This window comes from Akebia trifoliata, chromosome 8 (genome assembly GCF_017979445.1).
Source record: "Akebia trifoliata isolate Shusen 1 chromosome 8, ASM1797944v1, whole genome shotgun sequence".
NCBI lineage: Eukaryota > Viridiplantae > Streptophyta > Magnoliopsida > Ranunculales > Lardizabalaceae > Akebia > Akebia trifoliata.
The window spans coordinates 4,985,909-5,046,856 of NC_141382.1; the positions used below are offsets into that span (position 1 = coordinate 4,985,909).

A 60,948-nucleotide genomic window follows, 5' to 3' on the forward strand; every position below is an offset into this window, starting at 1 on the left:
TGTCATTCAGGCTCGGTCCCTCGTCCCGCTTCCCGACCATGAACTAAGTGTGGGACAAGAGTTTCCGGACGTCAAGAGTTGTCGGAGGGCTTTGAGGGATGCGGCCATTGCCATGCGTTTTGAAGTACAGACAGTGAAGTCCGATAAGACCCGTTTCACTGCCAAGTGTGCAAGTGAGGGATGCCCATGGCGTATTCATGCTGCGAAGCTTCCCGGTGTTCCTACTTTCTCTATCAGGACCATCAACGATGCTCATACATGCGGAGGAATTGCTCATCTTGGACATCAGCAAGCGTCAGTCCAATGGGTTGCAAACACCGTGGAACAGCGACTTAGGGAAAACCCACATTACAAACCAAAGGAGATACTGGAAGAGATCCACCGGGTTCATGGGATCACCTTATCATACAAGCAAGCTTGGCGAGGAAAGGAACGGATCATGGCTGCTGTTCGTGGATCATTTGAAGAAGGATATCGTCTCCTTCCAAAATACTGTGACCAAATTAAACGGACGAATGAGGGAAGTATCGCATTGGTATATGGGAATCCGAACGATAACTGCTTCCAACGCCTCTTTGTCTCATTTTATGCATCGATATATGGTTTTGTTAATGCGTGTCGGCCTCTTCTTGGTCTTGATAGAACTCTTTTGAAGAATAAGTACCTTGGAACCTTGCTTTTCGCCACTGGTTTTGATGGAGATGGGGCTTTATTTCCGTTGGCGTTTGGAGTCGTTGATGAGGAAAACGACGAGAATTGGATGTGGTTTCTATCCGAGCTTCATAACCTTCTTGAGGTTAATACGGAGAATATGCCACGGCTCACGATCTTGTCAGATAGGCAAAAGGGCATTGTAGATGCAGTGGAAGTGAACTTTCCAACTGCTTTTCACGGGTTCTGCTTGCGACACCTCAGTGATAGCTTCCGAAAGGAGTTTAATAACACAATGTTGGTCAACTACCTTTGGGAAGCCGCTCATGCTCTCACTATTATCGAATTTGAAGCCAAAATATTGGAGGTAGAAGAGATTTCACAAGACGCTGCTTTTTGGATTCGTCGAATTCCACCTCGTCTATGGGCTACTGCTTACTTCGAGGGAACACGGTTTGGGCATTTGACAGCTAACATTGTTGAATCATTGAATTCTTGGATACTTGAAGCGTCTGGTCTTCCAATAATCCAGATGATGGAGTGTATACGTCGGCAACTAATGACTTGGTTCAATGAAAGACGGGAGACAAGTATGCAGTGGACTTCAGTACTAGTGCCCACTGCCGAGGCACATGTTTCGGAGGCTCTAGAGCGGGCACGAAGTTATCAGGTTCTCCGTGCAAATGAAGCAGAGTTTGAGTGGACGTGTGAAACGAGTTGTACATTGTAGCCGTTGCAATCAGACGGGACATTTTAGAACAACTTGTGCAGCACCTATATGAATCTTGGATGTCAACTTTTAGTTAGCAGAGTTGGGGTAAATTTAGTTATCATTGTGCAAAAATAAAAATTTAGATTTCTTTTTTATGTGTTTGGGGATTCTCCATTAGTTTTTATCATACTAAAATCAGTATATTTCCCTTATCCTAACGTTGAGGTGTGGTTTAAGCTTGATATAATGTGCTTTCTCAGATCAAGTTTCATCTTAATAATACAATTACATCAAGATTTTGTTCGATTTTTTTTATTTTTTTAATCTTTTAGCTCTGAAAGATGAAATAGTGTCTTGGCATTTCTTTTAATGGTTTCTTGTCTAGAGATGATTCTCTAACTTGACCTTTTGAGTTTGGTACTGCTGATCATACCTGAATGTTGACAGTTTTTACCACCTCTGACTTGAGAGTTTTGATTCTTTAGCTGTCTAATATCTGGATTTTATATTTATGATCAAAGCTTCTTGTGATTTTCTATTTGTCCCTGGTGTTCATTAGGTTTACCCGCATTGATCGGAAGTCAGGTTATCAACTAATGATGAATCAATGATTAAATTAGGTATTTATTCAAAATACCTAAAGACCCATCTAGAACTTATATTACTAAATCAACATTTCATCGTTAATTGTTGTCAGTCAATGACTCTCGACTTTCGATCAATGGAGCAATGTTATCTAGCATTTTTAAAGTGGGTAACCTGAATATTGCCAATTTTCATGGCCTGTGGGGATTGCTGACGTCAACTAAATGCCCTTTGTATTGCTCTGCATTATTTATTCAAGAACATTAGCACGTAAGTTTGCGATATTTAATTCAAGTTGGAGAGTTTTAAGTGGTCGGCATATATGTTTCTAGCCCTGGTTAGCTCTATTCTGCATTATAAGCTTCTGTTTGCTGCACCTTAGATTGCCAGGATTTCTTTTTTCCATTTTGTAGGGGTGCTTTACGTCACATTGATCGCTGTGATTGCATTCATGTCCATCTCTATGGTTAAAATGATGTGTGTGATGTATTTGCACCATTTTGATATGTAAGATCCATATGGCGTTCTTGAAAAATTCTCTTCGCAAAATGTTGGAATGTGGCATCCACTATGTTTCACGTATGCTTTTGCCCACGAATGTTTATTCTCTCCAGATTATTACCACCCCAACAATTAAAAATCAACTCTCTTTTTGACATTTTTCCAAGTACTATATGGGCAGAATCCATAGTCCTTTGAAAACAAATTCATTATAATTTTACATGGTCTACGTTATTAGAGCATCACTACTGGTTTTAAAAATTATATTTATGTTTTATTCATGGTAAAATGTGGTTTGTAGACCTTAGTCATTTCAATTTGACTATATGATCGGTTGGCAAGTAAAATCGAAAGCTCCAAGCAGTGGATGGATTTGGGTGGGCAAAATATGGTGCTGTAAAAGCATCTCCAACAGACTCTTTAAAGTGCGTTAGCTCTTTACTTTAAAGAGAAAGTCGAAATTTCCAAAAGACTCTTTTTACAAGTAAATGATAAAATAAAGAGGAGACTTCCACTTTGGAGGCTTAATTATTTTAATGCTAAAAAGGTGAAAAATATTTTCCAATCTTATTAAAAGTTGTTGGGCCCATATGAATTATCAAATTGACAATCCAACATAACATCCTTTTATATTTCTTGACAAAACTCCTAAAAAAATTGAACTTGATCCAAATTGTCTGCTTAAAATTTAAATTTAACGGTGAAAAATAATATTTTTTATCTTAATTATTTTTTTCAAATTTTTTAGAATTTCTTTCTCTACAAGTCTGTGGTATCAGATCATATTTTTGAATACCAAGACATGAACTCACAACCCTTGGTAGGATTTAAGTAGGTTGTAACAAATATTTGTTGTAAAATAAAATAATATTGAATACTACAAATAGAAAAAGAATTATTCCAGATCAAATTTTACACTAGTTAAAATAATTTTTATTAGTTTTTTTTTTCTTTTTTAATAACAAAAAAAATACTCATTAATTTAAAGAACATTGTTAAATGATCTAAAAGGCCATTTGCCTCGCCCCAACTAGCCGGGGCCTACAATACCCCCCATCATCATCATTGCTAGCCTCCCAATCTGTTGTTTTGCAGCTTTTAATAAAATTCATAATTCTGTATTAATTTACAACCATTGTGCCACATCTTCAAATCCTACTACTAATTCACTATTGTGCCATGGCCGAGAATCTGTCTTATTCCATTCATTGCCTCCCCTCCCAATCTGAAACTTGTCAGTGGCGACAAACAAATGGGATACATGGCACAACCATTCATTCCATCTTCCAACAAGATATGTTATCAATGCTTTCTGTCTAGATCGATCAAAATCCTCTTGTACATCCAATCAACTAAAGAAATAAAAGGTAGCTCCTAGATTCAGCAATAAGTCCTCGTGCATATTATAGTACTGCAACATGGGAAACCTCCGAAACTAACAGAAGTAATATCAGATCAAAAACCATTTAAATTGATCAAATAGGAGATCCCATGTCAAGCAGTCAAATAGCGATACTGTATGATGCAACAGTAAGGCAAAGGTACAACATTTAAATAGAACTTACTGTCACTACCGTTGCAATATAATCTCTCTGATTGTTAAGTCACAGAACATCATAAAAAAGCAAACTACTAAGAATCACAATAATCAAAAAAGGGAGTAGAGCTGCTAAAGGGGAAAGTAAAAGCAGAAGCTAAGAGCAAGGTTCACCTAATGTACAGAAGAAAACTAAGACTAGTTTTTCTAGTTCATACGAACAGACGGTGAAACTCAGCATCCTAATACATCATCGCTACAACTGCCTCAATTGTTAAACTTGCTTCAATCTTGACAACCAATCAATCAGTACTTCACCAACCTTAGTACCCATAGTTGGTGCCATAGTTGGGGCCGTAGCCTGGATTGTAGGCTCCAGCATTTGCAGCGTTGGATGGAGGGGACGAATACACGGAACTGTGGGTCGGATACGAATTGTCGGTAGGCCCATTCAATGTGTTCTGCGTTGCGCTTGCAGCTTCAACCATGAAATTCTGTAATATCAATGGGTGTTATTGGCCAAATAATAGTGACTAGTTGAGTACTTGGAAACCAGCATCAAAGGACAGCTAAAACTGAATATTTATTCTAAAAGAAAACAAGAAGAGAGAATGAAAAGAAATAAAAATGTTCAACAAAATCCAAAAACCATAAAGAAATGGTGTGTAGTAAGTAATAGTTGGTTTGCCAATATAATCTCTAATAATAATGCAGATATGCGATACAGATGCAGGTGTCAGCTTCATGGAAATGAAAAGGTAATGACATTATATGGAAGCGAAATGAGGTTTTAATAAGAATTATGCCTGTATCAACTGCTGAGCAGCTTGGACTTGTGAAGCAGTTCCATTAATCTCAACAGTCATCTCACCAGGAACACCCCTTGTTTCCTGTATCGTAATAGTTGCTCCACTGGCACGCCGAATATAGCTAATATTTGCACCAGCTGTTCCAATTACTGCATCAGCATACGAGAGTGGTACTTGCATATGTTGGGTGACCTGAACACAGAAAAACCCATCTTCAAACTTAGTGTGCAAGATAAACTCAGTTTCACAGAAAAGTTGAAGAATCACCAACCCTTAAATGTGAAACATTCAACTTTGGGTCTTTTGGTGGGAAAATGCTGAGCTCGCAAACCAAAAAAAGGCATGGCCTTCTATATATATATAGGGAAATGTTCAGCACCCTAAGTTTTACCACACACTTTAACAAACGTTTTTTGTCCTACATGGGTTAGAAGTTTTGGAATGGGCTGATTTTTGGTGAGGATGATCTCTATGATTAGAAGATCATCCTCCCCAAAAATCAGCCCATTCCGAAATGTTTAGCCCCATGTTTACAAGTTGAAAAATCGTGGACCGTCCATTTTTGTAAATCATTTTTGATGGGTTAGAAGTTTTGGAATGAGCTGATTTTTGGTGAGGATGATCTCCTCACCATAGATCATCCTCACCAAAAATCAGCCCGCATGTAGGACAAAACGCGTTTGTTAAAGTGTGTGGTAAAACTTAGGGTGCCGAACGGGATCCATATATATATATATATATAAAGGAAACAATATTCCTTCTATTTAACAGCTTTTATAGCCGACCAGTGTGTGTGTGCTATGTTACCGGGTCCCTAATATAGTAACGAACCGTGAACTGGTATAAGCTGAACCAGTTTGAGATTCGGTTTGTAGTGGTTTTGGTAGAAAACAACGAACCTAACAAACCCCCTTATTTTGGTGAATTTTAGAGATTCCCCCATGGTTTGGTCAATATTAGACAAAACCCTTATTTTAGAAATCCCAAGATTGGGTCAATATTAAATATACCCTTTTGTTTTTAAACTGATGATATGCTACATTGACCTGCTATGAAATTAACATAAGTGACTTAAATATCCGCCATTAACTACCTCTGCAAACCAGGTTTGCTCAAGAGTGGCGAACCACCAAACATGAACCTGAATTCAATCTGAGCGTACCAGGTAACATAGTGTGTGTGCGTGCGTGCGAGAGAGAAACATAAATGAGAACCTGTGTGATGATTGGTTGTGGTGGCTGTGCATTGGATGAAGAACGAACCCCGACATTCACATCTCTTCCATATAAAGATAGACCCTGATGAGTCTGGTTGTCCATGGGAGGAAAATCAGCTGGAGGAGGATAATAATTATCATGTTGCCGTGGAGGCATCATATATTGAGGATTCGGTCCAAAACCAGGACCACCACCAGCATTTGGAGGAAAACCTTGAGGAGGGCCCCAAGACTGGTGTGGTGGGGGCATGTTCTGCTCTATCTGGGAAGGTGGCCTTTGCATCTGCCAGTTGAAGATTGTAATATTTAAAACAGAATGAATTAATTTAAGACATCAAACAAAACTTTGAATAAAAAAAAAAGAGGTTTTTTGTAGATGAGAGAACACTTACATTTACTTCAAACAACCCAATTACACTCCGGTCAACCAAAAACTTTCTCAGATGTGATGCAGTTAGTTCAATTGCTTTGTGCACACCACTGGGCTCCCCTTGTATCTCAACAATTCTGTCATCTTGCAGAGCAAAAGCTGGTAGATCTTCTGCAACAATTCAAAAACAAGATTGAGAATAAGAAAGTCCAGAAATATAAGACACAATCCAATATCATAGAAAGTCACATTGCATACAAATGCATGCAAACACAAGCAGATAAACACTCCCGTGTTCAATGGGAATGAGCATTTTTACATGAGATTACCAAATGCAAGTTGAGTATTTTAATCTTTTGGTGTGAGTTGTTTGAGGAGATCAAGTGTGTCTTCTTAGAAGACTTTTGATGCAGGACGATGACAAGAGATAAGAAAATAGAATTTGATTTAAGCAAGATAAGGGGGTATAGGGTAGATTTGGTTTAGGAGATTAATAAGTTAGGGTTAAAGAAAGTAGGGAAGGATTAAAGGGTAAAACAAAATGGAGTTTGTAGGTTTCAAGAATCAAGAATCAAAAATCAAGAAAGGAGTTTCAAGATTCAAGATTTCAAGATTTCTTGAAAAAAATCAAGAAAACAAAATTTATGGGTTGGGTTCTTGAAAGGATTAAAGGTTTCTTGATCTCTCACAAATAATAATAAATAAATAAAATAGAAAAGATAGATTGAAGAAGAGAGGATAAGAAGAAAATTAAAAAAAGAAAAAAAATGATATTTACCTTTGAATCACCCCAATAATTTGCATGGCATCATCCATGTTGAAAGCACCAACATTCAAAAAAAATAGAAACTTCTTGTTTATTCCATTCATTCTCCATAAATAAACCCTAATACAATCTATAAATAAAGAAAATCAACTAAGAGTCCTAATAAAATTAAAATACCTAATTTTCGTAACTTTCTCTCTCCTAAATTTTCGACACTAATAAACTTAAATAAAAAGCATCCTAAAATTATCAAACTGCCCCTAAATATTATACTAAGATCATGGACCAATAAAACATGAAAATAAGTCAAAAAACATGAAAATAAAGCCTTAAAATAGAAATCTAAATAAAAATTAAAATCTACTCTTCAAAATTTGATGTCCCCATCAATTCTCCTCGACTAGGAATATTTCGCCACTGGCTAAATAAAATTGTAGTAATTCTCATCATCAGTTGCATTCCGCAATAACTTTCTTTTCAGATGTTCAATTTGTAATCTAGTAGGCTAACCTATGACTTGTAATCTCAACCACTTTTTTTTAATAATTTAAAAGCTCTTTATATCTTTAGAAAAAGAGGTTATACTAGCAATTACAAAGTACAATCAGCCTAGAGAAGGCATAGAATATCATCTCTTCAATGGATTATTGGAAAAAATGTAATTTACGTGAATTTGAGAAGAGAAAGACATGACTAATGATATATGTAAATAGAATGCTAATACGAAGATACCTGAGTGGATTTCAATAAGAGACCGGTAGTGAATGCCATGGATGGAGCTTCTGGTTTATTGTCTATTTGAATTTCAATGGAGAAGACATCTCTTGGTATTTTAGGGATACATTTAGGTATGTGAAGTATTTGGATGGCAATATTAGGTATCTTAATTAGAAGAGGGTATTTTAGGTATTTTCTATAATAATTTGGATGGATGTTTCAAAATGTCATGTGAGGTCAAGGTTTCAAAAAGTGGGCCTTTAAGATTGGTCCATATCTTTAAAAATACGACCTTTGCAATCATTTTTCCCTTAAATTAATGCAATAGTTTCTCATCACTTGCCAAAAAAAATAAGGACTTGTGGAGATCAATCTAGTTGGAAACAAATCTATTTTTTACGGATAATTTATTTTAATAATAAAAAACAAGAGAAAGGCAGCCAATAAGTTCACAAGCTACAAAAGAAAAGACACAAAAGCTCCAACACTCAACCATATCATAGGAGATCCCACTTGAAAAAAGAGTCCTCAATAAATTGCTTAAAGATCCTGCTTCAATAGAACCAACCCCAGATAGATGTACACCCTTTCCCTAAAAAGACGTTGTTCTGTTATAGCAAGATACCCCAACATACGGCAAATGGGGTTAAGGACCAAAAAAAAATATTTTTTATGGGATGTTCTTTTGAAACGCCAACTGTGAAATAGGGAAACACGAGAAGAGGGACAATGCCAAAGAATTCTGAATAACGATAGAAAATGGGCCCATACCTCTCAAGAATAAGAGCAATGGTCCACATAGTAATACTTATGCAAACAAGTGTGATAACTGCTACAAATTAGCCTAAAATCTACACATTTATAAAATGTCATAAAAGAAAAAGAATAGAAGATATATAGCTGTCAAATTGTTATCCTGAAGAGCCGACACAAGGTTCAAACAAGCAATGAGGCAAGAATAATTAAAGCAAAAGCGAATGAAGAGAAAAGATCAAAACAATAGAAATATATTTGCTTTAATAGGCAAGAACCAAACAATTCTGAACAAAAATAAAATACTTAGAAGAACACCTGATCCAAGAACTCGAATAATACAATTTGATGCCTCTTGAATAGATTTTATCGTGGCTCCCTGCTTTCCAATTATGCTTCCAGCTTGTGAAGCTGCCACTAGAAGCCGTGACGAAATCGTGCCACCAGCATTCAGTGGAGCATGGGAAGGATCACCATCCAAACCATCAATAATGCGCTTGTGAACCCTTAGCAGACCATCAATTGCAGGAGGAATTGAAGCATCCGGCTCTTCCCTTGCTGAAATCATTACCTTTTAAAATTGCAGAAAACGGTGAAAAGTCAATGTCTAATAGAAAGCTTTGAGTTCACAACAATTTGCAATTCTTTGAAACTCAAATGTATAAATGACTAAGTATTAGCCATAAAGATACTGTACACACTTATATTCTTTTCTTTTCTTTATGGTTTGTGTCAAAGGAGGGGAAATTGTGTTTACACAAGGAATAGTACAAAATGAAAATGGAGATAACTCCCTGTATAAGATCTCTATATACACAGCTCTCGGCCGAGAAATCAGCTAAATCACTATCATCTTTTGGCCTAGAGAGACTTAATGATCCAGCCCCAATTTACATATTTTAACTTTTGAAGCATCTATAAGCACTTCATGCATGCTCTTGTGAAATATGAGATTATGCTTATAATAAATTACAACATCATGATGTTCACAGCATGTGACCTTAAGATCTTATGGATAACCAACTTTTTTATACCCTTAGTATGAATATGGTTACTTTGTTTTCTTCTTTTTTTATAGGTATGAATATGGTTACTTTCTAAATAATACTTACTTTGTGCTAATCATTTTTTGTGTTGAGAGCATACTTAGATATCATATTAATACTGAATGTGACAGTATGTTTCTTAAAGTAGTTTAAACAAGTGTTGAAAGATAACATCCAAGTTCTGAGGTTACCAGAGTGAATGCAGAGCTTCCTTGTACGGATGCAGTCTGGATCTTTGGTTCTTCTAATTGGAATCACTTTGGTAATTGATTTGTTGCCTTAGGTTTGCGGACAGAACCTGCACGGTTAGTTTTGGTTATTTGGCGGAAGGTATCGTATTTAGACTTAACATAATTTTTAAGTGATATTTTCTTATCTTTTCTATTCTATTTCTTTTTTCCCTTCTTATTTATACGTAAAAAGTTCCATTACAACCCTATGGAAAAGAATTTCCATAAAAAGTTCAATTAAAATAAAAGAATTTTTTTTATGCCAGTACTTTTTTAATGTCAAAATGAAGTTCATTAAAGGTTATGTTATTTGACATTATCATTCAGAACTATTTATGGGGCAAAATAATTTTGCTATTTCACTGGTACAGGCTTAAGTAAGGCATTCTCTCTATGTGACTTCCTAAGATTCCGACTACCAAGGACTTCTCAAGTCCCCTATATGATGATTTAACTAAGCCATTAGACCCAAGTGATTCCATAGCTTCTACAGGGTTTAGAATCTATAAAATAAAAGCAAAATTTTCAATAAATGTCCTGCGAAAGTATAACTTGTATGCATATAATACTCTTATAATGTTATGTTTCAGGTGAAAAACTTGTGATATTTGTAAGTACCAATAAATGCAGTGCATCATGATCTACATGTGGCAGTTAGTGCATTGTACGCAAATCTTCACGAAGATTGATAGGTCAAGCCCGATTAACTGACTGACAGACCCAAAGCTGAGCGAACTTCCTGAACTTGGGACACATGTCTTGATCAACGCATGGCAACACCCATTGAGTGCCACATAGCACATTAGATAAGGAAGATTTTCAAAAATTGTATCCAAGTTCAGATGAACTTTGATTTGGAAAGAAAACCAATCAGGATCCCTTTAAGAACTCATTTGTGCTGTATAACATCTATTAAAATACCCCTCCTTCCAAAACCCATCTCAGAGGAAGTGGAGAAAGCAATTCTATGAGAAACCAAATTAGGCTGCGTTTGGTAAAGCTACTAAAGAGTGCTTTCTTGACTTTTAACTTTAAAAAAAAAAGCAAAAATAAAAATAAAAAATGAATGAGCACGTTTGGTTCAACTAAATAAAAAATACATTTACAAAATAGTTTTGAAGAAAAAGCATTTAAAGTAGAAGTGATAGGGAAACATTTCTAGTTAACGATTATGCGGGGAGTAGAATTTCCGCCATACATTGTTTGTTAGTTCAAAACTTATGCCTTATAAATTTCTTAGATAATAGACATCCCTACGAACACAAGGACAAGTGAGAAGTACATGTAAAATTTTATCAACTTTAAAGGCACAAATTGGATGCATTCCTAAATACAGAATGCTTGATGTAAGTTTGTGATATTTATTTTTTGGGCCCACTAATCCTATGAACTGATCTTTGATGAACTTATACACAAATACCCAATTATATTGGAGACTTAAATATCATTAGATTAAAAAAAAATCACAATTGGTCTCTAATAATTGTTTTGATGTTTTTTTCTACGCAATCAATCTATGATGAACCTTCTTAAAATTGCAGCTTTGATGAATGTGAGTCTAACTGGATCTCTCTCCCTCTATTTGTTCTTTCCCACAACTCTTTCTTTTGGCAATTTCTTCTCTCTCTTTTATGGCTGATCCAAACAATGCTGGAAATTTAAGAGAACACTTTGTTACCTAGGAAGATCTACTACCCATGTTGTTTTAACAACCTAAAACTGAGTTGACTCGTCTGAGACATCGTATATTGAACGAGATAAACATTTAACTCCATTTATAATTACGTCTTAACATATATCTACATGCAAATAATTATAATAAAAAATTAAATAAGGTGGATTAGATGATTCTTACCAAACGGACTTTTGTTGTTTAAAGTTAATATACAAAAGTTATTCTTACCAAAGTGTTGTTTCAAAAGTTACTTAAAAGTCACATAAGTAATACCATAAACATCCTTAAGTGAATCGGCGAAGTGCCCATGGATGTACTAGTTGATTTCCTAGCGATGAACCACATAAAAGAGTTGTGCATCTTCTCTCTCCTTTCTATGTTCTCCATCCCTCATTGTTACCCCAGCTTCACCGTCTTTGATTGTGTGCGCATAGTGATGCATTGAGAATAATATAGAAATACCCACACATGACAAGTTCAGGTCATCATCCCAAGCATGGTAAGTGCACAAGACTAGAGCTCTTTTGCGAGACCATGATGAGGTAAGGCTTTCATCTTGGCCATAACGAATGGATGATCGTTGGGGCCCCAACCATTATGAGGTCAAGGTTTATCCCAACCACATGGTTGATTGTTGGGAAACCATTGGCTATGTCCATGGCCCTCGGGCCGATACATGAACTTGGTTTCTCATATAGTTTCTTCCCCTACTTTAAAAGTAGATTAAAGGTGTTATCATGATGGATGAAAAACCAATGGCATTGGAAAATATTAAATGGTCAAGAATGTTAGTAATGAACACAAGAGATGTTCCCCCTTTAGTGAACATCCTGGTGAATAATATTTTTTTGATAAGTGTAAACCAATATTAAGGAAGGGGAAAACAGAAAGTACAAATGGAGGAGGCCAAGGTAGTCCCAAAGAAAGGACAAGCAAGGAAAAAAGAAGAAAAGGAAACTATGTTACGTATTACAAATAGAATTCCATCTAAAAACAAAATCATCGAAAGAAACCCCCAAGAAATCCTTGCTTAATTTGGACCATAGGTACAGATAGCCCAATATCTCCATGAAAACGCCTTACCTTACCTTGGAACACCCTGTTGTTTCTCTCTTTCCAAAGACCCTAAACAATGGCTGAGGGAAGAATAACCCAAAGGTGCCTTTTTCTTAAGGAAAAAACATTATAAGCCCACCCTTCTAACAAAGAAAGTAAATTGTGAGGTAAGACCCAATCAATCTGGAACTGCACAAGGAAAAGAGACCGAATATCTCTAGAGAAGGAATAATGGATTAGAGTGTGATCAACAGATTACCCATCCTTCATGTAGAGATGACAAAAATTAAGAGTAATCCAGCCCCGGATGATCAAATTGTCCATGGTTAAAATCCTACCTAAGGAGGCCAACTAAACAAAAAAACGAGACCTTAGAAGGAACTAACTTTGACCAAATGATAGACTACGAGAAAAACATATAATGGGGGCTTGGAGCCACCCAGCAAGCATATCATCAGCTCTATTAGTTTCTCTAAAAACAAAATAAAAGAAATAGAAGTAAAGAGCTTCTTGAGTTCCCTAATCTGGTGGACCATGTTCTCCTCCTTCCAAGGGCAATCCATCTGATTGGACAGAAGGTTTGATTGTAAAGGAGTATTCTCAACCTGTTATCTCTATTCAGGCCAATACACTATCATTTCCTACCTTTGTCATTTGGGGCTCACCTCCAACATTGCAATCTCCTTTGTGTAGATCGTGGACAGCTAAAAAAATAATTTGACATTCCACCATCTCTCTCTTAAGAAGATTGTAGTTGACCATTTGTTGATATGCACGAGTAGTAGGTAGACTGTGGAAGACCTAACCCTCCATTGCAAGCTTGCAAGGAAGGCGTAGAGTACAACATTTTAGTTCTTTGGCAATGGTTGGGACATCGTATTATGCTCTCAGAAGTTGGATGTCAGACATATTTCCTTCCTGCAGCAGGGCCATTTGGATTTCATATAGCCTTCGCAAGCATTCTTATCCCTTGGATCGTATTTTTGCTAGGATTTGTCCCTTTAATATAATGATACTCTTACTTGTAAGAAGAGTAGATTGAAGGCCTTTACACAACTAGATCATGATCATGAAAAACAAAAACAACACGCAATAGAAGACAAGAAGACCAACTTTTACATCGATCACAAAAACCTGATTGTTAAATGAAAATGCAATCACCAAAGAAAAACACACTCTTATTTGATAGTAAATTACTAAATCTTTAAAGAGATTATGAGTCAGAATAGTGCAAAGTTAACTCTATGCTTGACAAAAAACAGCAGAACATCACCGAACAAATCATGCAATTGTTGTTTACAAGTAAAAAGTCCATCAAAGAATTAAACAAATCTACCAGAAACAACTTACAGCTCTTTCTTGGGTTCCTGGGGGACCATCAAGAATCTTAATGCGAGCCCTCGTCTCCTCGCACATTCTTTTAATGAACTCTCCTTTGCGGCCAATAATACCACCAACTTTTTGTGCAGGAACCAGTAGTCGAAAAACACTTTCTCCAGGCCATCCAGGCCACCTCTTTTCACCGACTTCCACTCCTGCGTCATCATCATGTCCATGCTTTTGTTGAGTGTCTGAGTCCTCAGGCATACCAATCATGTCTTGTTCATCAAAATTCTCCCCAGACAGAGCCATATATCCCACTGATGAACGCCAAAGAAACGGAATCAATAAAATTGTATAGAGGCAAAGAATACAAATCACCATTATATAATGAACTCAAAACCAATTTATGAACAACAACAACAACCATGTTTCAAAATATCAAAATGTATCCAATATCAAACAATAACCCACCGAAACATTGAGCGTATACAGTATTGGGTTTTCTCTTGATTGATACATTGCCTTGAGACGCGATTTTAAACTTGCATTTTTTTTTTCCTTTAAATGGAAATTTTATAAATAAAAAGATAGGGAAATATAATTGCGCAAAAGGAGAACGGAAAGACGAAAACAAGAATATTAACATGCTCAAACTCCTAATTACTAAAATCAACACATGCAAACAATATCCAATTCAAATAAATAAAATAAAATAACATCAAAGACCATGACTCTGAACCTAAGAACAATGTATTAACCTAGAATCCAAGTTCACGACAGACCATTTAAAGATCTCACAACCCTAAATCAAATAAATTTTCACCAAAATAAAACATCATGAACAATTACAGAAATCTTAAAAACACACAAAAATAGGGGTAAAATAACATAATTTCCCTAACTATAGCTCCAAACCTATATTCCAAGAAACTCACAAACCCCAAACTTCTCTAGCTTCTTATAATTCATCAGAAGCTACAGATTTCATCTCTGTGTGCACTTGATACATTAAAAAAAAAAACCTGTAAGCCGAAAGGAACTTTCTAAAAAAAAATTAAAATCGAAAATAACGGAGAACAGATGGAGATTAGCCCTGAAACCCTAGAAAGGCTAGTGAGTTTTGATTTTACTTACAGTGTTAGCGATGAGAGAACGAAATTTAGACTGATTTGAGATCGACCGTACAAAAATAGAGGAGAGTAACGAGGAGGCAATTAGGTTTGTATTTGGGGATTTTTGAAAGAGGGTATTTGCCTATTCGGTGAAGCCCTGATGATGGAGATGATTTCGATGATATTTTCCATTATTTACTATTACGTCCTTCTCGCCTCATTTTTATTTTATTGAACCCTTTTAATGACTACTCTACCATCTTTGTATAATTTCCGAATTAGAAAGTCTTCACATGGTCATCACTCAGCTGACGTGGCACGAACATAAAATCATAAATATTTTTCCTCGGGACACACAACTGTACATCCCCATAAAAGACGTGCTGCAATGTATCCCGAGAAAAAAGATCTATGGTTCAGTGTCTCTGCCATGTTAGTCAAGTATTGACCGAGTAAGACTTTCTAGTTAGAAAATCAGCACTCTTGCATAATTCACCCAAATCTCGGTGGCCCGACCCCATGTTTGATTGGATCTTACTGAGTCGGGTCCACTCTTACTATCAAACCTCGTTCTCGCGCTTTGAGAGATAATTATTCTCAAAATATGGGAATTGGTTCATAAAATATTAAAAACCTATTTTACATAAGAATCTCATTCCATTTATCATATTATAAATTTGTTTTATTTTTTAAATAGATTTCTTTTAATGATAGAAATTTCAAACCCGTAAGCCCGACAAGCAAAAGCGAGGCAACTGGTATTAATCATATATGTCTTCAAAAATAAATATTACAATGAAATATTGGTGAGTATTACACTTAGCAACAAAAAATTAAGATATTGTTTTAATGACATAATTCATCTAAAACTTTTAAAACTAAAGAAGATTTGATCGTTAAAATATATATATTAATAATATTTATCAAGAATTATTTTTTTATAACTAATCGGAGGTTATTAGCTACATAGTAACATTGGTGATATTAGTCAAGTTATATAAATAGTTATAGAAAAAGAAAAAAAAAACAATCTAGTGGATATAGGACAATTGAAAATATGATAGACATCGACCATAGACAAGTCATGATTGTATTTTTTTATATATAGATTTGGTTAAATAAAATACATTTATTTTCTTAAAATTGCCAATTGTAAAATATAAAAAACAAAAAAAAAAAAAAAATCAAGAGAGAACAAGTGATGATAGAGTAAATAAATTGAAGAAAGCATGTTATAATCGATATTTTTGTACATTATATATAACGCTCTGGATGTGCTCCACACCTTAAGATATTTTAAACTTGGCACCCCCACGTTTTTTTGGCTTCTATCTTCATACCTTCTCCACGCTATAGTCACTAAAGGAAGGGTACACTAATAAGGTGCAAGTTTCAAGATTAATAGTAGGGGTGCACATTGGATCGGGCCAAATTGATAATCGAACCAAAACAAGATAGTTCGAGTTGGTTTGGTTCAGTTTCATAGACAATTGGTTCAGTTCTAGATTGAAATTTTGAAAAACTGATTGATTCAATTTGGTTATTGATTTAGGACATCTTAGAACCGAACCAATATTCATTTTATTAATATAATAAAATATATTTGATTTTTTGAGAAGGAAATCATAGCGCCACCGTCGTCACCCCTCACCAGTGATCCATCTCCGAAAAAGTTCTCTCTCTACTTCATTTCATCCATGTAATGGCATGAGCATTCTCAATCTCACTACATCATCATACAAGCTTTAGTTTTACATATGATTTGAGTGCCAATATTGCTGCACCATGGTTTTCGTCATCATCGTCAATGTCGTCTTGATCCTTTGTGTCTTCTTAGTTAGTTTATGTTTAGTTTATTGCACATTAAAGCTATATTTTCATAATTATTGTTTCTTGATTTTTCAAAATTTGACTCCATGGTAGCAACATATGTTGCTTTAGATCTTCCTCTCTCTTGGGAACTCGTACTAATATCTTCTCTTGTTGTGATTTTATTGTTTGTGCGTTCCTTCCCACTTGCATCATACGTGTTTGTGTATTTGTCTCTTTTAGGAATACAACTTTTGGTGACCCGAGAATTGAACGAAATCAAACCAAACTACGGTTGGTATGGGTCGGGTCTGTTCGGTTCTAGGGTATATTCTGTTCAATTTCGATCAGGAATTGTAAAACTGACATAGTTCGATACGATTCCAATTCTTCCCCCAACCGGAACTGTGTGCTCCCCTAGTTAATAAGGTGGTTGTCACATCCATACAGTTTTTTAAGTTGAGATTTGTGAGAATTCAATCAACCTCTTTAAAGATGAGAGTTCAATTAGATGATCAATCGATAGCTTTGATTTCAAAATAAGGTGGTTTGGTGCCTTGTTAGCAATTCAGAATATGACAAAATTTTGATTCGTAAAAAATTCGAGTTCTATTCGATTTTGGATTGCAAAAATCCGGTCAAAATTTTGATAAATGAAAAATATGCAGCATATGTTTCATACTTGTATTATCTGTCTCATTTAAAAAATTCGGTAATATGATAGTGATGGTGAAGATGAAATTGGTGATATTAATAGTGATGGTGAAGGTCATGATATATTGGTGATGGTAATAATGAGGGCATTGAGGTTATTATTCCATTGGTTTATAAAAAAAGACCAAAGTCAAAGGATAAATCATCAATTTGGAAAATTAGGGTATAATCTCAAATAAATTTAGAGGGGCCATGTCATTATCTGTTTAAAGATAAAAAATGACATTTATAACGTAAAAAGGTTAATTCCTCCCAAATTTTGAAGCATGTTTGCTTCAAAGACGATTTGTGTTATACATCACAACTTAGAAGTTTACACTTTGTAACATGCAACAAGTTATAGTAGCATTTTTTGTTCCCATTGAGTTTTATAAAAGTTCGTAAAAATCATTAAAAAAAAACGTGTTTTATTTATTTTTCTCTTAAAATACGTGAATTATTCAAAATAGTTTAATAATCCGGAGAATAATACTTTCATTCAAAAAAAAAAAATGAAAAATTCATGAAATTTTCAAAAATTAACAGGAGATTGCTAACAAGGGTCCGGTGTAGGGCTACCCAATGTACGAAAATCCCAAGCCCAACCCTCTAACTATAGAGGCCCAGTAAATCCAAATTAGAATTAATGGGCCTAGTTCATGATAGGTCAAACCAGACCAACCCCAACTGACAAACCTCTAGACACATCTCCATCAAGTCGAAGAATGTTTTCAATGTGTTAAATAGAGTGTTAAGATGTATAATATACACATTGTTTTATTCATGTTTGAATAATATTTGTTTGTGAGGGTCCAAACCTTAGAGAGCCTCCTAGGAATTAATAAAGCATTCACCTAACCAACATATTTTTATTAATGTTTACTTCTTCTTTCTCATCCAAATATTACTCCCTAAAAGCCAACAATTTCATTCATGAAAACCCTGACATATAGAATTTAGGACTGCCAATGGGTTGGATCAAACTTGAAATCCGATTCATCTGGTGTGATAACTTTGGATATGGATCGAGGGTTTCAATTCTGATAAGGCTTTGATCCATCGTTATAGATAAACCATAACTTGATTAGATATGGCCCCAATTCAATAAAATGTGAGATAGAACGTAAATTATACAATATTTTGTTTAGATATATATGATGTGTGGGTAGGGTTCAAAAGTCAATGTTGGGAACTGATTTTATGTGAGGATGATCTCTATCCTCACAAAAAATCAGTCCAATCTGAAACTTTGAACACCATCAAAAGTGGTTTACAATTGTGAATCGTCGATTGTAAATCACTTTTGACGGAATTATAAGTTTTAGATTGGGCTGATGTTTTGTGAGGATGATCTACATGATGAGGATATCATCTTAAAAAAAAAAATCAGCCCAATCCAAAACTCTTAAGCCTTATAGGATGAAGGCATTGGCTGTTGAACGGGACCCACAAGGTATATATATATACCATCGGATTTGGATCATAATATTGAGATCCTATGAAACCCAAATCGACAAAAGTCCAATCCATTTTTGTCGAATTGGTTCTGGTCTGACCCGATTCAATCCTTATTGGATTGGTCCAAATAGAGCTTGGCAACACTTTTTTGGGACAAAACCCTTTACGGAAAGAACAACTTGTCGACCCATTATCGTTCTCCTTCACATTGAATAATGTTGGCTTGAGAGAATAAATGGGGGCCTCGTTACAAAATATGGGGTCCAATGTCATTAGCTTTCAGCTTTTGAACCAATTGGAATGTTGTATTTTAAATCCCTGTTTGATTTGGTTTGGTGTGTTGTTATTTGTTTATGAGCAATATGGAGATGATTCCACAAAGGTTTCAATGAGACAAGAAAAAGAAATTAAATTTCAATTTCATATCTTATCTTGCACAAATGATATCGAGATGATTTAGATTAGACATTAGAATCTTACACGATTTTTTATAAGAATAATGATTTTTTGACGCCCTCATCATAGAACCGTACATCAATTGTCTCGGGATACGTAGAAGCATAAGTACTTTTTCTTATGTATCTCGAAGCAAATAATTTACGATTCCATGATGGGGGGGGGGGTCAGATTATCACGAGTAATTCCAACGATTCAGTTTCCAAAATAAATGGCATCGAAACGACTAATTCCAACGATTCAGTTTCCAAAATAAATACCATAGGTGTTTTTAGACCATCGGATTTGATAATGCTTCATCATAGACATGAATCTAATTGTTTTTCTTTTCTTAGAAGATTTGAGTTTTGTTGATTGGAATTTATATTAAATAATACTTTTAAATTATAAAAGTATTAAATTAATTGACTAATACTTTCAAAGTAATCTATCTATAATAATGTACATTTAATTAATGCATTATAGGCTAAAAGATACTTTTCGATGATTTATAGGCTTTGGGGATTTTGGTCTAACTTATCATCATTAGGAATCGATCCAATTCTGAACTAGAAAAGATGGAATGAAAATCGGGACAATTGATTTCGATTTCAATTATATTAAGCATTCCCAGAGCCACTTTAAGTACTTGGTAATATCTTTACAGATATTCTATTGCCACACCAACTTTTGCTAATGCCATCCCAATTCACATGTAAATCGTGAAAGAATTAGCACACCTTGGAGTGGCATTAACAAAAGTAGGTGTGGCAATAAAGGCTATCTATATTTATTCATCAGTGGAAATCATACTAAATCGGATTTGGTTCCGCTAAACTATCGGAACTAGAACCAAATTAGTTTCAAATAATTCAAGTTTTGGACCCAGAATTGGAATAATTTATTATAATTTTCATTAATGGTAGTATTCCACGTGGCACATCGTGCGTATGTGGACCTGGTGACGTAATTAATATTTGTCATTTTTGAGAAATTCAGACAAATAGTATCAAAAGATATAAGGAATCTGAATCTGGAAAAAAGAAATCTTTGACGAGATTCGACCTCACGACCTGGCGGTAAAACTACCCCGCTTAGGGTTTTCGAATTACGCCGTTAACGTTAAGTGACGCCGTTAGTACCAGAACAGTTATTTATAGATTTCCAAACTCACAGACAGCTTGAGATGTGCGAGTCAAAAGGGGGTGGTTTTCGAGTCGATTTGTCTCTCAGAGAAACTCGAGATCTTAGCAGATCGGGAAAAATGTAAGAAAAATCCTACATTTTCGCCATTTTCGATCGATTTCTTGTTCTTGATTTTTTTTTTCCCGTCAATGCATCTAAATGTGAATCAATCGGTACACGAGCGCTAAATCTATTGTTTTTTACGTCGTTTTGGTGAGATTTGTTGATCATCTGTGGAATTGTTGGTGATTTAGTTGCATTTGATGCATTTCTGTGGTTTTCATGTAAATCGAGGGAGGGAAAAACTGATTTTTTTTTTGGTTTTCTTCGTTAAATTTTTTTTATAAAATACATTGAGTGGTTTTTTTCTTGAATTAGTTGCATTTGATGCATTTCTGTGGTTTTCATGTGAATCGAGTTGGGGAGCACGGTTTTTTTTTGTTGGGTTTCTTCGTTTAAGTTGTTTTCTTGGGTACATTGAGTGGATTTTCCTTGAATTTACTTGTTTTTTTAGTGATATTTAGACGATCTGGTTCTTAATTAGGGATGATATTTCTCTGTTGTTGACTGGACCTGAAGACGACAGAATCTCTGTTTTCAATTATCCCAATTTTTTTCCAATTATTTATAATATAGGAAAAAATAGAACTTTTTTTACATAAATTAGAAAAAAGAGAGTAATTAAACCGTTTAAAATTAACCAATGTGTGCAAACCAAGCAGTATTTTGATGAATTAATGCAATACTTACTTCAATTAGTCCCTCAAATCTATTGGGAATTTTAGAATAATTTATATTTAGTAATTATTCTAGTTAGAAGGTTGATAAATGGTTTCACTAATTTCATTTCTTCAATTTAATTACCCTTTATCCTTAATGGTTTTGTGTTCTTGGACTTGATCTTTTCTTTGTAATTCATCAAAAGTCATATTGTTTTTTGTTCACTCATGCATAACAAAGTGGAATAATTTATATTTAGTAATTAATCTAATTAGAATGTTGATTTATGGTTTTACTAATTTCATTTCTTCAATTTATCTGCCTTTTATATTTAGGATCTAGCATTTTTCATGTATCAATACTCTTGAATTGGCCTTAAAATTCACGAGCTGTCTTACGGAACAGATTTGGACTTTTCTTTCACAAATGAATTCTCTTTCCAGAGTGAATTATTTTCTTTTTTGTTCTCATTATTTTTTTATACTCATCTATTTCTAGATCAGTGTTTTTTATTTTTTGTGGTGTAATTATTTTTCTGATAGTACATTGAATCATTGCAAGATTGGTGAATACTCGGTTTCTCAGTTAATTATATTTAAGTTTCAATAAGTCTGTCAAGATTATAGTCTAACAAGGATTAACTTATCTGATATTATTATACTAAACAAAATGTAAGGAATTCAATCGAGCTCTTTGTTTATGCTAAATTATGAGAGAAATATGCTATAATGGATGTTATGTAATACTCATATTTCTGTCTTGCAGTGCCATGGGGAGGCAAATTATAGAAAGTTGTGCTGACAAGGAGCCAGATGCTGTCATAGTTTATTCAAATGTTGATGCTCGTGTTCAAGTTAATGAGCACCATGATCTCAAGGAATTGGATAAGCAGATTAAGGGCAATTTGCAAATTCTGGAAGAGAAGAATGAGTTGAAGGACTATGAAGAGAAGGAACGCAATATGGAACTTTCAGTTGGGGTCACCGAGGAGAATAATATGAAAACTATACCCCTCAAACCAGGCAATAATAATAATTTCAGCGGTACCACGAAACCTGTATCAAGAACTTCTGCTGTTGGAAGTGTTCGATTGAACTATACTGTTCCGCATCCATTCGCCCTGGCTACTGAAAAGCGTGCTTCATGTGTAACTCGTCCTACTGGGGTTGAAACTGCTGCTGGTTGCATCAACAAACCTAGCAATTTGCAATCTCCCAATACTACAAAGAAGCCTCAGGTAGAGAATATTGTTGAATGAAGGTTTCCAGTGTCTCTTGTTTTTCTTTCACATTCTTTCGTGTGTATTAATCTTATCTCTTTTACAAATTATGTTGCTTTGCTTTCTCAAGTCATGCAATGGGTTCATCATTCTTTTATGATTATGCATTGCACCTTTTGTGTTTATATTTCATACCATAAAATCCTCTGCTATGGGCTGCTTTCATTATATATAAACTAGAAGGTGGCATGTGCGAATGCACATGTATGAAAAGGGCTTATTTTTAATTTTAAAAAATTAATTAAAGGGTATTTTTGAAGATTACATAGTCAAAAAGGATATTTTTGTAATTTTGAAAATTGACACGTGATTTTAGGGATGTGGGATTGCAACTTTCTTGGTTTTGACCAAAATGACCTTGATTATATTAAGTTTAAATGTAAAGGTGGGAGCATTTATGGGATCCAAAATTTGGTGTGAAACCACTTCTACTCTGCCTTCTCTCATTATAATAGTAAAGATAAGGAACAGATAAATTCTCTCTTGCATGCATATTCTATATTCAATTTCTGGAATTTTTTTTAGGTGATGTCTTACTTGTTTTTATTACGCTTTGATGTTTGAGTTCTGTCCCCAAGCTTTTGGCATGTTTCCAATTTGATTCAATCATACAGTTAAGTTCACGAATACTTTCTTTCTATATTTGTGGAGAAATACTTTGGATTTTGAAATTAAATAAAGTAGTGTGATAGTAGAGCAAGCACTTGTTGGATGGCTTCTGAAGCCCATACTTTTGAATGAGATACAATAATAGGATCTGTGTGCAATAGTTAGCTGTTACAAATCTGGGATAAGAGTTCCTCTAATTATGATATTGGGACTTTTGCTATTTATTGCAGCCAAATTCTCCCTTGGCGTCTAGGAAGCTTCTACTACCTGATAATAAAAAGCATCTGGATGAAGAAGATACTCACTCCATTGCTTCGTATCCTCTCTTGACTCCCAAAACTTTAGTCCCTTTCAGTGTTTTTCATTCATTTTCTTCTTTCAATATTTTTAAAGTTTTGTCTTTGAATTAGCCTTATCCATGCTTAGAACTGCAGCATCTGTGCGGACATTAAAATCGAGGACAACCATTGCATCGGCTCCTGTATTTAGAAGCACTGACCGTGCAGAGAAACGAAAGGAGGTACCTTCTTCTTCAAACTTTGCAATTCATTCATTTTGAACTTGAAATGTAAATTTTGTGGTCCCTTTTTCTTTCTCTATTGTTTTTGCCTCTTTTAGTTTTATTCTAAATTAGAGGAGAAGCACCAAGCTTTGGAGGCAGAGAGAACTGAGTGTGAAGTTAGAACTAAGGTACATTCCTTCAGTAACACAGAGAATGTCCTGTTGTACCCTAGTACATTCCTCATTTGATTCCTTCAAAACCGATAAATGTGTTTTTATAATCTTGCTTCCTTAATCCTTTATGAATCTTACCTTTTTTAGGAAGAACGAGAAGCAGCTCTCAAGCAGCTTAGAAAGAGCTTGATATTCAAAGCAAACCCAATTCCAAGCTTCTACCACGAAGGACCTCCACCGAAGATCGAACTTAAAAAAGTAATCTCTATAGACTTTTTGCAATGGCTGTAAGCATTCATATGGAATTGATGTTCTAGAGATCTTTGAGTCCAACTAGCTAGCCTTCGTAAGGATTTCACCTTATTAAGGGTCCTTGGGCTCACCTTGTGGCATCCAAAAACATGATCCGATGCTTCATGGTTGTAGAGGACAGAATTCTATGAATTTTGATTTTTTTTTCTTCCAAAAACAGTTATTTCTCACCGTTGAATTTTAATTTTAGATTTGGGAGTTAGGTGGAGCTGTCCATTTTCAAAACCATGGATCAAGCCCAAAAGAAATTATTTTTTGATTATATATATATATTGGATCTGAGTTTTTCGAATGAAATTTAGAGGGCAGTGGTGTTGGATTGCTAATGTGCTAATCCATTTGAGCAAAACGAACCTTAGTAAGGCTTAATTACTAAGTTGGTGAGGAAAATGTCTCTCTTCCCCCATTTTTTAGTTTATAGATAATGATATGTTGCATTGAAGTTTAAATGAACACCTGGAACTTTTAGGAGACCTAACAATCTGCGGAACAAATGCATTCTGTTTATGTTTTATTTTCGAGTTGTGCTGGAGTGACATCAACATTGTACGTCATATCTCACTTTCATGACGTGGAAGTGTGGTGGAACCATAGATACTTTTTCACTCGTATCTCAATGAAAAGCATCTATGGTTCCTACACACTTCCACGTCTGGAAAGTGGTATATGAGGTACAATCTTGAGGTCACTTCAGCATTATTCTTTATTTTCTTTGTAGGGTGGTTGCTATCCTCGAATATTGTCTAGCTTTTAGCTGCTGAACTGCCCCCATGGCTTTCTTTACATTACAAACATGACACCTTGTTTCCTTATTTGGAATGGCAGCAACCAACTACTCGTGCAAAATCACCAAAGTTGGGTCGCAGGAAGAGTTGCAGTGATGCAGTCAAGCCTTCTCAGGGAGACAACGGAAATGGAGTTTGTCCTCGGGTGAGTCGTCACAGTCTTGGTAGTTTCAAAGAAGATACTAATGCTATAACCAGCAAGGATCATACCAATGGTCGGAATGGCAAGGCCACTTGCAAAGTCAAAAGTGAGCCTAAACAAGTGAAAGAGACCACCAAATCTGTTCTTCCCAAGATAGCTGAGCAGAGGAATGCAGACATCACTGTCCAGTCATGAGCCTCTCGGTGAGTTTCATCTAATTTGAAATTTTAAAAAGAAGAAAAAAAAAGAAAAGAAAAAGAAAGAAGATAGTTTCTTCTTTTTCTTATCGGTTGTTCCGGAAAAAAAATGGTATGTTTTACTTATATTTTTGCAAGGATTTGTTGCAATTGTTTATGTGATATATGTGATGTAAATTTTCTGTATGTTGTATCCCTACATATTATATAAAGAGATCCTATTTACTAAACAGAAGAATCTTGACTCCTTAATTTACCTAATACTTAGAGAAAGATGAGTTGTTTTCTGATTTATTTTCATCAGTTTTGGTTCCAACACATACTTCAAACGTTATGACAAACACCACATACTATCATAAAACAAGCAACATAAGGTTAACAAGAAAGAGTTTTTTATTGTACTTATTTACTTGGTTGGTAGCTGTACAGAAGAAGTGATGTTTGATTACTTTTCTTCAACAAAGGTTGTGTAGGAGGGAAAAACAGCTCTAGATAACAGAGACATCTATTAAGAGTAAAAAATTATTAGGGTGATAATTATTATTTATTTCATTATAATAAGCTTAATTATGCTAACTACTTGAAGCAAAAGAAAATCATGTCTGACTCAAAGTGCACGACACCTTGGACTCTAGAAGCTCCTTTGGTATTATTTTTATCAAAATATTACTTTATGAGAGTGGAGCTTTTTCTATGTATCAAAAGTCTACAATCTTGTATTTGTTTATATAAGTCCGATACTAATATTCAATTTTAATGAGTTGTTTTGTTGGTGATTAATCTAGGGCCTGTTTGGAAGCAGAGAGTTGGAGGTAAAAATGATATTTTGTGTGTTTGGAATACTAAACTTCAGAAAGTTAATTGTCCATAACAATCATTTCTTTGAACTGAGTTGAGACTTGAGAGTTTTAACTTGTTATTAAGTAAGATCTGATAGCTTAGACTAGACTGAAATATAAGAAAACAAATGATGATGATAGTTCGACCCCAACCCGACCTCTTCCAAAACCTTTATCCCGCAAATAATAAATAGAAAAATCACACTAATGACCCATGGATTTGTACCGATTGAAGGATCCATTCAATCAAAGCAGTCTTACACTTCAGAAATTCTGTTCTCGGGAATAGAACTCTGCAAACTAACAGGTGTTAATGATGTTTGTAATTAGCTTAATTATTATTATAATTCTTCGAGTTTAGAATACGTTTTATTGAGCTTAAATGCACTTCCCAATAAATTGCTAGTAAACTCGGTTTTTCGGAATCCATATTGAGGACCACAAGTTTCTTACATTTTGTGAACTATTTTTTCTTACACTTTTGGGAACACACACACAACACAAACACATATGTGAATGGGATGTCTAACATTTTTTAAAATTTAGAGAAAATTACTAATTTCTGGTTTTTTTCTTTCTTTCTTTCTTTTCTAGTCTCATCATTCATCTATCTCATCAACTTTCATTATGTGGACTTGTTGCTTGAATGCCCATCATTCAACTTTTTAAAAGATGGTCGTAAAACTTTCTTCCTTTGGTTTGACAACTCTTTTTTGACATAAAACTAATTTTATGATCACATTGTCACTAATTTTGTCATCTTTATGCATGATTAACTGAAAATAAGAGGCGTGTTTGATCAAACTAGCTTTCATCTATCAGTCTAACTGTTCCAACTAAAGTTGCACTCTATACATTTGGTCTTGATCTATTTATATTAAAGTTCTTAGTTTCTACTTGTCCTTCTATATGATAAGAACCTAGCCAAAAAATACACAAGTCTTAATGCTACGTGACGTTAAGTACAAACATCATGTTCTTAAATTCTTTAGGCTATGTTTGGAATGTGAGAAGTGGAGAGGAGAAATTCATTAAGAGAAGAGAAGAGGAGAAGAGAAACTCAATTTCTCTCCACCATGTTTGGATTGAGAGAGAATTTGGGGGACAACTTTGGAATTTTAAAATTTCTTAAAAGTGATCTAGGGGCAGAGATGGAATTATATAATATTTTAAAAGGGTTTCTCTTTGTTTCTTTCTTCTTTTGGAGAGAGAAAACTTACATTTTTTTTCTCTCATCTATCCAATTCTTTTCTCTTCTCTTCCCACTTAACAGTCCAAACAAGAGAAATGGAGAGAAACTCATTTATTTTCTATTCTATTCTCTTCTCTTCTCTCAATTTCTTTCAATCCTAACACAGAATAAATGATTTAGACTCTTAGATACCGATTAACAAACCTCTACTAAGTAGATGGATCAAACCATTTTTTGTTTCCTAAATTTCTTACTAATAATTTCTACCTTGCTTTCTTAAAATGACCCATCTATATCATAGTTTTGAAACGATTTCTCTCCTCTTTAATTTGGCCAAAAGTCGATCGGAATTGATTGTTTTTCCTAAAGAACTTGATCTAATTAACTGGTTTAGATGGTTGTGGTGTTTTTCTTTTGTGTATAATTATCCAATCTTTAAGTATTTAAAGGGTCCCTATCCGTGGCCAACAGTTTGGCAAACATTTGGCAAACACTTTTTCAAAACATGGGTTAGAGATCTTGGAATGGGCTGATTTTGGTGAGGATGATCTCTACGGTGAGGAGATCATCCTCACCAAAAATCAGCTCATTCCAAAACTTCTAGCCCCATTTTACAAGTTGAAAAATCGTGAACCGTCCATTTTTGTAAACCATTTTGATGAGGTTAGAAGTTTTGGAATGAGCTGATTTTTGGTGAGGATGATCTCCTCACCGTAGAGATCATCCTCACCAAAAATCAGCCCATTCCAAGACCTCTAACCCATGTTTTGAAAAATGTTTGCCAAAATGTTTGCCAAACTGTTGGCCATGGATCGCTACCCGTATTTAAATGTTTATGATTGATGATAAAAGAAAATTTATAATTGCTTAATTGAATCTAATTTATTTTTCAAATTTAGAAATATATTTTATCAATTAATGTTGAATTGGTTTGACATATTTGAGTCGGATTAGATGATCCGGGTCTAACTTGATCCAGTGATCCGATCCAGAACCCATTTTTAAAAAAACCATGATCTTTATTAACTTCACAGTTAAGTCTGAAAAGCATGTTAGGGTAGGTGTAGAAAGTGGACTCCCATGTCATCTGACCCACCAAAGAATATCTCCTCATCCACACGTATATATGACACCATGAAATATAATGCATGGCATATCCCACTCTATCTCTCTCTCTCTCTTTCCCACACACATGAGTTGTTGAGGGGGATGTTGTCTGGTTTGAGATCATTCATGTGGAACACAAACATAATCTGAGTGACTTCGGACCAGGCTTCATTCCCCTCAACTTGGAAGAATTTAATCATCACCACGATACTTCAAAGATCGCTGCTTTATAATCATTACTAACCTTCGATCAACTATCAACTATCCAGCTTGATCATCTCAACAAGTAAGTTTTAAATTTAACCTTTTTTTTTTCTTTTCTTTTCTTTTTTTTTTTTTTTTTTCAAATTGTCATGAAGTTCTTCCTTCCAAGTCCAATATGTAGAGATTGTAAATAACATATCAATTAATAGAGCATCGTCAATCATGCATTGTAATAAGCCATATATTGATACACAAGACCATCTTCTTGAGAAGATTAAGATTTAAAAAAAAAAAAAAAAAAAAGAGATTAGTTAAGAGTTTGTTTTTAATTAATAAATTAATTTTATGCATTTTTTATATATAAAGTATTGTAAATCATGCATTGTAATAAACCATATATAGATACACAAGACCATCTTCTCGTGAAGATTAAGATAAAAAGAAAAAATAGATTAGTTAAGATTTTGTTTTTAATGAATAAGTTATATATATATATATATATATAAATCCTAATCTACAACTCTTATGCCATGTTATTGCTTTTTAGAAGGAACGTCTTCATATTCTAAATTTCAATAACCAATTTGATAAGAATAATGAATCTGAAAATATTGTAAGTATGACTAAGATCAAACATAGTCATAGATATGTAATATTGGAATAAATTGGTGTGAAATATCAAAGAGTAATATTTACTCATAAATACCATAACTCTCCTTCCTTCTTCATCCCCCCTCTTAATTTCTTTGTGTTTTGTCTTCCTGTAAATATTTAGATATCGTGGAAAAAAAATAAATATTTTTTTATTTTTATTTTGTATATTTAGAATCAAGATTATATAGGATTCTTGTAAACAAATTGATAAAAGAGGTGTTCAGTGTGAATGCAACTGTTAAAAAAAGCAAGATTTTTCTTTATCTTTTGGGTTTCTTTAGTTGCTAGGAGTTGGACTTGTATGTGCTTTGCTTGTAGAGAGTTACAAAGAATATAATTTGGGAGCTTTCACTTTATTGTTATATGAGAGAGGGATTCCTAAAGACTAGTATTACTTATTAAAGTTGGGTTTGAATGTACTTATTTCTTTCAATTAAGACTTTCATCATAACCCAGATACTACCCATGTGGGTTTGAGTGACAAAGAGAAGGAAAAAAAAAAAAAAAAAAAATTCTTTCATCACTATGTGGGTCAGATCTACCTGAAATTTATCATCCTTTGAGACATTGTGTGAGGGTGGATTCCTAGATCTAGCGATGCATGTCAATTATCATGAAGACAATACGAAATGAATTCAAAATTTACGTGGTTCAACGATGAGAGGTGAGAGAGTTTCACTAGGTTTGAGAAGAAAAACTCTAATCTAACTATGTTAGTCAGGAACGCTTTTGGGTATGCCACATGGAAGGAAAACAGTCTATAACTAGTCTCCCCACATTGGGTATAGCTGGTTTTTCGTCGACGTGATGCATCTAGAAGCCTTAGTATGGCCAAGAACCTGACAATATTGGCCACGCTAGTCCTATTCCTTGGAGAATGATTACATCCCTTACTTATATAACTATAGGTTTCCCAGTCCGAAATTAATCTTTCTAAAATCCAAAATACCATATTTACCTTTACGAATAATGATTTTCTGACTCCCCCACACTCTCCTGACTTGGCATATGCTAGAATCATATTTTTTTTTTCCAGGCAATTGAGTATCCCGAGAAAAAAATTAATTGGTTCTAGCACATGCCACGTCAAGAGAGTATGGGGGAGTACGCCAGAGGGGCGAGTTAGAAAATCACGACTCTTTCCTTTACAACAAATATCTTTATTAGTGTGTTAGGTTAGGTATTTGATGAACAATTCTCTTTTAAGTGGGATTATAACCAACCTCGATATGATGAGCAACTCTTCCATGCCAATATAATATTGTATATCAACAACCCATATATAGTGGGGAGGGACACATGTATTAGCACAAACATACATGAAATGAAGTTGGTATCCATACATGTCGGTCGATGTCTATTGTTGACAACCTATTATGAAGCATAAGATTGAAAGTTAGGTGGAAAGAATGGGATCTTTAGGCTTGATAGGACTTGAAGGGATAAAGAGATTGAAAAAACAAACAAGAAGATGGTGACCCTACCACATAGGACCTTGTCTGCTTATCTGTTACCCATGTTGTGCTTACTTTTTCCATGCATCCATGTTGAGTGAGTGCCTTCGGTCATGGGGACTACCAAATCTTGTAACATAATAGAAATGTTAAATTCACAGAGAGAGAGAGAGACCTCATCGTCGCCCCCCCTCATCAAAGTCCTATACCAATTAAAGATTTGGGGTTTGACCAAATGAATCTCGCCCAAAACCACATCTCCCATTATTGAAAGTGAGTTTATAATCAATTTTACTATCTCAATCCACTTTCTTTTGAGTCTTTCTTTTATTTTTTAGAACTTCAACTAATATATATTTTTTATGGGGATAATAATCAACTTTTGTTGAATATGCTAAAATCATCTCAATTGAATTTTTTTTTTAATTCAACACTTATTGGAGTTATTCCCACATTTTCTCAAATGCGTTTATTTCTAATTTTATCTTTTACAATCTTTCTACTCATGCATCTTAACATCATTTCAGATATGATTAATTTATTAATATAATGTTTTTGAGCTCCTTACATTCAATTCTAGAAAATGTCACTAGTCCTACTATCTTATCGAATTTTCTTTTTAATTTAGTCAGAAATTACCCCGAAACTTTGATACTCTATGATTAATATCAGCATGTATAACCATATATCACTCAGACATTCATGCTCTTATGTGTGTGTATGCTGATACGAGCATATAATTATTATGTTTATGGGCTTGAATTGGTTCTATCATGTGATTTGATGCCTTCGAATTTTTAAAGAGATTTAGGAAAAGAGACGCTTATGCCTTTGCGTTCTTGGAATTCTTACGATTTCTTGTCATATGTTTTTTTTTTGCTAATCCAAAAGAAGATGATATACAATCTGATTAGAATTTTATACCTTAGGAGGTACCTTTTAGTGATCATGATGACATCCACATCTCAGACTCCTATAGAATTACAGTTAACACCCAACAAACTTAGAGAGAGAGAGAGAGAGAGCAAATTTGAAGAATTTTTTGTCTCCAACCTCTTTTTATAGAAATTGAATTGGCTGTTGCATATCCTTAGTACAACAATTTCTTGCTACAGGTACGAGGCCGACATGGATGCCCCAACCAAACTAATAGAACACTATAAATCGTGTAAAAATTATGTAAGAGAAAATCATACACAAATATCCCAGCCCTATATAACAATAATATGCATATCTAGACTCAACAAGAATCATTCAAGTCGTTCAAAGGCTGAAGATCGTCAAGTTGTTCTTTCCAAGGAGCCGAGAAAACTCTGGCCCAAGGCCAAAGCGCGTCGTTTGCACATGGTTGATTAATGCACTCTTAGATAAAGTAACCATTTTTTAATTTTTGCAAAATTACTTTTACTACTTTTTGACTCAATCATAAAAGTCACTAAAAAATAAAGCATTCAAATAGTGTGTTACACAAAAGTCCTTTCAAAAAACAGATTTTTCTGTACACATCACAATGAGCATATGGTAACCTTACCAAGAACACCTACTCTTCTTTGACTTATTTCAATAAAAATAATTAAATAATTTGCATGATTGAATCTTAATGAAACAGTGAGCTTCTTAAATAATCTAAATCTAAGTTAAAATCATGCTTAATATCATCGAAGATAATCAAAATGTGTACGTGAAAAGGATGTGGAAGAGACCTATCAAAGAAACAAAGCAAAAATACCTTAGGTTTATCCTTAACATGATAATTCCGTGAACAAAAACAAGTGCAATTTAATATTTTGGAAAAAAATTTCATGAATTGTTCATAAAATTCGTTTCGCACCTTATAAAAATAGAAATATTTGAGAATATTTAGTGAAAATATATCAAAATTTTATACTGAACCCAAGTTTGCTACAAGATTTGTGGTAAGAATCGTGCTAGAGTGACATCAAGATTGTACCTCACATCGTACATCCTAACATGAAAGTGTATAGGAACCATCAGTGTTGTCAAATGCGATCGCATATTCTATTTTTAAAGTGAAAATCACATATACTACTGTCACATGTCCAAAATTATGCTATCTGCCAATATGCAAAGATATATTTTTGTGCGTGATAGCATATTTTTCAATTTTTTTTTCTTACAACATATGTGATGTGTGAAATCGCATATGCGAACAACATGTGATGGTCACGTATGTTATTTAATAACATTGGGAACCATAGATGCTTATTGACTCGTATCTGAATGAAAAACATCTATGATTCCTACACACTTTTCGTGCCAGGATGTGCGATGAGGTACAATCTTAAAGTCACTTTAGCATTATTTTTGTGGTAATCCTTTCGTAGAGTCTACTTAATATGTGTCCTAAAAAGTATAAATGTTTGAGCTCTATTTTCCATTGAGATTTCTCTCTAACTTTTGACTGCCACTATTTAAAAGGTCATTATCAAAATACTTTGTAATTGATGAGAGACAACAGTTTCACAATCTAATGTGAGTTATTATAAAAAAGGAACTTAAGACTTCCTTTTAAAAGTCCTCACTAATTTTTCTTGTTTTACTTTTTCTAGCCAAAATGATGGACAAAAGTTTTCTTGTTTTCTTGTTTTCTTGATTACTCGTACATCTATTTGGTAGGCCCCTAATAAAATTAATACTTTTGCTTCACTAAGGTATTCAATGCCCATGGAACCTTCATTGGAATGATAATGTTAAAGAAATTATTCCTCTTGAATTAGATGATCATTCTTCCCCACCCCCCGAGAAAAAAGAAAAGAAAAAGAAAGACATTTCAACAAACATTAAAGAAGCTTCATATTTCACATCACTTGAGTTGGAGATGGGACCCAAGGTTTGCGAAGGTTGTCGATGGATTGGGTCCGGATAGGATCGGGTCAATTTGGGACCATTCCGATAAGGATTTGATCAGACCCTTCTCATTTGAATTATTATTATTTTTTTGAATCTCATTGTAGAAGTCCATGGACCTAACTAATCCTCACACAACTGGCTTGTAAGGTGAGGATTACCCCAGGTTTATATATACCCCAAGGTCTTGATACTTAGGCGATGTAGGACTATCACTCACACTCTCCCTCACATGTAATGTGTCTCCTAGATCCCTGTGATTACCCACTTTAATACCATATAAAAGCCCATGGGCCTAACTCATCATAATAAAACTGATTTGTAAGGTGAGGATTGTCCTAGGTTTCACTTGTAACGTGTCTCATACATCCTTGTGATTACCCGCTTTAATACCATGTAGAATCCCATGGGCTTAATTCATCCTCACAAAACTAGTTTGTAAGGTAAGGATTGCCTCAAGTTCATGTATAGCTCAAGGTCTTGATACCTAGGTGATGTGAGACTATCTCTCACACTCATTATTATGATCCAAATCCAATCCGATTGCAATTGGACGAAATCAATCGGGTTCTAATGATGTGTTTTTGCTTTGTTTTCTCCCTCCCTAAAACCCATAAATTAATAATAAAAAATAAAAAATAAAAAAACTTTTTTTCTTTCTTTCCTGTGGTGCATATTTATGGTATATTGGAGTGGTAATATAACAACCCTTCAATTGTCACTTTCAAGATATGGATGGAAAGAAAAGGAATAAAATGTCCAATTGTTCTTTCTTGTGTGGTTTAGGGCCAAAGTTTGCTTTAAGAAACTTTTCATGTGTGGTTCATGATCAGGTTGGTCCATAGTAAAAGAAAGGTAAATAAGACACACTCCTCAAGTACTCATGCATGGTATTAATTAGGAAGGCAACTTGGTGCAATTTGGCCCCAAATCAATATGGGTCATATGGGTCAATTCTACTAAATGAGAACCAAAATCGAACCGAATTGCCCATAGAATCAAACCATAACAGACCAAAGTAAGATTGGTCTGGTTCTAATGGTTGACAATAAAAATCATTAATTTATCCATAAAAAGAATCATTAATCTATGTCCTACCGCTTAAAATGCAGTAAGCCTGATAATAAAAAAATTTCGAATTGGGGGTTTTTTTATTTTAGAAAAATGCTGGAATGACACAAAGGTGATAAAAATGATGTAGTGGTGTGCACATAACCGTAGATTCTTTTTACTCGTATCTCGCAAAAAAGCATCTATGGTAATTTGCGTGACACCACTCCGTTTGTGTCACCCTACCACGACTCTTAGTTATAATATGGGTCACAAGTATTTTTTTGGATGAACGCTCTAAAATAATTCATAATGAATTAACACGTATGTATTATAAAGATTCGATTCTCGATTTGACTCTGTATAAACCTTGAACAGAGAAACCACCCGAATTTGATCAGTCCTACATTTTCTTAACCCAAAAACCGAATCGCAACTTGTTCCAAACTGAACTAAACCATTGAAACTAGTGAATTAGATGTGATTTCATTGATCAAGGAGTAACCTTCGAACACGATCACAAGGAGGTGAAGTTGTGAGAGTGAGGTGTCAGATTTCTTTTAATTCAATTTGTATATTATTTATTTTTTCTAAACTAACTTGAACATCAAAGTGGAATCAACATATACCCTATTGGCACGAGAACCAAAGCAACATAGAAGATATCATGAATCTCGAGATGTCGTTCCAAGGACCTAATGTATATTTATAAAAACTCTTTTTCTACCATTATTAAGTTTGTGTACAAGTTTGCAATAAAATGGATCCATAAGGTCACATAAATAGTTTCAACAAAAAATATTTTGCTATTTTGTTTTATAATTATATTTAATATATGAAAAAAGTCTAATAGCATCCTTATTGATTTATTTGTTATTACTTACACAGTTAAAAAAAAAAAAATCAAATTACTTAGTTTGGTTGATTTACGAAAACATTCACTAAAAATAGTGAAACTCTCGAAAAAGCACACTATTCCTAAGTTTTTACCAAATAGGAAATAAATGAATTAAAAGGTGATTTACCAAAAAATGCACTGGAAATTTAAAAATTACCGAAATTGCCCACAGGTCATTTTAATTCCGAAATCGATAATTTACAATTTTTTTGGAATTACAATATTTTCGTTAAAGTGGGGAAATAAATCCCTGTTTTATATAACAAATTTTTTTTCCAACAATTTTACTATAACTAAAGCAGGAAAAGTATTTATTATTTTATAGAATAAGGGAAAAAATTACTATTCATTCCACAATTGTATCGTTTTTTAAAAAAGAATTAGTTCCAAAAATGATAATTTAATATTTTATAAAATAAAATGAATAGTGTGCCATTTTGGTAATTCTCTCTAAAATTACACAAAAACCCTTCTCAAAATGAGTTGTTTAATAATTAATAATAAGGGGTATTTAGTAATATTAAACAGTTTATTGCATTAAACTTTAATCCAAACCAGTAATTATTAACAATTTTCCCAATTAAAATAAATAATACATTTTTTTCTCTACTTTTCCATTAATTTCCCCTGTTTTCAATTACGAATTTAACTTTGAGGTTTTTTAAGGTCCAACGTCATTGGACATAACTGTCCAACAAACAAACGGATGAATTAGAAAGTCTATCTCGAAATTCATTTGGGAATCCATAGGAAATCTCATTTAATCTTTATCTTAAACCCTACGTATCTCAAACATTCTACATAATTAGAAAGTTTATCGAAAAAAACAAACGGATGAGGTATTAAGATAATCCTTTAATTTCGCAAATACTAATTCTAATCGGAATCAGAATTAGAATTATCCTCCGATTGTGATTGTTGGATCACGTTTTCAAGTTTCAGATATAATCGCTTTTAGTGATTCTCATTTGTTATAAAATCAACAGACCTCTCATCACTAAACTCAGAGCTTGTAATTGATTTTCGATAGAAAACTTTGAAGAATTTTGAAGAAAGAGATGGAGATAGAAGAGGTTTGGAGTTGGAACTTTGAGAAGGAAATGTCTCAAATAGAAGAAATCGTATTGAGTTACCCTTATATTTCATTCGACACCGAGTTCCCAGGATTTTTACAAAATACTGATCGAGATTCATCTCAATTAGATCGATACGAGGATTTGAAGTTCAATGTGGATCAACTAAAGATAATCCAATTGGGTTTATCATTTTCAGACGAAAACGGGAATCGTCCAATTTTAGGTGGAGTATGGCAATTCAATTTCAACGATTTCGATCCACAATCCAATCTCCAGATATCAAGTTCAATAGACTTATTACGACGAAATGGGATTAATTTAGAGAAGAATTTTTTACAAGGAATTGATGTGGATGTGTTCTCGTCAAGATTTACTGAGGTATTGCTATATAATCGAAACATCAAATGGATTACATTTCATGGTTTCTACGATTTGGCTTATATGATAAAGTTGGTAACGGATAAACCGATGCCATATACATTGGGAGGTTTTATGAGGTCCATCGATACTATTTTTGGACATGTTTACGTCGTGAAATACATGGCTGGACTTTGCAAAGGAATGAGAGGTGGGGAGATTGGATTGGAGAGATTGGCGAAGATATTAAAAGTGGAAAGAATTGGGGCATCTCATCAAGCGGGTTCGGATAGTTTGTTAACGACTTATTGCTTTTGGAAGATGAAGACAGAATTTGATCAATTAACGGAAAACAAATGCGATGGATTTTTGTATGGGATTAGTTCGAATATGCGTCGATGTTATTTTGTTGGATATTTGATTGGTGATTACTATTGCTACACAGTTAATCCACAGGAGTGTGGTACTTGTGTTCGCTGTGTTTACTTATCGAGGCCACTGTGGAAAATCTGATCAAGTTACATTTTTTTCTTCTAATGTTTGAGTGTAATCAAAGTTAAATTTCTTTAATATAAGTGAATGTCAGTATTAGTTTTTTTTCTTTTTTGAGTTTATGATGTAGAAAACTGGTTGTGGATTGTTGTAAATGGGTGGAAAAACAGTTTTGGAAGAAAAAAAAATGAATTATGATTTACATGTATTATTCTATATTTTTACAGACAAATCATTTTCTCTACTTAAACAATTTTTTTTCTTTTATAAAAGTAGAAGGTTTTTTTTTTTTTTTTTTTTGAGTTCATGTTATAAAACAATGCTTGGGATTGTTAGTTGCAGAGATTTTTATGATTAAGATGTGTATTAAATATTAGTCACTCCCAATTTTAAGGGAAAAAAATATGTTACACAGAAAATGATTTGCCAAATAAATATTTTTTTCATAATAATTTTTCCATCTTGGGTGGAAAATATTCTTTAATCCAAGTCCTAAGATAAAATAATTTTGTCATTTGTTGGAAAATTGTAAAAAAAAAAAAAATTGTAAGCTTGGGGCGGTGTCTCCAAGGATTCACAATTGGTCTTCAATCTCTTGGTGTTGTCAAATTTCTTATATCAGCGTATGGAAGGAACTTAAAAGAAAATTTCTTAGAAAACTTACCATTTTGGGGGAAAAAAAAAGTTGATTACCAAAAAGATCAAAAGCCATGTTGGTAAAGTTCGAAATACAAATTGATTCAATAATTATGATATTTTCAAATTTAACCAACTTAAGGGGTGGTGTCTCCGAGAAATAGCAATTAGTCTTTAACTTGAGGGTCACAAATGACTCAGGTTTCTATCTCTATTCCTGTAGTCAAATTTCTTATATAAGGGTAATAATAGGAATTAAGAGAAAATTAGAAAACTTACCCTTTTGGAAAAAATAAGTAATTTTAGTAAATATTTTGACAACCAGGTTGGTTCAATAATCTTGGTGAAAATCACAGATTGAAAACATTTCCAGAATTAAAAATGGTGCTTTACTGAAAATAGAGAGGAGATCATATGGTGAAGGCTACAAGTCATTCAGTCACAAAATGGTTTACCAATCTAATAACAAATTTATGTTCTGGATTCAGTTCTGTTTTCGTAATTAGAAAAACAAACTCATCTCGTAGACAGGTTGGAATAAATTTAATTTAAACGTGTCTAGAAATATTTTATGTGGCCTAAAACATACATAAGTTTTAATTATAATTAGAGATATTTACGAAAAAGTGATCAACTTTTGACGAATTTACGATTCTGGCTCACTGTTCATATTAATTACCAAAGCATGAACGATAACAAATTCGGAGATTTTTAAAGTGACCATTTCACAGGTTTGCAATGGCAATTTCACTTTGAACCTGCGAAATAGTCACTTCATTCTGAATTTTTTAACAAAAACGTGATAATTCATGTTTTGATAATTAAGATGAAAAGTGGCCGGAATTGTAAATAACTCATTTTCAACTTACGAAATAGTAATTCACCCTAAAATTAATGGAACCCATATCTGCAGTATAATATAGGATCTCAATATCAAAATTGATGGGTTAGCAATTATTCTATTATGATGCAAACATGTGGCACCCGCCTAATGGGCAGAAAACTAGTGCTCTCTATATTTATATGTGGCAACTATTTCGATGAAGCTTCAACGAAAATGACGATGAGGTGAGAGAAATATATTACATTATAAAAAAGTGTAATAATTACAATTACAAAGGAAACTATTTCACATCTGAAAAGATGTGTGATAACTCAGCATTGCACATAGATATACACATGATGCTTTTATAAAGTTTGATATCATTAGATAATGCGTTGTGTTACAAATAAATTTCTATACAGTACAAAGGTAATACAATTCGTTACAAAGATGTTTTTCCATTTCTCAATTACACATTTTTCTTTTTCAATCCTCTTCTTCTTCGTATCATGTTTTCAATATTCTTCTAAAAATTTTTTTGAGTTTGAAATCTTCTTCTTCAACTAATCTAATGAAAATTTTAGCGAAAAGGTGAGAGAAATATATTATATTATGAACAAGTGTAATAATTACACTTGCAAAGGACGACAATAGTAGGTTTAGCGTCAGATCAGGGTTAAGGACATTTTGGGTATGAAAAAATATTTTTTGATGATGTGGCAACTTTTGAGGGTAAACTCAAAATTCAGAAAAGATGAGGCCTAAACTCACAAGTTAGGAGCCTTAATCACTAAAAATCCTAATTTTGTGTGTAGATAAACCTCCCATCAAGTTTTAGTTTTGCAGGACTCACTTTATTTCATTTACTTTTCACTCCTTCAAACTTAATTATATTTTATCTTTTACCCTTTTTAACCTACTTTTACCCCTTTAACTTTCCCGTCAAGTTATATATTTCCTTTACATTTCACCCCCAATAATTTTTCTATATTTTCATTTTTACCCTTTTAATCCATTTTATTAATTTTCATATTTTACTCATTTAACCTTAAAACTTTTCAATAATACTCCTCCAACTTTATTTTTTACGTTTTTACCTCCTTAACTTCGAGTGAAGATGTCTGTTTCGTAGGCATAAGTGGACTCTAGTAAGAATATATATATATATTTGTTTTATACAGACCTTCAACTGATAGACGAATTGAATTGATCGATTCTACATTTTCTTAACCCAAAAATCGAATCGCAACTTGTTCCAAATTGAATCAAACCAGTCTAAAGCTATTGATTTGGTTTGGTTCTCAATTTGAACTAGACCAAATTGCACCCCTAATATAAATAACGAGAAATAATGATAATCGAGTATGCAATATGAATCTCTCTTTTGATAAAATTTTGAAACTTGGGATTGTTTTAATTCTTTTTAGTGAGAAATTTAAAATGAAATTACTTATTTCGGTCTATAAGGATTTTTTTTTTCAAATAAATTTAATATTTTGAACTTGAGAGTACTTATTATATATATATGTAAATTTTTTGTTTAAAAATGGAATTAACATTGTAGGAGTAAAATAGCATGCTTAAATTTTTTTTATTGTGCACATGTCACCTCGAGACTTCAATCCCATTCTCGATTAATTTGATCCAAAACTTCTCCATCTATACCCCAAACCTTCACTAAAACATGATGACCATGACTCCTAAAATTAACATAAACTATCAGAACTATTGAATAAGATGTGATTTCATTTGCTATTTTATTTTATTTTATAATTATAATTATATTTAATTTATGAAAAATTCAAATAACATCACTAATGATTTATTTGTTATTACTTACACTATTAAAAAAAAAATCAAAATACTTATTTTGGTTGATTTACAAAAACATTCACTAAAAATAGGTAAACTCCCGAAAAGGCACACTATTCATAAATTTTTACCAAATAGGAAATAAACTAATTAAAGGGTGATTTACCAAAAAATGCACTGACAATTGAAAAATTACCAAAATTTCTCATTGTTCATTTTAATTCCAAAATCAATAATTTATAATTTTCGGAATTACAATATTTTCGTTAAAATGGGGAAATATTTGCCCATTTTATAAAGAAAACGTTTTTTTTCAATACTTTTACTTAAACTAAATCATAAAAAGTATTTATTATTTTATAGAATAGGGGGAAAAAATTAATATTCATTCCACAAATTTATCATTTAAAAAAAAAAAAATAGTTCCAATAATTTAACATTTTAGAAATTAAAATGAATAGTGTGCCATTTTGGTAATTCACTCTAAAATTACACAAAAACCCTTCTCAAAATGAGTTGTTTAAAAATTAACAGTAAGGGTTATTTAGTAATATTAAACAATTTATTGCATTAAATTTTAATCCAAATTAAAACAAATAATATCCATTTCATCGGAATTTCACATTTTTTTTCTCTAATTTTCCGTTAATTTCCCCTGTTTTCAACTGCAAATTTAACTTAAGGTCCAACATCATTGGACATAATAATCCTTTAATTTCGGGAATCCCTAGGAAATCTCTTTTAATCTTCATCTAACCTTTCGGAAATCCTAGTTCTAATCGGATTCAGAATTAGAATTATCCTCTGATTGTGATTTTGAAATGTACGTAGTCGATAAGTAAGTCTCATTTGTTATAAAATGAACTCAGAGCTTGTAATTGATTTTCGATATAAAACTTTGAAGAATTCTGAAGAGTGAGAAAGAGATGGAGATAATAGAGGTTTGGAGCTGGAACTTTGAGAAGGAGATGTCTTGCATAGAAGAAATCGTCTTGAGCTACCCTTATATTTCATTTGACACCGAATTCCCGGGCTTCTTACGAAACACTCCTCGAGATTCATCTCAGTTAGATCGATACGAGGATTTGAAGTTCAACGTGAATCAACTCAAAATAATACAATTGGGTTTATCGTTCTCGGACGAGAATGGGAATCGGCCGATTTCCGGTGGAGTCTGGCAATTCAATTTCAATCATTTTAATCCAAAATTCGATTTCCAGGTATCGAGTTCGATCGACTTACTACGACGAAATGGAATTAATTTAGAAAAGAACTTCATACAAGGAATCGATGTGAATGTATTCTCGTCGAGATTTACAAAGGCATTTTTACATAATCGAAGCATCAAATGGATTACATTTCATGGTTTCTACGATTTAGCTTATGCGATGAAGTTGGTGATGAACAAACCGATGCCGTATACATTGGAAGGTTTTTTGAGGTCCATCTATACTATTTTTGGACATATTTACGACGTGAAATACATGGCTGGACTATGTGAAGGAATGATAGGTGGGGAGATTGGATTGGAGAGCTTGGCCAAGATACTAAAAGTGGAAAGAATCGGGGCATCTCATCAAGCAGGTTCCGATAGTTTGTTAACGACTTGTTGTTTTTGGAAGATGAAGACAGAATTTGATCAATTAACGGAAAACAAATGCGATGGATTTTTGTATGGGATTAGTTCGAATTTGCGTCATCGATCTTATTTTGTTGGGTATCCGATTGGTGATCGATATTGCTACCCAGTTTATCGACAGCAGTGTACCAATCACTATAGCTATCCAGTTTATCGACAACAGTGTGGCACATTTGTTCGCAGTTTCTACTTACCGAGGCCATAGTGGAAGATTTGATCAGTTACTGATTTTTTTTTTTTCTCATTTTTGTTTTTAATCAAATTTAATTTTCTACAATATAAGTGAATGTTTGTTTTCTTTTAATGAGATCGGTAACTGGGCTTTGTCTGGAAATTGAACTCAAGTCTGTGGTATCAAATTTCTTATATGAGGGTATGAGAGGAAATTAAAGGAAAATTAGAAAACTTACCCTTTTGGAAAAAAAATAAGTTGGTTATCAGAAAGATTAAAAACCATTTTGGTAAATATTTTGAAATCCAGACATATTCAATAATTTTGAAATTTTAAAATTTAGCCAACTTAAGGGGTAGTGTCTCACTAATTGCATTTAATCTTCAAAATGAATCATACTACGGTTTCAATCTATCTTCAATCTATCTTGCTGTAGTCAAATTTCTTATATGAGGGAATGATTATAGAAATTAAAAGAGAATTAGTAAACTTACTATTTTGGAAAAATTGGTTACTAGTAAAGATCAAAAACCATTTTGGTGAATATTTGATATCCAAACTGGTTCAATAATTTTTGTATTTTTAGATTTTGCCAACGAATCTCATTTGGACTTCAACTAAAGGGGCACAAAATGAACCTTAATAAGGTTTCAATCTCTCTTGCTATCGTCAAATTTCTTATATGATTGAGGGGTTAAAAGGAATTGAAAAAAAATTAGAAAAGTTACCCTTTGGAGTTGATTACTAGTAAAGATCAAAAACCATTTGGTAAATGTTTAGAACACTAGACAAGTTTATTTTAAAATTTAGCCAACTTAAGACCCATTGTCAAATTTTTACGTGATTCCCTCAAAATTGAGGTACATCCATGGATCACATCGATTCCACTATAAAGAGAAAACTTGCAGTTACAAATTACACAATTTCACCAAAAATGAGAAATATAAATATTCTAGAAAACCTAAGTAGGATTTTACATCATAATAGTAAAATTATAAAAATACTCTAGAGAAAATTTTATTGTTGATCAATACCATCAGGCTCCACAAATCACAACAAACGTGAGAAAAGTGGACTGACCCCAAATTTTCTTGTTGATCAGTACCATCAGGTTTTTAAAGTGACTATTTCACAGGTTTGCAATGGCAATTTCGCTTTAAACCTGCGAAATAGTCAGTCACTTCATTCTAAATTTTTTAACAAAAACGTGATTATTCATGTTTTGGTAATTAAAATGAAAAGTAGCCGGAATTGTAAATAACTCATTTTCAGCTTACGGAATAGTAATTCACCCTAAATTTAATGGAATCCATATCTGCAGTATACTATAGGATCCCAACATCAAAATTGATGGGTTAGCCATTATTCTATTATGACGCAAACATGTGGCACCCGCCTAATAGGTAGTAAGCTAGTACTCTCTATATTTATGTGTGACAACTATTTCGATGAAGCTTCAACGAAAATGACGATGATGTGAGAGAAATATATTACATTATAAAAAAGTGTAATAATTACAATTACAAAGGAAACTATTTCACATCTGAACAGATGTGTGATGACTCAGCATTGCACGTAGATATACACATGATGCTTTTATAAAGTCTGATATCATTAGATAATACGTTGTGTTAGAAATAAATTACAATACAGTACAAAGGTAATACAATTCGTTACAAAGATGTTTTTCTATTTTTCAATTACACCTTCTTCTTTTTCAATCATCTTCTTCTTCGTATCTATGTTTTCAATATTCTTTTAAAAAAAATTCTGAGTTTGAAATCTTCTTCTTCAACTAGTCTAATGAAAATTTTAACGAAAAGGTGAGAGAAATATATTATATTATGAAAAAGTGTAATAATTACACTTGCAAAGGACGACAATAGTAGGTTTAGCGTCAGATCAGGGTAAAGGACATTTTGGGTATGAAAAAATATTTTTTGTCGATGTGGCAACTTTTGAGGGTAAACTCAAAATTCAGATTAGATGAGGCCTAAACTCACAAGTTAGGAGCCTGAATCACTAAAAATCCTAATATTGTGTGTAGATAAACTTCTCATCAAGTTTTAGTTTTACAGGACTCACTTTATTTCATTTACTTTTAACTCCTTCTAACTTTATTATATTTTATCTTTTACCCCTTTTAACCTACTTTTACCCCTTCAACCCTCCCGTCAAGTTATATATTTCCTATACACTTCACCCCTATAACTTTTTTATATTTTCGTTTTTACCCCTTTAATCCATTTGATTAATTTTCATATTTTACTCATTTAACCTTAAAACTTTTTAATAATACTCCTTCAATTTTATTTTTTACACTTTTACCTCCTTAACCCCGAGGGAGGATGTCTGTATCGTAGGCATAAGTGGACTCTAGTAAGAATATATATTTGTTTTATACAGACCTTCAACCAATAAACGAATTGAATTGATCGATTCTACATTTTCTTAACCCAAAAATCGAATCACAACTTGTTCCAAATTGAATCAAACCAGTCTAAAGCTATTGATTTGGTTTGGTTCTCAGTTTGAACTAGACCAAGTTGCACCCTAGAATAAATAACGAGAAATAATGATAATCGAGTATGCAATATGAATCTCTCTTTTGATAAAATTTTGAAACTGGGGATTGTTTTGATTCTTTTAGTGAGGAATTAAAAAAAAAAATACTTATTTCAGTCTATAAGGATTTTTTTCCAAATAAAGTTAATATTTTGAACTTGAGAGTACTTGTTATATATATATATATATATATATATATATATATATAGGGTCACGTTCCTAAGACTCATATTGAGACTCACATTGCGACACACCGTTTTGTCTTATATGGGCAAAAATGTTTGGAATGAGCTGATTTTTTGTGAGGATGATCTCTGTGATGAGGGGATCATCCTGGCAAAAAATCATCCCATTCCAAAACTTCTAACCCCATCAAAATTGATTTACAAAAATTGGACGGTCTATAATTTTTCAACAAAAATTGGACGGTCTAGAAGTTTCATAATGAGCTGATTTTTGGCAAGGATGATCTCCTCACCATAGAGATCATCCTCACAAAAAATCAGCCCATTCCAAATATTTTTGCCCATATAAGACAAAACGGTGTGTCGCAATGTGAGTCCCAATATGAGTCTTAGGAACGCTGTTCATATATATATATATATGTAAGTTATTTGTTTAAAAATGGAATTAACATTGTAGGAGTAAAATAGCATGCTTAATTTTTTTTATTGTGCACATGTCACCTCGAGATTTCAATCCCATTCTCGATTAATTTGATCCAAAAACTTCTCCATCTATTCCCCAAACTTTCACTGAAGCATGATGACCATAACTCCTAAAATTAACAGAAACCATCAGAACTATTGAATTAGATGTGATTTCATTGATCAAGAAGTGACCTTCGAACACGAATACAATGAGGTGAAGTTGTGGGAGTGAGTTGTTAGATTGATTTCTTTTAATACAATTTGTATATTATTCACTCTTTCTAAATTAACTTAAGCGTCAAAGTGGAATCAACAGATACCCAATAAGCATGAGAGCCAAAGGCAACATAGAAGAAAGAAGAGTCTCAATAGTTCGTATCATGAATCCCAAGATGTCGTTCCACAGACCTAATGTATATTTATAAAAACTTTTTTTCTTCTATTATTAAGTTTGTGAACAAATTTGCAATAAAATGGATCCATAAGGTCACATAAATAGTTTCAACAAAAAATATTTGCTATTTTATTTTATTTTATAATTATAATTATATTTAATTTATGAAGATTTCTAATAGCATATTAATGATTTATTTGTTATTACTTACAATATTAAAAAAAATCAAATTAATTATTTTGGTTGATTTACAAAACATTCTCTAAAAATAGGTAAAGTCCCGAACAAGCACACTAATCATAAAATTTTACCGAGTAGGAAAGAAACTAATTAAAGAGTAATTTACCAAAAAATGCACTAACAATTGAAAAATTATAAAAATTTCCCATTGTTCATTTTAATTCCAAAATCAATAATTTATAATTTTTGGAATTACAATATTTTCATTGAAGTGGGGAAATAATTGCCTGTTTTATAAAACAAAAAAAAAAAAAAAAAATCAATAGTTTTACTTAAACTAAAGCAAGAAAATATTTATTATTTTATAGAATAGGGGGAAAAGTTACTATTCATTTTACAAATTTGTCATTTTAAAAGAAAATAGTTCCGAAAATGATAATTTAATATTTTAAATATTAAAATGAATAGTGTGTCATTTTGGTAATTCACTCTAAAATTACACAAAAACCCTTCTCAAAATGAGTTGTTTAATAATTAACAGTAAGGGTTATTTAGTAATATTAAACAGTTTATTGCATTAAACTTTAATCCAAATTAAAACAAATAATATCCATTTCATTGGAATTTCACATTTTTTCTCTACTTTTCCGTTAGTTTCCCCTGTTTTCAACTGCAAAATTTAACTTAAGGTCCGACATCATTGGACATAATAATCCTTTAATATCGGGAATCCCTAGGAAATCTGTTTTAATCTTCATCTAAACTTTCGGAAATCCTAGTTCTAATCGGATTCAGAATTAGAATTATCCTCTGATTGTGATTTTGAAATGTAAGTAGTCGATAAGTAAGTCTCATTTGTTATAAAATAAACTCAGAGCTTGTAATTGATTTTCGATAGAAAACTTTGAAGAATTCTAAAGAGTGAGAAAGAGATGGAGATAATAGAGGTCTGGAGCTGGAACTTTGACAAGGAGATGTCTTGCATAGAAGAAATCGTCTTGAGCTACCCTTATATTTCATTTGACACCGAATTCCCGGGCTTCTTACGAAACACTCCTCGAGATTCATCTCAGTTAGATCGATACGAGGATTTGAAGTTCAATGTGAATCAACTCAAAATAATACAATTGGGTTTATCGTTCTCGGACGAGAATGGGAATTGGCCGATTTCCGGTGGAGTCTGGCAATTCAATTTCAATCATTTTAATCCAAAATTCGATTTCCAGGTATCGAGTTGGATCGACTTACTACGACGAAATGGAATTAATTTAGAAAAGAACTTCATACAAGGAATCGATGTGAATGTATTCTCGTCGAGATTTACAAAGGCATTTTTACGTAATCGAAGCATCAAATGGATTACATTTCATGGTTTCTACGATTTAGCTTATGCGATGAAGTTGGTGATGAACAAACCGATGCCGTATACATTGGAAGGTTTTTTGAGGTCCATCTATACTATTTTTGGACATATTTACGACGTGAAATACATGGCTGGACTATGTGAAGGAATGATAGGTGGGGAGATTGGATTGGAGAGCTTGGCCAAGATACTAAAAGTGGAAAGAATCGGGGCATCTCATCAAGCAGGTTCCGATAGTTTGTTAACGACTTGTTGTTTTTGGAAGATGAAGACAGAATTTGATCAATTAACGGAAAACAAATGCGATGGATTTTTGTATGGGATTAGTTCGAATTTGCGTCATCGATCTTATTTTGTTGGGTATCCGATTGGTGATCGATATTGCTACCCAGTTTATCGACAGCAGTGTACCAATCACTATAGCTATCCAGTTTATCGACAACAGTGTGGCACATTTGTTCGCAGTTTCTACTTACCGAGGCCATTGTGGAAGATTTGATCAGTTACTGATTTTTTTTTCTCATTTTAGTTTTTAATCAAATTAATTTTCTGTAATATAATTTTCTGGAAATTGAACTAAAGTCTGTGGTATCAAATTTCTTATATGAGGGTATGAGAGGAAATTAAAAGAAAATTAGAAAACTTACCCTTTTGGAAAAAAATAAGTTGGTTATCAGTAAGATTAAAAACCATTTTGGTAAATATTTTGAAATCCAGACAGGTTCAATAATTTTGGTATTTTAAAATTTAGCCAACTTAAGGGCAGTGTCTCCCACGAATCACATTTGATCTTCAACTTTAGGGTCAGAAAATGAATCATACTAAGGTTTCAATCTATTCTGATGTAATCAAATTTCTTGTATAAGAGAATGATTAGAAATTAAAAGAGAATTAGAAAACTTACCATTTTGGAAAAAAATGAGTTGGCTACCAGTAAAGATCAAAAACCATTTTGGTGAATATTTGATATACAAACTGGTTCAATAATTTTTGTATTTTCAGATTTTGCCAACTTAAGGGGCGATGTCTCCCACGAATCTCATTTGGACTTCAACTTAAGGATCACAAAATAAACCTTACTAACTGTAGTCAAATTTCTTATATGATTGAGGGGTTAAAAGGAATTGAAAGAAAATTAGAAAAGTTACCCTTGGGAGTTGATTACTAGTAAGATCAAAAACCATTTGTAAATATTTAGAACACTAGACAGGTTTATTTTAAGACCCATTGTCAAATGTTTACTCAAGATTGAGGTATGTTCACGGATCATACCGATTTCACTATAAAGAGAAAATTCGCAGTTACAGATTATACCATTTCACCAAAAACGAGAAATATAAATATTCTAGAAAACCTAAGTAGGATTTTACATCATAATAGTCAAATTATAAAAACACCCTTGAGAAAATTTTCTTATTGATCAGTACTATCAGACTCTACAAATCACAACAAAGGTGAGAAAACTGGACTGACCCCAAATTTTCAAGATAATATTTGGATGATGACGTGAGAAAACTGGGGCTTGGCAGAATCATATTAAATAAATCAAGATTAGAACATTTTATTAAGATAACCGACATTAATTATGATTTTGCCTTGACGAAATTTACAAACAGAGGGACATAGTTGTATGTAATATTTGTAAATTTTGTTATATGGTCTGATTTATTTCCTTTCATATGTGATAGCTGCATTGAGAAGCACAGACCATATATCTGAGCCTTGAACATTGGATGCAACACTTATACAATACCTAGAGAAGTTTAAGATTTTTTTTTTGGTCTCTTAATGCCACCACCAATCATATCAACTTGATGGCCATACTTTAATTTTAAAATTTTGTTATAGATTAAACACCTCCATAATAATGAAATATTCTTGTGTAACTATTGGGAACTCTTCAAGTTTATTTAAATTTTACACAAGTAGTAGTAGTAGTATTGACGGTACGCTAAATATTGTGCCACGGAGAGGGTTTTGCTGATGTGGTGCCATCACCTGTCAGCACAACACACCACATAGGACAGATAAGTTCTCCGATGTCTTGTCTCGTGCGAGTGCCTTTTTTTTTTTCTTGGGCAGCTCCACAACAAATATCGTTGTGCGCATGATGAGCCAGATCGTGGTGCCAGTCGACATGATTGGGAAAGGAATGAACCCACCAAGGGTGACACAGCCGACTAGAAGATAGATAATGGGAAAACCCTTACCATCATGTAGGATGACGAGCAATCCAACAATGCCACCTAGGACTAAAGGGAACTTATGGCCTCTTCCAAGTAATAAGATCATCATCATCATCAAAGACTTATCCCAAATGTTTAAGATTGGCTGAAAATAATGTTCCTCCACTCAAAATTTTCAAAAATTATGTATATAAAAAAATTTCAAATGCCAAATATGTTCCTATGCTAAGCAAGTGATTGATTCAACTTGGAGGAGAGCATGTAAAAAAGCAAGGTCGGGCGAGGTGACCGACAATGTAATAACAAGTACAAGCTAGATCTACCCCGATTGAATAGAACAAACTCTTTGAATGTTACATCTTCTTCTCCGTATGAAATCTTCTTCTTCATATATGTATTTTCAATCTTCTTGATAAAAATTCTAATAACATTTTTAACTATTTATTTGTTATTAAAAGTTTAACTTATTATTATTGATTTACCAAAACATTCACTCCAAAATTATAAAGAGCTACTATTATCTCACCAACTTTTACTAATGCCACACCAATTCTTATATAAATTATCAAAGAATTATACGCACTTGGTGAGGTGTTTGTAAAAGTTGGTGCGGCAATAACAATAACAACTCTCTAAGTATAATTTGTCCCTGCAAGAAAATCCTGACTCCACCCTTGTTGGTGTGCCAATATCAACTTCTATTGGCACACCAACTTTTATTTATTCTCAACCATTTACTTATTTTATTTATTTGTAATTGAGGTGTAATAAGTAAAAGTTGGGGGGTGCCAATAGAAGCTGATACTGGGAATTATTAACCCTTTTTGAAATTAAAATGAATAATATTCATTTTTTGGGAATTTCAATTTAAATTTCAGTGTTTTTACATCATTGGATATCCTTTTACTTTCGGGAATCCCAAGGAAATCTCATTTAAAAATCTTGCGAACTCGGAAATAGAAAGTCTTAACGAACTTCCTTCTTAGAAATAGAAAGTCTATCATTCAATTCCGTTGAATCACTCTCAAAGAATCCTTTTTAGATATTCCGTTTTAAACTGAATTTACGATAGAAAACCAGATATTTTGAAGAATTCTGAGAGAGAGAGACAGAGATATGGAGATAGAAGAGGTCTGGAGCTGGAACTTTGAACACGAGATGTCTCGCATTGAAGAAATGGTCTTGACCTACCCTTATATTTCATTTGATACCGAGTTCCCGGGTTTCTTACGTAATACTCCTCGTGATTCTTCTCAGTTGGATCGATACGAGGATTTGAAGTTCAACGTTGATCGCCTCAAAATAATACAATTGGGTTTATCGATCTCGGATGAGAATGGGAATCGTCCAATTTCAGGTGGGGTTTGGCAATTCAATTTCAACCATTTTAATCCAGAATTTGATTTCCATGTTTCGAGTTCGATCGAATTACTACGACGAAATGGGATAAATTTGGAGAAAAATTTCATACAAGGAATTGATGTCAATGTCTTCTCGTCGAGATTTACAAAAATTTTGTTGGGTAATCGAAGCATTAAATGGATTACATTTCATGGTTTCTATGATTTAGCTTATGCAATGAAGTTGGTGATGAACAAGCCAATGCCGTATACATTGAGAGGCTTTTTGAGTTCCATCGATACCATTTTTGGACATGTTTACGACGTTAAATACATGGCTGGACTATGCCAAGGAATGAGAGGTGGCGAAATTGGATTAGAGAGATTGGCAAAGATACTGAAAGTAGAAAGAATCGGGACATCTCATCAAGCGGGTTCCGATAGTTTGTTAACAACTTCTTGTTTTTGGAAGATGAAGACAGAATTTAATCAATTGACGGAAAACAAATGCGATGGATTTTTGTATGGGATTAGTTCGAATATGCGTAATCAGTCTTATTTTGTTGGGTATCCGATTGGTGATCGATATTGCTACCCAGTTTATCGACAGCAGTGTACCAATCACTATAGCTATCCAGTTAATCCACAGCAATGTGGCACATTTGTTCACAGTTTCTACTTACCGAGGCCAACGTGGAAGATTTGATCAGTTTTTTTTTTTCTCGTTTTTGGTTGTAATCAAAGTTAATTTTCTGTAATATAATGGTTGTATTTTTATTTTATGATATAGAACACTGGTTGGAGACTGCTAATTGCAGAGATTTCTATCTCAGGGTCTATATAAGCTTGCATATGAAAATGGGTTGGAAAACAGTTTTGGGGAAAAAAATGTATAATTTACATGTGTAATTTTTCAGAAAAGTAATTTTCTCAAAGATAATAATTTTTCCATCTTGGCTGGTAAATATTCTTTAATCCAACTCCTAAGGTAATTGATTTTGTTGTGTGTGAAAATCATTGTTTTTAGTGAGATCAGTAACTGGTGTTGGCAGGAAATTAAAGTCAAGTATGAATCCCTCTTGCTGTAGTCAAATTTCTTATATGAGGGTATGAAAGGAAATTAAAAGAAAATTAGAAAACTTACCCTTTTGGAAAAAAAAATAAGTTGGTTCAGTAAGATTAAAAACCATTTTGGTAAATATTTTGAAATCCAGACTGGTTCAATAATTTTGGTATTTACAAATTTAGCCAACTTAAGAGGCAGTGTCTGCCATGAATCACTTTTGATCTTCAACTTAAGGGTCAGAAAATGAGTCATACTAAGGTTTCAATCTATCCTTCTGTCAAATTTCTTATATGAGGGTATGATTGGAAATTAAAAGAGAATTAGATAACTTACCATTTTGGAAAAATTGAGTTGGTTACCAATAAAGATCAAAAACCATTTTGGTAAGTATTTGATATCCAGAATGGTTCAATATTTTTTGTATTTTCAGATTTTGCCAACTTAAGGGACGATGTCTCCCACAAATCGCATTTGGACTTCAACTTAATTAAGGGTCACAAAATGAATCAAACTAAGGTTTCAATATCACTTGCTGTAGTCAAATTTCTTATATGAGGAGGGTTTAAAAGGAATTGGAAGAACATTAGAAAACTTAAACATTTTGGAAAAAAAAAATTAAGTTGGTTACCAGTAACGATGAAAAACCATTTTGGTAAATATTTTGAAATCCAGACTGGTTCAATATTTTTTTATTTTCAGATTTAGCCAATGTAAGGGGCTGTCTCCCACAAATAGCATTTGGTTTTCAACTCAAGGGTCACAAAATGAATCATACTAAGGTTCAGTCTCTTAATCTCTTGCTGTTGACAAATTTCTTATATAAGTATAAAGAAATTAAAAGAATATTAGAAAACTTACCATTTTGGGAAAAAAAAGTAAGTTGGTTACTGGTAAACAATTTAAAAAACCTACTTTGGTAAACATTTAGAAAACCAGACTGCTTCAATAATTTTGTTATTTTCAAATTTAGCCAACTTGAAAGGCAGTGCGAGGAATCACATTTGATCTTCAAATTAATGGTCACAAAATGAATCGTGCTAAGGGTTCAATCTCTCGATGTATTCAGATTTTTTTACGAGGGAACAAAAGGAATAAAAAGAAAATTAGAAAACTTACCATTCAGGAAAAACTCCCTTACATATATATAATCAACGAAAGAATAGAAAATCACAGGTTGAACACATTTCCAGAATTAAAAATGATGCTTTATTGATAATAGAGAGGTCATATAGTGAAGGCTACAAGTCATTCAGTCACAAAATGGCTCTCTTCTCTCCCTATCATACTGATTAGTTTCCTTTCAAGTATCTCAAAATACTGTCATCAGTCTCACCACTGTGAACAATTGTAGATCATATGGATTCTTTGGGACACAAGCCCTTCAAATTACCAAAAATAAACCATCCAGATAGATACATGGGTATAGAAGTAGGAGATTAAAATTGGGTGTAGATGAGATATGCATGCATCATTCGACAAGCACATTACACCGTACTTGCCGCACTCTTCTCCCCTTTTCATCATTGGATGGCTGCAAGAGGAAACAAAAGTTATATGAGATTAACCAAGTTGTGGGTACAAGTATAGTATTAAATTTCAACATATTTCCACGAAATATTTCCATTTCCACAAGTTCCGACATGAAATTTAATTGACAATTTCTTTTTGTAAACATTTTGGTGGAAATCACCATTCATTTTGCAAAATATTTCAATGAATAGTGAATTTCAACCAAAATATCAAATTTTAGGTATAGAAATGCAATATTTCGATGGAAATATTTCTAGGAACAGTAAACTTCGTCCGAAATATTCTTTTTTGAAAAAAAATAATAATAATTTCTTTTGAGAAATAACTTGTAAATTACATATAGTATTTTTACTAATAAAGTATTGCATATAACATCCATCTGTTAGTATAAATGAATTATGATTAGTTAGTCTATTTCATCTTATTTTAATGTAGTCTAAGTATATTAGTACGTCTATATAAGCACGCACACAATCGGTCACATTTTAATTGATTGGACACATTAGTAATATGTTGTATGTAGTTAACGCAACATTACTCTTATTTTCATGTAAAATATTATTCTTTTCCATTGTCGTACTCTCAATACTTGCAAGTATATATAGCAAAATGTTGCTGTTCTTCATTTTCACAATCCATATGGTTGTTTATTGTATTTTGTTGACTTACTGAATGTGTTTTGAATGCTTATTTTATGATTTTCTACAGGATCAATAAACATTTCTTCAATATTTCTGTCATTTCCATTCTTTCCAAAAGTTGTTTTAATTTCCACACTGATCAAAATATTTCCATTTCCAGACTAACCGAAATCGAAATGTAACACCTTGGGTACAACTAATGAGTGTTCAAGACATAATGTTGCATAAGAGTGAGTGTCGGGGATACCTGTGGGGTGAGCAACTGCGGGACTTGGACCCTCTTGGAACCATCTGCCAAACGCTTGCATGGGAAGTGATTGTCTATGGCACCAAAATCATTGCAGACCTGCAAGGGAAATGAGATGTATTAACTTTCAACGGCTTATTTGAGAATCTGATACTATAGTGGAAATAAAGCATTCGACAATGCCTTATAGCATGACACCATCAGAAAATAACGAAAAATTCAAAAGTTCAGACACAGATCTACACATTCCTAATTTAACAACAAATTCAGTCATTTATGTTCTTGATTTACTTCTGTTTTCGCAACTAGAAAAGCAAACTCATCCCATAGACAGGTTGGAATAAATTTAATTTAAATGTGTCTAGAAAATTTTTATGTGACCTAAAACAAACACAAGTTTTAATTAAAATTAATGGATCATAAATAATCCAAATCAATGAGGATAAAACTGGAATCCATATCTGCAATGTAATGTAGGATCCCAACATCAAAATTGATGGGTTGGCAATTATTCTATTATGACGCAAGCATGTGGCACCCACCTAATGGGCAGAAAGCTAGTGCTCCCTCTATTTATAAGTGGCCATTCACACTTTTTTCGTTTCTTGGAAATAAGTGCTCCCATCACCACTGTTTTAAAGAGATTGGGGTGGAGCACCTATTGCACATAGATAGGGATCGAAGTCACTGCAACGAGGAATCATCTTTGGGAAAGTCAATCCAAGTATTTTTTACATTTTTTGTTTATTATATTAGTGTTTTGGTTTGATTCAAAAACTAGATTCATTGGCTTGTGTGGTTTTATGTGGAAAAAATCTCCAACATAAAGTGGCCTCCTTTCCGTTTGATTTATTCTTAGTCTGGGAATCTGCTAAACCATTGAATCTCAGCAACCCAAGATTGCGGAAACAATAAGTACATAGAGACATGCTTGTTTACCTGACTTTGAATTGCTCCCATCAACATTTCTTGGCATCCTGAAGCATGAACACTTTCCAGACTCTGGCACTGAAGTAGTAACCTTTCTGCATGGAACATTCGAATAAGATTAATGTGTTTTTCAGTGTCCAAAATAGTAAAAAAATCAACCTTAAAGGGAAGGTCCGATAACACACCAGGATTCAGGTTTGTGCAAGAAGTCAGATTAAGGTCATTAAGTTCCGGGCAGTTCAGATATAGGGCCTGCAAGACAAATTCAACCATTAAGAAACTTAGAATAGCTATACTAATTCAACAACTTATCATTTTTATCTTCCATCAAAAGAGGCTCACATCTAAACCAGAACAACCCCACAAGCTGAGTTTCTTCAACAGCGCATGTTTGATTATCAGCTTCTGGTGTACAAGTTGGAGTTGGAGTTGGAGCTTCCTCTTGGGTGTTGTGGGTTCACAACCGCTGTTATCGATGTTGGACCCATTATCTTCACTTACGTTTCGAGAATTTGGATCACATATGGTCATCCCACAGTCCATGAGTTCCAGTAGGGGCAATTGGGCCACAGCAAATTGAATGCCACCTGAATTAGCCAAAGGGGTAGTCAAATACAAGCTTGTAAGCACACACTTGCAGCATTATAAAGCAGAGATTTTTATTGAGGCTGAGAGCTTTGTTAGAAAATTACTTGAGGTGATGTTAGGACAAAGAGCAAGGAGAAGCCTAGATAAAGTTTCATGGAACTCATTGCATATCACTCCAATACCACTGTCACTGATGCTTGAACTGAAATCAAGAACAAGAAGTATATTAGAATTATTTAAATGTAAAATAAGTCAGTTGTCTCGAATCCCATAGAAGTGTTAAACCAATGTTCGGAACTTTTATTAAAAATTCAGATTATGAAAAAAATCAATTCAGTTGATTTGGAGACCGAATACTTGGCTCAACACCAAAATAAAATTAATCATCTAGCACAAACAGGTCCTTAAATCAGAAGGTTGAAATTAATTGCTCGGATTCGTTTAGTCAACCCCAGACTTTGAGATAGTGCTTGATGATGATCACTCACACACACACACGCACACACACACACACACACACACACACACACACATTTGTGTCTAACATATGGACACAAAAATAACTCAACCAAGTCAATTTGAGTTTGGTTGAATCTTTGCTACTAATAACGAATTGCGGAGTCAACGTTATCATCCATGCCTTATCCCAAACATTGGGGTCAGTGGGACCAAACAGGTTTCTCAATAAATGCTTCAATTTGACTCCAGTTGTTGGTACTAATCAATCCAAAATAAACTTAAAATATATATATATATATATATATATATATATATATTCAGTGATCAGTGAATAAGCTCAATCGAAGTACAATAAACTTTAGTATGGACTACGAACATCATTACATACAGCCATTAGTATTCTGTAAAATGGATCAGTTTGGTAGCTTGTGAGCTATCTTAATAAATTTGTGCCTTCCAAGTTCCAACAAATTTAATTGCATATACAAATTAAAATATCGATGATGTGTATACAAAGAGCCACGCTGTTGAACTTCATTCTAGTTTTTTTAAATTGCTGATTTCCATAAACATTAAGTTCAACTAAAGCTGGTAATGGATGCATACCCACTCAGATCAAGCAATTCTAGGTTAGGATAGGAGGAAGCAATGGAAACCACAGATGCATCAGTGATTTCTGAACCATGTACAAGAGAAAGCATTCGCAAACCCCTGAACAAGGAAACAACCAAATACCATTTGAGTTTGATCCCACAAAGAGAATTTTCTTAATGATGCATGTAACGTCGAAAACTAGTGATGTATAAAACAAATTAACAGACCTCAAGTTTGCAGCTGCGAGAGCAAGCACAACAGCATGAGACAGTCGGAGAGATGCAATATGGATTTTTCTCAACCTTGGACAGCTCCTTCCCAGACCATCCATTAAGGTAGTGAGATCAGTAGAATCATTTTCTTGGTGAGAAAAATTAAGGGAAAGCTCTTTCAAATTTGGACAGTTGAAAATCTGTGAATAACAAATGATATTAGTTAATACATGTTCAGAAAAACCAAACAAATCAAATGGAGATGAAAATGACACTCAGAAGAAAAAAGAAAATTACCATTTTTGAGAGGGAGTAAAGATCTGAGAGCCAGAGTGTTGACAGACTTGAAGAACACAAATTGAAATAACCAAGGTTAGAGCACCCTTCCATCTTAAGGCTTGAAAGGCACCGTTTCTCAGCAACAAAACGACCCAACTCATCCCTGCAGTATAAAAACACAAATGAAATCACGAGGTCAGAGAAAAATATGCAAATGGACATAAACAGTAGACCACTTTTGAAGCTTTATTCGAGCACTATCTCTTGCAAATATGAATTATTTAAGTTAAAAATTAAAAGAGAATATAAAGCACCCAAGAAATCCTACCAAATTTAAATGATGAAATATCACAAAACATCGAAAATCATTTCCTCAATACATTGAAACCCATAGGAAAACAATTCCAATTGTACATGTGAGTAAGGCAGCCAAGAAAAGGGGGAAAAAATGTTAGGTAGCCATCCTTATAAAAGACCAAAGATCAAAAGACGGATGAAAAAGAAGATAAACCCACAAAACATTGAGACCCTCCTTATTTAACTAAAGAACAAAAAAGGAAAAATAACCCAACAAAACAATGAGAACTATTCTCTATAATTTGAAACCCATAGAAAACCATTCCAATTGTACATGTGTGTGTGTGTCAATCAAGAAAAGATCAAATTATCAGGCCATCCTTATAAAACCAAAGATCAAAACACTGAGACCGGAAAAACAAGCAGAGTGAGCCCACTAGTTCTTGGAAAATATGATCACAAAAATGCAAAATGGGTCTAAATCCTGGAAACATGCACAAAATGCAACCATAACGTAAATCAAACACTAACAAAAACAAAGAACAAATTTTCATCCTGAAAACAAAAAATGAATCTTCTGCCGCTACTAATACTAACAATTAACAACAGTAAAAAAATGGATCATAAAACAACAGATCTATCTCAAGAACAAACAAAAAAATTTACAAGCACAGATACTTCAGACAGTGCTAATAAACCACATATCATTCCAAAAATAGATGAAATTCCAAAATTAACAATTGAAAAACAACTAGGAAACACCACTACAAATCAAATCCACCAACTTCTGGTTTGCAAATAACACAGGAAATCAAACCAAACCCTAGGGTAGGGGAATGGGGAGGGAAAAATGTACCCAGTTATCCGATTAGTTCCAGTATCAGATGTAGAGATCTCCATTGCTTCCAAATTGGGACATGCAAACGCAATGCAGGCCAACATGGTTGCATCCAAATCACTACAACAACCCAAAAGAATACATTAATGTGTCAATCGACACCCATTCAAGATCAAGTTAAATGGCAAAGTAAAGTAGTAGGATTCATGCGGCCAACCCCAATATTTGGGGAAACCCATATATGATGATGATGATGATGATGCAATGATGCCGATGATCAAGACCCATTTCTTTAATTAATTTCATTATTTCGTTTTGTCCTTTGTGTGGGAAATTAGATTCTGATCAAGATCAACTTAAGGCAATGTGAACAATTAAACCAATTAAATCCTTAAATCAAACACATAGGGCCAGTTTAGATCCTTATTTATGACTTCCAGAAAATATACTTTTTAGAGCTTTTGGGGCCAGAAAAAAAAACTCTTTCATACCCAAAAAAAATGGAGATCCAAATAGACCCTTATACCAACCCCAATAATTATGCAATTGATGATGACAATCGAGACCCATTTCATAAATTAATTTCTTTATTTGATTTTGCTCGTTGTTTGGACAATTGGATTCTGATCAAGATCAACTCAAGGCAATGTGAGCAAAACAGTTTAATTCTTAAATCGAACACATAGGACCCATTTAGATTCTCATTTGTGTCCCAAGAAAAACATTTTTTAGAGCTTTTGTTACCCAAAAAAGAGAACTTTTTTACCTGTGAAAATGGAGATCCAAACAGACCCTTAATCTTGTTTATAACCGATCCAACTCTTTTTCAAAACAAAACATAAAATAAAATAAAAATAAAAAAACAGAAGAAACCCTAACCTTTCCATCCTGAGAGAGAGTCTAACAAGCCTTGAACACTTCTGCAACACCGATCCAACAAATCTAACTTCAGCCTTCTCCGGAACCCTAAGCCTCAGCTCCTCCGCCGCCCTCCAAACCCTCCTCGAACAATTCCTCCATCCCTTACATACCATCCCCGCTGACAACAATGCTGCCGGCGGCAACCTCCTAAACACCTCCCACAAGCAACTAAAAGCAACACCAGCCCCATCGGAATCTGACTCCATTTCAGGCGACTCACCATAGTAATCATTATCATCAAATGCCGGTGAGGAGTCGTCGATGATCTCATCGTCATCGAACGAGAGCGCACGACGAAGGTGAGAGTGAGTGTGACGTGGCGGAGGTGTGAGAATGGAGGATTCGATCGTGGCGGTGGTGGTGATGGAGGTGGTGCTGGTGCTGATGTTGCAATAGTGACCTTTCTTAGGCTGGCCACAACGGCCACAATTGTAGTTCCCGCGCTTTTTGCCTCGTTTGAGATGAGTGGCGTCGATGGTGGCGATCGATGGAGTGATGGTCGCTGAAGGGTGGCGATGGTGCTGCTGCATCTGGTTTTGGTTTTTTTTTTACAGTAGAGAGAGAGTGAGTGAGAGAGAGAGAGAGTGAGGGGGGGAAGAAATAAAGGGCGCGTGGAGATATATATACTGTCGGAAAGGGGCGGGAGTTTTGGAGTTATTTTCGCGCCTTTGTTTAAAAGCTAAGGGCGCGTCAGATGTTGAAAGTACGAAAGTGACCTTGGCTCTCTACAAGTTTTATGTTTTGTAACACCTGTAAAACTCTATGAATTAGTAATACCTCCCTTTCAGTTTCACTTCAACCGTCCCACTCCCATACCTAGGGTTCTCAATGGATCAGATCGGTTTCGATTTGGAACCAATCCAATAAGATCAAATTAGATCCGAAAAGCATTGGATCGAATTCTATCTGATTGGATTTTGTCAGATCTCTGCATAATTGATCTAGAACTAATCCAATGAGATATCAAATCAAAACATTATTGGATTGCATTCTTATCAAAATCAAAATCATTCGTTTAGACCCCAAAAGTTATCAAA

General features: G+C 33.6%; 5 protein-coding genes and 3 pseudogenes across 8 annotated transcripts in view; 6 read left to right on the forward strand and 2 right to left on the reverse strand.

The window, feature by feature from the left end:
* LOC147395639 (uncharacterized) overlaps positions 1-1,671 on the forward strand; it is a 3,007-nt gene extending 1,336 nt beyond the window's left edge. For both annotated transcript variants that reach the window (XM_086451242.1, XM_086451241.1), the window contains exon 3: positions 1-1,671. This exon is cut by the window's left edge and continues 663 nt beyond it. In XM_086451242.1, coding sequence (XP_086307368.1) covers positions 1-1,381 — 1,381 coding nt within the window. In that variant the 3' untranslated portion in view covers positions 1,382-1,671.
* A 2,327-nt stretch (positions 1,672-3,998) lies between these two features.
* On the reverse strand, positions 3,999-15,241 carry LOC147395640 (flowering locus K homology domain-like). Its single transcript, XM_086450310.1, has 7 exons — positions 15,082-15,241; positions 13,975-14,264; positions 8,936-9,188; positions 6,404-6,552; positions 6,010-6,294; positions 4,793-4,987; positions 3,999-4,480 (listed from the first exon to the last, which is right to left on the reverse strand). Exons 2-7 carry the CDS (start codon positions 14,254-14,256, stop codon positions 4,310-4,312), a joined length of 1,335 nt encoding a protein of 444 aa, XP_086306436.1. The 5' UTR covers positions 14,257-14,264; positions 15,082-15,241; the 3' UTR covers positions 3,999-4,309.
* Positions 15,242-20,565: 5,324 nt separating this feature from the next.
* Positions 20,566-26,404, forward strand: LOC147395641 (protein WVD2-like 3). 3 transcript variants are annotated; one of them, XM_086451213.1, is made up of 8 exons: positions 20,566-20,720; positions 22,125-22,596; positions 23,478-23,563; positions 23,674-23,767; positions 23,866-23,937; positions 24,070-24,180; positions 25,060-25,364; positions 26,144-26,404. In XM_086451213.1, the coding sequence occupies exons 1-7, from the start codon at positions 20,641-20,643 to the stop codon at positions 25,354-25,356; spliced, it is 1,212 nt and encodes a 403-aa protein (XP_086307339.1). In that variant the 5' UTR covers positions 20,566-20,640; the 3' UTR covers positions 25,357-25,364; positions 26,144-26,404. The 3 variants fall into 3 exon arrangements, with proteins under 3 accessions (XP_086307339.1, XP_086307338.1, XP_086307340.1); XM_086451212.1 differs by lacking the exon at positions 26,144-26,404 and having other exon boundaries at positions 25,060-25,652; XM_086451214.1 differs by lacking the exon at positions 26,144-26,404 and having other exon boundaries at positions 20,714-20,852; positions 25,060-25,652.
* Positions 26,405-36,682: 10,278 nt separating this feature from the next.
* On the forward strand, positions 36,683-37,570 carry LOC147395642 (putative CCR4-associated factor 1 homolog 7 pseudogene; annotated as a pseudogene).
* Positions 37,571-41,746: 4,176 nt separating this feature from the next.
* Positions 41,747-42,664, forward strand: LOC147395643 (putative CCR4-associated factor 1 homolog 7 pseudogene; annotated as a pseudogene).
* Positions 42,665-47,352: 4,688 nt separating this feature from the next.
* On the forward strand, positions 47,353-48,282 carry LOC147395644 (putative CCR4-associated factor 1 homolog 6 pseudogene; annotated as a pseudogene).
* A 2,803-nt stretch (positions 48,283-51,085) lies between these two features.
* Positions 51,086-52,015, forward strand: LOC147395645 (putative CCR4-associated factor 1 homolog 8). Its single transcript, XM_086452941.1, has one exon. It carries the CDS (start codon positions 51,086-51,088, stop codon positions 52,013-52,015), a length of 930 nt encoding a protein of 309 aa, XP_086309067.1.
* A 1,537-nt stretch (positions 52,016-53,552) lies between these two features.
* On the reverse strand, positions 53,553-60,493 carry LOC147395646 (F-box/LRR-repeat protein 17-like). Its single transcript, XM_086452155.1, has 11 exons — positions 59,870-60,493; positions 59,009-59,110; positions 57,874-58,018; positions 57,592-57,776; positions 57,377-57,481; positions 56,416-56,513; positions 56,066-56,310; positions 55,909-55,975; positions 55,733-55,818; positions 54,794-54,892; positions 53,553-53,906 (listed from the first exon to the last, which is right to left on the reverse strand). The coding sequence occupies exons 1-11, from the start codon at positions 60,439-60,441 to the stop codon at positions 53,844-53,846; spliced, it is 1,767 nt and encodes a 588-aa protein (XP_086308281.1). The 5' UTR covers positions 60,442-60,493; the 3' UTR covers positions 53,553-53,843.
* Positions 60,494-60,948: the final 455 nt, after the last annotated feature.

Excerpts from the sequence above, each read along its gene's own strand:
- LOC147395645 (XM_086452941.1), top strand. The coding sequence starts at position 51,086 with ATGGAGATAGAAGAGGTCTGGAGCTGGAACTTTGAACACGAGATGTCT.
- LOC147395646 (XM_086452155.1), bottom strand. The coding sequence starts at position 60,441 with ATGCAGCAGCACCATCGCCACCCTTCAGCGACCATCACTCCATCGATC. Across the intron at positions 59,111-59,869 it reads CTCTCTCTCAGGATGGAAAG|TGATTTGGATGCAACCATGT; the intron begins GTTAGGGTTTCT and ends GGGTTGTTGTAG. Across the intron at positions 56,311-56,415 it reads TTGTCCTAACATCACCTCAA|GTGGCATTCAATTTGCTGTG; the intron begins GTAATTTTCTAA and ends TGGCTAATTCAG.
- LOC147395640 (XM_086450310.1), bottom strand. The coding sequence starts at position 14,256 with ATGGCTCTGTCTGGGGAGAATTTTGATGAACAAGACATGATTGGTATG. Across the intron at positions 6,553-8,935 it reads TATTCGAGTTCTTGGATCAG|AAGATCTACCAGCTTTTGCT; the intron begins GTGTTCTTCTAA and ends GAATTGTTGCAG. Across the intron at positions 4,988-6,009 it reads CACAACCAATCATCACACAG|GTCACCCAACATATGCAAGT; the intron begins GTTCTCATTTAT and ends TTCTGTGTTCAG.
- LOC147395641 (XM_086451213.1), top strand. The coding sequence starts at position 20,641 with ATGTGCGAGTCAAAAGGGGGTGGTTTTCGAGTCGATTTGTCTCTCAGA. Across the intron at positions 23,564-23,673 it reads GATACTCACTCCATTGCTTC|AACTGCAGCATCTGTGCGGA; the intron begins GTATCCTCTCTT and ends ATCCATGCTTAG. Across the intron at positions 24,181-25,059 it reads CGAAGATCGAACTTAAAAAA|CAACCAACTACTCGTGCAAA; the intron begins GTAATCTCTATA and ends TTGGAATGGCAG.